At 35.6% G+C, this 72089-nt stretch overlaps 1 protein-coding gene and 1 long non-coding RNA gene across 3 annotated transcripts in view; both read right to left on the reverse strand.

Annotated features, from left to right (window-relative positions):
* The window catches only part of LOC132630680 (large ribosomal subunit protein eL20-like), a 3826-nt gene extending 762 nt beyond the window's left edge, over positions 1-3064 (reverse strand). Inside the window, exons 1-3 of one of the 2 annotated variants that reach the window (XM_060346238.1) lie at positions 2867-3064; positions 2667-2782; positions 2147-2210 (exon numbers count right to left, since the gene is read on the reverse strand). In XM_060346238.1, coding sequence (XP_060202221.1) covers positions 2147-2210; positions 2667-2782; positions 2867-2881 — 195 coding nt within the window. In that variant the 5' untranslated portion in view covers positions 2882-3064. Of the gene's footprint in view, positions 1-2146; positions 2211-2666; positions 2798-2866 lie in introns of those variants that run through there. The other variant, XM_060346239.1, reaches the window with a different exon arrangement.
* A 34707-nt stretch (positions 3065-37771) lies between these two features.
* Positions 37772-42853, reverse strand: LOC132633795 (uncharacterized). Its single transcript, XR_009579819.1, has 2 exons — positions 42676-42853; positions 37772-38222 (listed from the first exon to the last, which is right to left on the reverse strand). It is a non-coding gene; the product is annotated as an uncharacterized LOC132633795 (long non-coding RNA).
* Between the last annotated feature and the right edge of the window lie 29236 nt (positions 42854-72089).

Here is a 72089-nt window from a genome sequence, read left to right on the forward strand (position 1 = left end):
CCAGTGGACTTAAAACTAGCGCGAAAACTTAACTCTTGAACAGTAAAAGCAAGACTGTCCACCAATACGAGCTGCACTCTTTTCCTTAACCAAGGTTTTGTCCAACTGGATTTTCCTGATAAATTTTATGAAGCAATGCGTATTAAGAAGAACTATGAAAAATTTTCTTTCACTAGAATTTTTCTTTTACATAGACATCCAAGGGGAGTGTTGTGAATAGATGACTGGTGGATGCCCATGTGACCCACTCCACTATAGCAAGTTTAGCTCTCCAAGTTACTTCATTATTTTGAGGCGTATAGATAGCCTTATATTTTAGATGGAATAACATAAAGAAAATTACTCCTTTCTCTCTCTTTTTGACAATGGTAAACAGACTCCTGTCTCTCTCTATTCTTGCAATTTTATTTTATAACACAATATCAGCACGAGACTCTTCTCAAATATTGAATTTGGCAATGCCTTAGTGAACATATGTTCTAACTTTTCTTTCTTTTTGACAATGGTAAACAGACTCCTGTCTCTCTCTATTCTTGCAATTTTATTTTATAACACAATATCAGCACGAGACTCTTCTCAAATATTGAATTTGGCAATGCCTTACTGAACATATGTTCTAACTTTTCTTTCTTTGAGTGTGTTATTACATCTAAAATACAAAGCTATTTATAAGCCTCAAAATGATGAACTCGGAAAGTTAAACTTGCTACAGCATAAGTGGCCCACATGGGCATCCACCAGTCATCTATTTTTTTCTAATAATTGTGGTGTCATGGCCAGCTTGCGCACAACTCAACTAATTTCTACATGTCACCTCCACCAGCAACAGGTACCATGTGACTTTGTCTACCAAGGCTAAGACAAATGGGAAGAAATCACCTAGTGTTTGTGTCTGGTGGAATCTGAACCTAAGACCTCATGATTTTCACCCCACTTCATTGACCACTACGCTACACCCTTGGGTGGTGTCCACAAGTCATCTATTCACAACACTCTCTCTGGTCTTCCTATTTTGTTTTATTACACAACTTTATTTTATAAAATGTACTCGAACACTAGAAGTTCTCTAGTTTTGCATCTGACGTACAACTCAGTAGCAAGATTAGAAAGGCTCTTAGCAAAATTGTACTAAATGTAAGCTTACCAACACGACTAGACCTCAATTACAACTAGGTGATATCACCTATATCAATTTTTTTGATTCTTCTGCTAATATTTTTGCCAATAGAGACTAATATTGTTCAGGCGTGTTGCTAGAACCTAAATTTCAAACATGTCAACCAATTTATTTAAAAGGTTTTTACCAAGTTATTACAGCAATTTTTTTAACATTTTATCATAACTTGGAATTTTTAATACATAGTAAGAGACGCGTCCCTTCTCTTCTCTTTTGAACTTTTCTTTTATAACGGGGCATGTACATGCTATCACAAACCAGCGCTCGAGTAATTCTACGTACTTGAGTAGTTCGGCTCACACCAAGGTATAGGAAGATGGGGAGTAGTTCTCTCTTCTTTTGTACTTAGAGGGAAATCTAAGTTATGTTAGACCCTAAATTTCCCTCCAACTTATCCAAACCACCCTCCCCCCCCCCCCCCCCTTCCCAAAAAAAAAGGAGTTAGATCCGCTTAGATTTATATAAATAGCCACAGCATCTATTTTTGAGTTCTTTGGGGAGACTTTTAGCCAAGATATTCATCTATTATAACATTGGATTTCAAGGAGGCTTCATAAGGTAAATGATTATCATCATACTCAATTTATACGCTGTTTCATCTGTTAAATATCTTGATTTTGATTAATTTTGCACAAATCCTTGTGAAACTTTAAATGCCAAATTGAATGCGTAAATGACACCAAGATTAGAATTCGATTTTAGATTTGGTTTACCCACTTTGAGGGCTTATCGAAAACATACAACACATTCACATAGGCAATCCCCACATACCACATCATACATAACCTAAGCTTTATAAAATTTGCATAGGGTTACCCGAAAGACTAAATCACTTAGAACTAAAACCAGAACATAACAGACCAAATACACAACGAGGCACCAGAATCGCTATCTTTAAACTACTAATCACAACACTTCAAACTCACAATCCAAAAATACGCATATAAAAAGAAATGTATCTCATCATACCTCATTAATAGCCAGCATCTGACCATTACTCTTCTTCACCTTCTTAAGTTTCCTCAAAAAATACCTTTTTTTAAAAAGAAAACACAGTTAGCATAACCATGTCTGAAACCAAGTGGATTTATTCTTTATCCCATAATCCCTCACTATTATACATATCACGGTATAGGGTGCTGAGGGTGCTCACCTGAACACCCTCAGCAAAAAATTACAATGTATATATAGGGTAGATGTTCTGTGTTTATGTACATATATTAACTTTTGAACACCCTAAACAAATGCAAAAGGTTAGCTCAAGTGGTCCAAGGTGTTCAATAATTGTCTTTAACATCCTAGGTTCGATTCCTAGGGACAACATTATTTTCTTTATTTAGCTTTTGTTGTTTTTCCCGAACTGGATCCGCCATTGGTCATAGCTGTAGATTTTCTTTTCCATGTCATTTTTTTAACGAATTCATCGTCTAAAGACATATAAATTTCATTACAATAGTTATAGAGCAGCATAAATTGAGAGGGAAATTACCAGAATTTGGACTTAGCACGAACTTCATTAGTAGCCCAGAGCTTCATACGATAAATCTTGGGATGCTCATCTGTTTTAGATGGCAAAGCTCTCCCCACAACCTGGTACTGATGGAACTGCAATGACACCATTGTTTATTCAAATATAGAATAAAAATGCAAAATCTTGAAAACCCATTAAAGAAAAGAAGAGTCTTTTACCTTGTAGTTCACCATTTCTGCAAAGCTCCGTGAAAGGGTGGACCAAAAAAGGTTTTAATTAAAGGGCCTCTACAGAAAACCCTAATTTCAAAGGCCTACTAATTTGAGCTGATTTTGCGCGGATTGTCCTGCTTCTTGGTGGTCTTTAATTTTGGGAAAAGGACGCCGGGTGTTCAACCGTCCCAAACTAATTCCATATTTGGCTAATGTTTGGGCTTAATGTCACCGGAAGTCCATTCGGCCAAATTAAAGACACGTGATCTTTAAAATTTGCCCCTCATAATTGTGTTCTTTAAATTTCGCCCCTCATATTTATAGTCTTTAAGTTTTGCCCTTCGCTCGGATACCTGAGGTTTTGGGTTCGAACCCCCGCTCAAGTATAAAATAAAAAATAATTTTGCAAGGCAGGGCTGGGGGAGTATATGCCAGATCTGGTATAAAGTCCTTAAGGAAAAACTAAAGTTATGCTGGAGGGGGCATAACTTACTGAATTGCCCTTCTTTTGGGGTGGTCTTTAATTTTTGCCCCTCATATTTGTGGTCTTTAAGTTTTGCCCTTCACTTGGGTACTTGAGATTCTGGGTTCGAACCCCCGCTCAGACATAAAATAAAAAAATAATTTCACAAGGCAAGGCTTGGGGGAGTGTATGCTGGATCCGGCATAATGTCCTTAAGGATAAATTAAAGTTATGTCGGAGAGGGCATAACTTTTCCACAAGACATAGTTTAGTCATGTCTTATGGGGCAAACCTTTTCCTTAAGGAACTATGTCTTATGGGGCACACTTTTAATTAAAGCATAATCAAAAGTATACCCATAAGGCAGAACTTTCCTTTAAGGCATAGACTTTGCCTTATAAGGCAAACTTTTTAGTTATGCTTTAAGGAAAAATTTCGCCTTATGGGGCATACTTTTAGTTATATCTTATGGGGCACACTTTTAGTTAAGGCATAACTAAAAGTATGCCCCCATAAGGCGGAACTTTTCCTTAAGGCATAACTAAATGTTTGCCTTGAAAAGTAAAAAAAAATAAAAATATATGTCTTAAGGCAAATTCTGCCCCCTTCAGCATAACTTTAATTTTTCCTTAAGGATTGTATGCTGGATCCGGCATACACTGCCCCAGCCCTACCTTACGAAATTATTTTTTTATGTTATGCCTGAGCGGAGGTTCGAACCCAAAACCTCAAGTATCCAAGCGAAGGGCAAAACTTAAAGGACACAAATATAAGTGGCAAAATTTAAAGACCACCCCAAAAGATGTGCAATCCGTGAAAAAAAAAGAAAAATTTACCTGCCATAGCTACCTCTAAGACTTATTTATAAATAATAACTACCTTATTTTTTATTTAATTTTTGTAGCTTTATTTTTTCAAAATTACATTTCATAACTGGTCCAGTAACTTTTGAAATACATGTACCTCTCCATTCTCCCTCACTACACATTTAAGATTTATCATCTTCTTCAAACCCTAAAAAAAATTCTCTCTCCTCTCTCCCCTTCCCCTCACGTATGCCTCTCTCCCTCCCTTTCTCTATCTCCAGCCTCTCTTCTCCTTCCCCTCACGTACCCCTCCCTCCTTTCTCTATCTACACCACCCACGCCGCTGTCAACACCACCACCACCACCACTACTATTACTACCATCTCCATCTCCAAACTCAAAAAAAAAGCTTAAGCTTCTAGTTCTTCAGATCTGAACTCCGACGCAGATAGTATATCAGATTTATATAACAAAATTGCTGAATCTTAGAAGTATTTTAATTGTGGAGAAAGAGGAAGCAGTGGGTTTCACCGGAGCCTCCGCCACCACCATCACTATTACTATCATCTCCATCTCCAAACTCGAAAAAAAAACTTAAGGTTCTAGCTCTTCAGATCTGAACTCCATATACTTCATGTATTAATGGTTTTTTGTGGTGGTTCAGTATTGTTTTTGGAGTGAAGGAGGATAGTGGTGGATCAAAGAAAGGCGGCGGAGGAAGGAGGAGGTTTTTTCCAATTTGTTGTGGTGGTTCGATAGGTTTTTTGGAGTGAAGCGGAATGGTGATCGGAAGAAAGGCGAGGGAGGGAGGAAGGAGGAGGGTTTTTCCAATTATTGTGGTGGTTCGGTAGAGTTTGTGGTTGTGGTGTTTCAGTATATTTTTGTATATTTCAGTATATTTTGCTATATTTCAATGTACTGTTTTAGTATATTTCAGTGTACTGTTTCAGTATATTTCGCTATATTTCAATGTATTTCTAATTTACGACCCATACATTTCATTGTATTCCATTGTATATACGCATACTACAATTTTATATTTCTTAAACAATCAACCATATTTCATTGTATTCGAGTGTATATGTTTCTGTATTTGGAAGTACTTCTAAAAGTTTGGAACGGAGCAATTTGGAGAGAGAAACGTGGGTTGTTATGGAACTTCAGCCGTTGCGTAATACATGGTTGTTTTAATTTGACTTACCATTTAAAATGAAAGAAGATAATATGTTCCATAAATACAGCCTATGTTTACTCTGCCAAATTTTGTATTTTCGTGTATTTCAAAAACACGAAATACAACCGAATACAACAAAAACCAGCAAAAAAACTTTTGAATAGAGTGATTTTTGATAGAGAGACGTTAGCTGTAATGGAACCTCATGAGGTTTGCATGAATCATGGAACCATTAATACAAATTACCATATAATTTGAAAAAGATTTTTTATTGCCATAAATATAGCCTTTTTTATTCAACAGTCACGCTGTATTGCATGAATCATGGAACCATTAATACAAATTACCATATAATTTGAAAAAGATTTTTTTTGCCATAAATATAGCCTTTTTTTTATTCAACAGTCACGCTGTATTTCGCTATAGTTCACTGTATTTCAAAAATGTGAGATACAACTGACGTACAGCCAAAAGCAGCTACGAATTGTATATCTTCAACTTATAGCTATAGCTTGTTAGAAGCTGTTAAAAGGTAGTTATTTGTGTAAGTTTTACAAAAAAAAAAATTGAAGACACAAGTAGCCCACCGACCGCCCAATCCCTTTAATTTCCTTTTCCACCGCTCATAGTCCACTAATTCAAGGCTTCTTTCTTTTCTTTTAGCATTTCATCATAAATAAATTTCAATTTTATCCACAGACCTCCTAATATAATCCATTATTGTTAAATTAAATACAAAACTTTTCTATCTTAAATCATTTCAGCGGATGTAAGTGTTGTTTGCTCGTATCAAGTGGTGGAGACGACGACGCCGTTGCTGGAATATTATAAAGTAGTGTAGGACTATGAAAATCCCCAAAATATGTATAATATGTGTATAATTAGTGAGTATACGTTCATTATATATTAGTTATGCAATAATTATACACAAATTATACAACAATGATACATTTTCTATATATACACTAAAGGGACACATATTCTATACAGCAATGATACAGTTTCTATACATATACACTATTGATACATAATCTATACAATAATGATACAATTTCTATACACATAGGGATACATATTCTATAATAATGTCGATTTCCATTAAGTTGTATCTATTTTGCATATATACACATTGTATTGTATATATTTTGTACATTGTTTGTATAGTGAACTTTGTTGTATGTATAAAACTTGTGCATAAAACTTGAAACTAGTTTGAGGTGCTCATGTATTGTGTGGTTGAGAACTTGAACCGGAGGCTATTCCTTTTTCTGACACACACACAAGATGTGTATATAAGTTGTATATTTTCTGTATATATACACACAAATTTGTATATATAGTGTATATTTTGAACCTGCTCTATACAGGGCACTGTACTGATACTTATTTTATACAAAAAGGATACAATTTTCTATTTTATACAGGGCATTGTGCTGATACATATTATATACAAAAATGATACAGTTTTCTATTCTATACAGGGCACTGTACTAATACATATTATATACAAAAATGATACATATTATATACAAAAATGATGCATACCTTAGTTATTCATATTTTATACAGTTTCTATACATTACAGATAGGTACTGATACATATTTTATACACAAATGATACATACCTTTGTGATTCATATTTTATACAGTTTCTATTCATTACAGATAGGTACTGATACATATTTTATAAACACATGATACATATTCTATACAACAATGATATAGTTTCTATATGTATGATACAATTTCTATACACATACAATATTAATAAATACTCTATACAACAACGATACGATTTCTATACACATACTGTAGGGATACATATTCTATACAATAATGTTACAGTTTATATTTGTATGATATAATCTCTATGCATATTCAATAGTGATAAATATTCTATACTACAACGATACAATTTCTATACATATGCTGGAAAAAAATCTAAAAATTGTCATCGACAAAAAAGGAAATTATTACAAAAGAAAAAAAAACCTAGAAAGCCTTAGAAACTAACCAAAAAGAAAATGAAAACCTAAGTATTAAAACAAAAATATTTATTTTATAGAGAATTAGAGATATACAAGACACTAAGTCCTCCTTTCTCTAATTATGTGAATTATTGTGAAAGAATTGAAAATAAGGATATATATAACATTATATTTTTTTTTCACACATTTGTTGCAAAAGAGTGAGTCAATTATTAACAAGGAGATGAAATGAAAATAAAAATAATATATTCGTGTGGGGAGTTCTTGTTTCTGGAAGACAAGTTATCAGATTAGGTGACTTGTAATGATTAAGTAAGGTACATAAATAAACATTGGCTAACGGATGGGAAATGAAAACAAACATCTGCCTTGCCTAATTCCTTCTTTTTTTACTGAGTTGAGATTCGAATTCAGAACCTCGAGGTATTAGGCGAAGGACAAAAATTAAAGACCACCAATTTGAAGGACAAAAGTTAAAGACCACCCCAAAAGAAGGGCAATCCGCATAAAAAAAAAAAAAAGGTAAAAGGGCATGTTGGTAATATTGGGCTCTGGAAGGAGTTTGGTTAAATTATTGATGAGGCGGCCCATGTGATTAATACTCCCTCTGTCCATTTTTACTTGTCATATATTGACCTGGCGCATGCATTAAGGAGCCATAAATAGAATGACAATTTTACTAAGAGCCTGTTTGGATGGGCTTAAAAAAAGCGGGCAATTCGCAAAATTTCCCTTCTTTTGGGGTGGTCTTTAAATTTTATCCTTCATATTTGCGGTCTTTAAATTTTGCCTCTCATATTTATGGTCTTTAAGTTTTGCCCTTAGCTTGGATACCTGAGGTTCTGGGTTTGAACCCCGCTCAGGCATAAAATAAAAAAATAATTTCGCAAGGCAGGGCTGGAGGGAGTGTATGCTGGATCCGGCATAAAGTCCTTAAGGAAAAACTAAAGTTATGCCGGAGGGGGCATAACTTTTCCTCAAGGCATAGTTTAGTTATGCCTTATGGGGCAAAACTTTTCCTTAAGGAACTATGCCTTATGGGGCAGACTTTTAATTAAGGCATAACCAAAAGTATGCCTCATAAGGCAGAACTTTTCCTTAAGGCAAACTTTTAGTTATGCCTTAAGAAAAAGTTCCGTCTTATGCAGCATACTTTTAGTTATATTTTATGGGGCACACTTTTAGTTAAGGCATAACTAAAAGTATGTCCCATAATGCGGAACTTTTCCTTAAGGCATAATTAAAAGTTTGCCTTGAAAAGTAAAAATAAAAAAAAAATAAAAAAAAATATATATGTGTGTGTGTGTGTGTGTGTGTGTCTCAAGGCAAAGTCTGCCCCCCCCCCCCCCCCCCCCCCGGCATAACTTTAGTTTTTCCTTAAGGATTGTATGTCGGATCCGACATAAAGTCCTTAAGGAAAAACTAAAGTTATGTCGAAGGGGACATACCTTTTCGTCAACGCATAGTTTAGTTATGCCTTATGGGTCAAGGCTTTTCCTTAAGGAACTATGCCTTATGGGGCAGACTTTTAATTAAGGCATAATCAAAAGTATGCCCCATAAGGCAGAACTTTTCCTTAAGGCAAACTTTTAGTTATGCCTTAGTTATATTTTATGGGGCAAACTTTTAGTTAAGGCATAACTAAAAGTATGCCCCATAAGGCGGAACTTTTCCTTAAGGCATAATTAAAAGTTTGTCTTGAAAAGTTAAAAAAAAAATACATGTCTCAAGGCAAAGTCTGCCCCTCCGGCATAACTTTAGTTTTTCCTTAAGGATTGTATGCCGGATCCGACATACACTCCCCCCAGCCCTGCCTTGCGAAATTATTTTTTTATTTTATGCATGAACAGGGGTTCGAACCCAGAACCTCAGGTATCCAAGCGAAGGGCAAAACTTAAAGAACACAAGTATGAGGGGCAAAATTTAAAGACCACCCCAAAAGAAGGGCAATCCGTGCAAAAAAATGGAAAAAAAAAACAGCTTATAAGCTGCATTAGATAAGTTAAGACAAATGGGCTCAATTAATTTTTTAGGCTTATTTTAAGCACAAAATGGCTTTAAGCTGGCCAGCCAAACACTCAAAAAAACTGAAAACAGCTTATAGGTAACTTATAAGTCAATCCAAACGGGCTTTAAGTCACCTAATGATTGCAATCAATCAAACTACATTAAAAATTGTGCAACCACTAACAAGTTCCTGAAATTTCCAACTCAATAATTAATAACTAGGCAAAATATGTATGAAATGGTAAACTGTCTCTTGTTTTTTCAAACTGGATAAGTAAAAGTGGAGATCTATTTTTAGTTTACATGACAAGATGGACCGAGTATTAGATCAAAATTAAGAAAACATATTTGTGTGCAATAATAGCTAGTCCCTCTTTAGCTCTATGATAATTGAAAAATAGATATTAAACTCTAAAATAAAAAAAATAAAAAAAGAGATGGCAATCATTTGGGTGAAAAGTGATTATTTATGGATCTTTTTCCTGCGTATATTAGCTCAAATGTGATTTGAAATATATATCTTGTTATTGTTTGACATTTGATCAAATGTGATCTCAAATATAACTTTGGGGTAAGGACTTTACCTCTTGATGTTAGACTTGAAAAGAATTTTTGAAGTTTGAAGAGAATCTTATAAATTTTGATCCATTGTGGTGCTACGGTTGGGATACCATGCCAGCAGTTGGTTGTGGTTCCCCCTATCCTTTCTCGTTAGGTCACGACACGGTTCAACCAGTGGCGGATTAAGGACTTTTACTGAGGGAATTCAAAAAAATAAAAATGTAGTGTTTATAATTTGAACTTGAAATCTCAAGGTGAATTTGGAACTCCTTAACTACTGAGTCATTCTCTAGTCTTGTGTCCAGGAGATTTAAAATCTATATATGTATATAAAAAAATTAAAAATTACTTTATATAGATGGAGTAATTTTTTGCTGAGGGGATTCGGGTGAACACCTCACCCCTTTCTAGATCCGCCCCTGGGTTCAACTAACCATGACAATGGTTGAGACCACAATTGGAAAATCATTCAAATGATTGATTGAGGTTTACCCTACTCTTTTTATCTAGAATATATCACGGTTCAACCATTTCAATGGTTAGGACAGTCGTTAGTTTAGTTATTCCATCTTCATCCTTAGTCCAATTTTCATAAGATATACACTCAACCATTCAACTTAATTAGGGACATTCAACTTATATTATTGCGTTTGTCCAAGTATCCCAACAACCTTGTTACCCTTATGTGTGCCCGCACGCACTTACTTCAAAACCTTGTAAATTAATCCTTTAAGCTCATTATAGTTAGGAATTTCGAAGCTTTACGGAGCAAGTTGAGCAAATAAAAAAGCCAAAGACATTTAGTCATGATCTACACTCAAGCAGGGTTATGATAAATTATTAATATGATAACCATAAGCATAAAATGAAAGTTAAACCTGACATCGACTCAAAGTCGAATAGAATCTACTGCTTAACATATTTGAATAAATCTATAGAGATAATATCTCAGATGGTCACTTGATTAACGGTAGTTCTTTTAGAAAGTCACTCATCTATTGTTTCACTTAGAAAATTACTCAACCTATTTAAGTGATATTTTTATTAAATTTTGCTGACATTAAATATTATTTAAAGCCAAAATTTTATAAATTAAAAAGATACCTTTCTTAAGCATTTTATTGACTCGCCCCACTTAATCCGACCCACTAAAAATATATCGACCAAGACCCATTTATTTTTATCCTCATTCTCTTGACTATAATTAAAAAAGTCAAGTCGTTTTGTTTTAGTTATACATATCATAACTAGCAACATAAAACTCACGAGTGCAAATTGAGAAAAAATCATAATGCTTTCAAAAATCAATAGTATTGTTCTTGAAAATTTATCATTGGTGACAATTATCACGACACGTTTTTCCAGATTCATAGCATTCATTAAGGGTGTACATGGACTGGGTTGGTTCGGGTTTTTCAAATATCAAACCAAACCAATTGTATCGGGTTTTTAAATCGATAAACCAAACCAAACCAACAAAAGTCGGGTTTTTCACTCTCGGTTTTTCTCGGATTTTTCGGGTTAATCAGGTTTTTTCGGGTTATTTTTTTTTGTTCAATACGAAGCATCTTATAATAGCATTTGCTTGACCAAAAATAAGCATCTTACCCTTCTATTTCTAAATATGTAAAATAAAAAATGTGTGGTGAATTCATTGACTCATTAAATAAAAAATTCATAACAATTGAATCAAATAAGTATAGAACATGCATGTGATGTATGACTATAACAATTGTTGACACCCAATTTTGTCCCGTCTTCCCCAAAATATTTAGTTACGCTTCTGATATTTTGGTAACTTTAAAATAATTATTTATATTTTATTATAATTATCAGCCTCTTATTAATATCGACATTTTGTTCGCTATCATTATTATTATTTTTTTTGTTACCAGTATTTCACATTTTTTTTTATCATTTCAGCATTTTTACCATACTATGCACACGCGTCGCATTTATTTTCGCACAATTAAATAATATCATTTATTTACTGTCGCCTTTCAGAAAATATTATTGCATGACCATTATGACGTCATATAATTTTATTTTTATCTGAGTATTAATAAATACATACTTTTATATTAGGTAATATTTTAACACACATTAGCATATAGTTAATTAAAACGGGTCTTTTATTTAAATTTAGAAGTCCATAATCAATCCCAAATTACTTGGGTTAAAATCTATTTTATATGAGACCAGCCCACATTTTTATTCAGCAACTAGCCCAATTCGTTAATAACCAGCCCATATTGTAAGCCAACCGACCCAGTCCACAAACCCAAAATATCCGGTGACCCGACCCGCCCTGTTCAACAAATGAACATTAGGGTTATAATGTTTATCCCTCAGCGCCGCACCCCCCTCCGTTTCTCTCTCTTCCCGCTCCTCTCTCTTTTCACCTTCTCTCTCAGCTCGGATGAGAATGGCAAAATCACAGACCTTTTTCGCCTTCTCCAGACCATGCACGGCCGAATTGGGAAAGGAAATTAATGCCCTGTACTCCCTCATCAGTGTTCAACCGTTGAAAGAGATGGATTCTCGTCTTCTTTTTCGTGGTCTGTTGACAATCTGAAAGGTTTTTAATTGATTTTGTTCATTTGCGAAATTGAAACCTCTTTCTTATCAGTTGCTTTTTCACTTTTCGGGTAAAAAGTCATAATGGATTTTGTCCATTTTCTTTCTTTTTCTGATCGGGTATTTGAAATCTGAACGTTGATTTGAACCAAAATCCCACCCAATTTTCGTTTCAAACCCTAGAGAAACCCTAGTTCATCCCTATAAATAATCGTTTAGGGAGTCATTGAAAGACAGTTTTTTTGAAACCCGGAAATTCCCTAAAGATATTAAGTTTGAGCCCTTAAAAGTTGAAAGATCTCTTGGTCGCACAAAATCCCCCCCCCCCCCAATATTAGCCCACTGTTTTCTTAAATATTCGAAGTGTCGATTCATCTTTACTTCTCATTTTTTGGATCCCGTTACTGTTTCGCATCCGAGTCTGCGCCAATTCGGAGATTTGGAGTGTTCGAGGTTATATCGCAACCTTCTCCTCACTTCGCTGCACCTGAAGAAGGTAATCCCCTGTCCCTTTTATTTCGCTTGCATTTTCTTGTATCTTAGTTTAAATTACCTGTCCCTATGTGTTGATATTAATTTTAGCATCAGTTAAGCGCGTTATGTGTTAGCATAGTTAATCTATGGGGTTAAGCATATTCCTGTGTTAGGTTGGGTTTAATTGGTTTAGAAGTATGTTTAGCAGTTCCATATAGTGAGACGTGTATATATATCAGTTTTGTTTTAGTTTAATTTTAGTTAAATATGCCAGATAGGTTAGTTTAATCTAGTATATTTTGACGAAGTAGGGTGTGTTAGTTTGTTTAAGTTTGGCTTTCTTTTAGATTGATGCGATATTTGAAGCATGCTTATATACTTGTTCGAGTATTGGAGTTTAAAATCACTTGTGATCTTTATCTAGATACAGTATGTTTCTTTCCTCTGCTATGTGTTGTTCAATACTGCCTTTATAGTGTTCTATTGATGATAAGTATAACCCGTAAGCCCACGAGATTAAAGATGAGTTTGCTAAGACTAAAATGACATTTATTTGCTTTGAGAGTGACCAAGACCGTGGCATGTTTCCCGTGGTTCTGTTTCCGAAGTATAAAGCCTATGATGTGAGTTCAATTCGATTTGGTTTGGTTCTAAAATCTCAGAGTGTATGTGGAAGGATTTAAGGGATTTTGAAATGCAGCCTGTAGAATCTGTGAATTCAACTGGTTTCTTTGAATCTCAAGTGTTGTTTCCAAAGGAAAGGTTAAGAACTTGAAACCATTATATTGTAAGCACTTCTTTGGTGAAATAAAAGAAAAAGAGTTTTGAACCAGTAGTGTTAAATCGAATCTGAAATATGCGATCCCTGTTTTGCTGAAAACCTGCATTAGTTCACTTATCGCATTGACATAAAAAATGATTTGTCATTTTCCCAAAAGAATTGAAATGTCATCTAGATCTAGCTTAAGTGAAATGTTTTGTTAAAATGGACTATCTTGTTGAAATATGTTCCAAGTATTAAATCTATTCTGGGAAAGCAAAGGGAATGGCTATGAATCCAGTTTGTTTCCTTTAAAGAAGAAATAAGAAAAAGGATTTTAACTTTGATCTTAGTATGATCACAACCTTTCAACTTCGCGATTCCGCATAAGCTATGCTTATCTTCTTCTCCCCTATTTGGTTTACTTAATATGTCATAAAGGAAAGATTCTATAGTTATCGTAGTAATTACAGTTCAAAAGTCAGTCACCATCTCATACACTTAAAATGAAAAGAGAAAAATGTTACTCCTACTTTCTTGTTCCCCTTTCTATCATCATCTTATCTCTGTTTGAATTACCAGGTTTGGTATGAAGTCTTTTATTTGTTTGGCATGTTATGTCAATGCTTGAATGAATTCCCTTTTGACCCTCGAGTTTGGAAATCTTTGCCTAATGTGAAATTTGCATGAATGTTACTTCATTAAGTGCATGAAGTTTTGAAATAAGAAAGGGGGATTAGAAAATAGTAGTTGAATTTAAAATTTGTTCGTGTGTGTGAAATCTGCAAGATCTTTATTTGAATACAATGGGGCTTTGATTATTCTCCCAGTTTGATATAACTGGAATAGGGTCATAGAAATAGAACATAGAAACAATTACTGGATTCAATTGATTGTTAGCTCAATATCTGATGATCTGTTAACCTCACTTGGCCAACTCCTGATTTGATACTTTCCCTTGATGATCAGTTTTCTCTTATCAGCATTTGTTCATTTTTTTAGTTTGCATGAACTTCTCTATGGCTGTATCTGAACCTCCCTTCTCATACTCAAAATCTCTAACTCTTATATGTCAGAAACTACTTTTGAAAACTAAGAAATAAGTGATATGACCTATTTTCTGTCGAAACAAATGCTTCCCAACATGTCTGTGTCATTCTGCCCAACTAAGATTGCTCAGTCCACTCTTGACGATTTTTTTTAGACTCAGTGTTCGTTTATGCTAATGGACATAATGATAAATTGTACAAGTTGAATTGAAGATCATAGGATTGAATCTGTAAGGCAGGTCACGTTACTGCTTATACAATTATTTCGATTTTTATATTACCATGTATACCCGAAATATTTTGTGTATACCAGCCTTTGCATATGGCCGAATTCTATACACATCTAAGAACAATGAATGCTACACTATTTGATTCTGCCTATGTTTGAGTATTGCCCTGTTTATATGTCATAAGTGTGTGGTGGCTGATTTGTGTATACATGAGATATACTTAAATATACATAGTATATACATAACCTACCGAGCTGTTTTGAGTTTGTTTTTTTTTATATGCTTAACCTTATTCATTGATCGTATACTAATTTTTTTTTTTCGTTTTTATGCATGATCATCGCATACGAGTCTGAGGGATTCATCCCCCTCCGCATTCGGTGTTGGGCTGAAAGCCCAACATAATCTCCTCGGGTCATCTTCCATCAGCCATCCGCAGCAATCCATTTATAAAAAAATTGTTATTGGGCCAAAGCCCAACAACAGCCCTTGAACACAACATTTTTTAAAAATGTGGGCTGAGCCCACTGCCACCAGCAGCACAATCAGCAGTCCTAAAGTGGGCTGAGCCCATTTTATTATCATTTGCTCCTTTATTTCATTATGCATTAGATTTGTATTTGTGCAACTAACATTTTACTTGTTTTGTTTCCTTAGCTAAATGAACCTTAGTAGATTAGTATGAAACTTAGTTTTAGTGAAAGAGTAGTTAATTTAAGAAAGACCAATTAATTCCATAAGTTTCATTTTCTTCTTTTTACATTATTTATAGTATCTTAATATTTATTTTCAGAATAATTGATTTTTAAAATAGTATGCTTTGAATCAAAGGAATTATGTTTTATTGATTACTATCTTAGAAATTAAAACGCCACTAACATACAAATATTAATCCAAGTACATTTTATAAATATTTTAGATTGATCCGATTATACATATTTAGCCAAATATAGTTAAATAAAGTTAATAAAAGAGAAAGAAAATTCACCTCGTCTTATATCCTATTTATGGAATAAGTCTAAATTTTTACATCACCATACTCACATAATATAATTTTATCCCAAATTTAAATTTTCTAAGCCTTCTTTTAAAAGGTTTCTACTTATATGCAAATCATTATATTTTGCAGATTTTAGTTTAAATGGCATTATTATTCCAAACCTTAGCAATATTTATAAGTATTATTTAAATAACATCATTAGATTCTTTCTTCAAAACTTTAACAACCTTTATAAGTCATATTTTAAAATAACCTTTAAAGTTCTTCTTCTATACAAATTATTATATTTTCTGTAAATCTTATTTTAACTAACATTATTTTCTTTCAAAAAACTTTAGCAATATTTGCAAGCCATTTTTAAAATTTAAACATTATATTTAGCCTTAATTAATTAACCTAAGTTCGACCGGTAAACCGTACTTAACGGATTCTAAAGGATGCCTAACCCCTTCCCTTTAGGATAATTAGAACCCTTACCTAGAATTAAAATTTAAGCAGACCATTAACAGAGTTTAGTTAGCCTTACCTTAGTTAATAATAGGTGTCCTAATTCTTCTTAAAATCAATTAGGTGGCGACTCCTTAAAATAAAACAATTTAGGAATCTCCAATATGTTGTACTCCAATTTGGACCCGGTTTAAATGGGGTATAACAACAATCAAACAGAATGTAGTAACAAACAACTTCAATATTATTCCGTAAATTGAGTTTTAGTTAGCTTTTAAACATTTGCTTAAAAAGCCTATCGCTAAATGAACAAAAAGATTATAACTCAAACTTAGCATTAAGAATTAATTATATACCACAAATACTTACAAGGAGAATCATACAAGAGGTGTTTGTTAGAGGTTCCCAGTGGAAAACACTCACAAAAAAAATGGATGAGCTGATTTTCTAACCTTAGTCTACTAGTTTTGTTTATTGTTTGAGTTGTTTTGATGTGATAAAGGCTAGTTTTGATCGCTGCTAGGCTGTTCTGCCATAGTAATATTTTGACATTGGACAACAATAGCTATTTGTAATGAAAAAGTCTCTTTTAATTGCCAAAAAAGAATCAATTATACAATCGGATGTGGTACCAATTCTTAAATGAATTGCATCACGAACGAAGCTAACTAATCAATGCCTAAAAGTGATAAAATTATACACGTATTTATAAATTATATATGTATAAAAATATTTATAAATTGTATATATATAATCGGATCGGTTTGGTCTTGGTTTGACTTTTTTTAGTTAAAACCAAACCAAACCTATTATGATCGAGTTTTTTTATCCAACACCAAACCAAACCAAACAAACCACTACTTGGGTTTTTTTTTTTTCGATTTGATTCGATTTGTCAGTTTGGTGCGGTTTGTCGGTTTTCTTTGTACAGCCCTAGCATTCATAATCTACCGGCCAACACCACATGGGTATTGGTTTGCTTTGCGGATTGATTGGTTCGCATCGAACAAGTACAACTTCTGCTTTAACTCTTGTACTTTCATCACCTACATTTCATAAAATAAGAATGCATATCAATTAGTTAATTAAGTTTTATATACTGATAGTGCGTAAAAGAAGTTCTTATACTATCAGATGACCTAAAATATAACAACATGTAACCATTCATAAAAATAAAATTAGAACCTGAAAAACAAAGAAAGTAACCTGTTTCAACAAGGATAGCTTATATAAGTTCAATCAACTACTAAAAAAAAAGTTTTCAATTGAATTTCCTTTTAAAATTTGCTCATCAAAAACAATTTTCACATACTTTTCATTGAAACTAGGGAATACGGTCAAAAATACCCACGAACTGTACTAAATAGGTCAATTTTACCCTTCGTTACGTTTTTGGCTAAAAAATGCTCTCCAACTATCCAAATAGCTTAAAAATACCCTTCCTACTAACAATTACTCCAAAACAAGAGAAAATGAACCAATTTTGCCCTTGAACTAGAGCGAAGCTGCCTCGTTATGATTTTAGTGCTCAAAAGTCAAAAGATATTGAGATGGTTATGAATTCTCTCAAACATATAGCCCTATGAAAGTATTTCATTTTGGTAACTAACCCCCTATTTGGATGGTGGTTTCCTAAGGTTCATTAATGTATTGTTTTGTATGAAACCATGTTTGTTTCCATTGTTTTTAAAATTATGTGGTATGGTGCTGTAAATTCGTAGTTCATCCTATGATTATATAACCATGAAAAGTCTCAATTTTTATAACCACGGATTTGGTGATTTTTCTGTGATTACGTATTTCATTTCCCATTATACCCCACCCTACCTCCACCCCCACCCTACCACTCACCCCCACCCCACCCCTGCTCCACCCTCCACCATCCAACCCACCCTACCACTCACCCCCACCCTATTACCCACCCCCACTCCAACCCCCACCCTTATCCCACAACCACCTCGTACCACCCACCCCTCCACCACCACCCAACCCCACCCCCACAACCACTCACGCCCACCATACCACCTACTACTCCCATCCTCATCCCACAACCACCCACTTCACACCACCCACCCCTCCACCGCCCACTACCCCTCACCACTATCCAAACCCACCCCCACCCTACCAACCACTAACCCCACCCTCATCCCATAACCACCCACCTCACACCACCCACCCCTTCACCACCCCTACTCACTACCTACTTATTTTTTAAAGTTCCTATTTTATTCTTTACCTGAGTTTAATTAATATATATAAACTATTTTCTAATTAAGAGTTAAGGGCATTTTAGTAAACTTACAAGTTATTGTACAGTACCATACAATCAAACCAAACGATACAAATGTTATTAAACCACAACAAACGATAAAGTCTATCCAAACATTGTGTTCATTAATACAGTACAATACAACACCATACTGTACCATACCATACTGTACATTAATGAACACGGGAAACAACCATCCAAACAAAGGGTAAGACAAACTAATGATTAATTTACCAAGTTTTATTTCCTAATTTTCATAATCCTGGGACACTAACATTGAAAATCTCAACTGCTTACCTTTTCATGTTTATATGATCATCCCTCATTATGGTAATTAGATTATCAACATGCACAAGAGAAGATATTAGCTTACTTTCTATAAAATTGTAAAAAATTTAACACAAAGTTAATCTTAATTAATCTTCCCGTAGTCAATTTTTATCTTTATTGTAGCACTCACCGTTTATATTCTTGAAGATTTTTATTTTTAAAAATAATAGGGATGATTGCTTAATATAATTAACAATCAACCTTCAAAAAAACAAATAAGTTGACTTTTTTGGGTACGATTTTTGATAAGTTGATTAAGTGATGACAAAAAAATCAAAAGGAGAATAATCATCATATACAGACTATTAGAAACCTATAAAACTATGGTTTTTACGTATTTCCGATCTAACTAAAGCACTTGTAGTCTAAATATATATGGTTCGATAAATATATAAATAAATAAACATATGTCTACACGTGTGAACCGCAATGTAAATTTAAAGTCAGTCAAAATGGGTTATGCTCGTGAAGTTGGTCCAACCGTCCAATCTAAGGGTGAAGGTGTCAGTTTGATTCGATTTTCAATTTTTAATTTCGATGATTGAAATAGAACAAAAGTAATTTTGGTTCGGTTTGAATTTTCATATTTGGTTGTGTTTTAATTGTTTTTTTTTTTTTTTTTTTTGGTTTGGGCCTGTCAAAATGGACTTCTTTCTCAAATTAAAAGAGAGAGAGACAGAGAGAGAAAAAAATTCCATAAATAGATATAGTTTAGAGTGTAATTATGAAACATAGCTGCAATTTGCGTATTTTCGTGGGTAGAATTTTGTTTCAGAATTTGGCTACAAATAGCACTGAGAATATGCTAATATGTACACCAAACTAGCTATGCTACAACTGCTTATAACATTTCATAAACTACTATGATTGCTATCATCTCAACCCGTTCATGAACTATTTAGAGACTACGATACTATAGATGCATCTCTAATGATAATATGGGGATATTATGGCAAGGAATAGGTAAAATTTTATCCTTTATACGTTTTAGAAGTTGATGTCATTTTTTATTTCTCTCTTCCTTGTGTCAAGAATAATGTTACTCATGTTTATTTTTTTTATTTTCATGTTGTTGCCTTCCATCTTGATGCCTTTCGTGGTTTTTCAATTTTTGGATGAACTGCGATACAACGTTTTTGGATGAATCCGCTTAGAAATTATAGCACCATTACTATATAGCTTTCCTACATACTTCTTCCACTTTTTGGTTCCTGAAATGGAAGTAGAGTATTTCCCTCCCAAGAAAGAAGTGATACTAGAAAATGAGTCTCCAACAGATTTAAACTAATCGGTACAAGACATTTAGAGGGCATAATCAGCGGTGAATGTATTTTTGTTGTTGGTCTATGCATAAACATTACCCTTTTATTTTGCTTTTAATGAATGTCTTATGCTAATAATAGTTCAATGTTGTATGCATAGATGTTGTTCGTCTATAGTAAAAGTTATAAATTTGAAGTGTTCATCTTCAACCTCAAGCTCAAATCTGAAATGTTCATCTTTTACTTCAAGCTCAAATTTGAAATTTTATGCAAAACCACCTTTAATCTTCTTCAAATTCCCTTAAATTTGAGATTGAGACTCCTCAAAAGATCCCCAACATAACCCAATAACAAACACTTGAAATATCTCACTCCTTCATAAAATCAATTTTTCAAGTTTCAAGCTCAAGCTTGAATCTAAAATTTAATCCAAAACCACCTTAAATCTTCTCCAAACTTGTTAAAATTTGAGGTTTAAACTCATCAAACGATCCCCAACAAAATCCAACAACACTCACTTGAAATGAATCACTCTTTTAAAAATTTATTTTTTCAAGCTTGAAGCTCACAGCACCAACAATGGCTGTCAATGGAGTATATTTCAGATGTAGAAGGAAACGTGGGAATGAATTGAGAGAGGGGAATGTAATTATTATATATTTTTTTTATTAAGGTAAAAGATAGATTTTTAGATTTTTATTTTGGTTTATTTATTATTTCTTACATCAAAAGTGTATTTTTTTAAAACTTGGGGGCTGGTTTGAAAGCTTGGAATAATTATAATTTTTATTTTTTTATTTTCTTAAAATTGTTGGACGAAAATGTATTTTTTAAAACTTGGGAGTTTGTTTTGAAGTTCAAGTGACTTGTCTCCACTTAATTAGTACTAATCCTAAAAAGGTCCTGCCGCCTAATAATTAAAATTTGGGATTCAAATTCCTTAAGAAAACTAGCTTTGGGCCTGTCAACAAACTTCCCCGTTTTACCTCAACAACAAGCAACAACATTGGATGTTTGTAAAAAGCTTTTAAAAGGTGGCACGGTCAACATGGTTACGCAAATAAAAGCAATCACAACTCCACAAGTAATTCCATGAAGGCATAAAAGACACCACGATCATGCTGTCAATGAATAGTTTGCACGCATCAACAACAAAAAAAAGCTGAAAAAACGACATTGTTAGTTTGGGTTTACTTGTCCATACTATTCTATTTCCAACAAATAAGTTTGTCTTCATCATCTATACTTTGTAACCGTTTTCAGCTCCATTTGCCTCGTAAGAAGTTACAACTCTTAGCTATGTCTTGTTTGTCTGAAGACAAATACCACCGACATCTCACATCGTCTAAGGGTGTGTTTGGTTCGAAGGAAGATGTTTTTTCGAGGATTTTTTTTTTCTTTTTCTTGAAAAACAAACGGTTTTCTTATTTATTTCTAGTGTTTTGCAAGTAATCTATATATATATATATATATATATATATATATATAATAAAGCTAGATTAGACAAGGTGATGTGGGACCTCTCTATGACCGCCATTGCTATTTATCTTTTTTGTGATTTTTTTGTCTTTTTCTCCTAATCTTTCTATTTAACTTATTTTTAAAAATCTACAAGTGGCTAAATAATTACATTATTAAATGAGAAAGAATTGCATTATTAAATGAGGAAGACGTTTAGTTCTCGGCCTACTCCCCTAAAATTGTAACTGTGTACTACTATTTATTTTTGTATCACTAAATGATTTTTAAACATAATTTACTCAATTACTTAAGAAAGTAAACGTAGAAAACGTTTAGGAAATGAAAGATCACAAAACTATTCAACAACGTGGGTTTTTGGTTACAAAGCTCTAAGAGTGCATTAATCAGTTCATCGGTCAGAAGAAATAGAAATTAGAAACTAATAATGAAAATCTGTTTTGCTCTTATAGTGCCGTTACAAAATTAGAGGTGAATTAAATTTCACCAATCACCATACAAGGCACATAGGTCTACTGAGGTTTCGTTGACCAACTTTTTACCCCTATTGCTGTGTGGAAAAATTGGATGATTCCCATTTGCTCTATGCTCTCTCATATCTATACAATGGTTTTCACATTATCATCTACCAATTAACAATGGTTCCATTTATCATTTTTATTAATTCAGGGGGCTAAGACATGGAAACAAGGTGAGATCTAAGAAAGTTCTTGAAAATTTTACGAAAGCCTTGAAGTGGCTTACTTTTATAGAGCCTTGAAGTGGCTTACTTTTACAGCAACTTCATTCCTCTTACTATTATTTGAGTTATCTTTATGTTAAATGCTATGGAGTGGAAAAGAGATGGATAAAATTCTATTTTTTTCTTTGCATTTTTGGACAAGGTAAATGCGCAAAAAACCTTTCTACTTTTAGTTTGACGTTCATTTTCGTATCGTAGGCTTTATCGAAAAGGTTATCTCGAATTCAGTTTATTAACAAGTAACTCTTTCTTGCAAACAGAAAAATATTTCATGAAGATCGGAGAATATAAAAAGGCTGGAGGTTCTTACAATCTAGGGTTGTGCATCTTAAAAGTTATGCCAAGAACTACAAACATTCAGTTAGCCATTTAGAAGGTAATTAACAAGGCATTAATCTATATATATGTGTTGAAAGTTCGTAGATGTTTCTAGGAGGACATGTAATGTGATAATTTTAAAAAATAACATATTACAATAGGCTATATGCTATATGATCATATAACTTAAATTGGATTAAAAAAAGTAGAAAATATCACTCACTATATCACTAACTTAAATGATATTCTGATTTAGAGCATGGAAATCATTTACTGAGAATTATTTAAATTATTAGTTCTTTTTAAATGGTGTGATTAATTAGGCTGGATACAAGAAAAAATGTTTGGTGATTTGACGTAGTTAAAATTTTAGTTTGTTCTTATAGATTATTGAAAACTCATACCTATTATTTTAGAAGTTCAAAGTAAGAATTTAGAAGAGTACATAATCTCATCTCAGTCTGAGAGGAAAAAAAAGTCATATTAGATGGTAATTATTTTTATTTTTACGGTTTAAACAAAATTAGTTTTTTGTTCCTACTCTTCTAAGTTTAATTTGTTTAGCTAATGCTATTATAATTTTGAAATGTTATTTCTGTGATATTAGTGAAGAGCATGATATTAGTGAAGAGCATGATAACCAACAGTTAGACAACAGTTTTTTAACTTTTAGAATCCAAATTATGTTATTTGTTAGTTTTTCTTTCTCATAAAAAAGGGATAATATATAAATATATTATTAGCTTGATTATCTTTTTATAACTCTATAGACGTCTCTTAAGACCACGTTTTTGCGCGAACAAATTTACTAGTTAATTAGAATTGTTGTCCCAAAAATATTTATATACTAGTGTTGGACACGTGCGTTGCACGTGTGCCCCATCTTTACTTTGAACCATATATATACACATTATATGAAGACACCTGTGTTATGAGTAATATAAAGCGTAATTGCACAAATTAGTAGCTCTATTTGCAGAACATTCTGGGTGTTTCATTGTCAATTACAACGATAATGTTAAAATTTGAATGTGTGCAAAAAGTAATAGAAAATGTTGTTGCAAAAGTTTGAAGATCAATTTGACAAATATTCAGTGTGCATGTAATGAGTTGCTCATCAGTGCTTAGGTGAGTCGATGTCCTCTAAACCTGAAAATTGCAACCATTAAATTTAGTTAGGGTTGGCCGATAAGTAAAGAGTGAACTTTTTGTGGTATTAGGTGCAAACATGTTATATGAGTGTATCATACCTAAGACTTCCTTATAGACGATTTCTTTGTGTATGTCCCGCTTCGACGTTTTAAATGCTCTGTCAAGACCAGAACTTTGGTCGTGGACATTGATATCCCTCTTAAAAGTGCAACGTACAATTGGTCATGCGAGACTACACGTTGGGGAAAATATAAACCAACGTTGGGAATTGTTTGACCTTGCGCTTTATTTATCGTCATTGCTAAGCAAAGTCGTATTGGGAACTGCTTCCTAATGAATTTGAAAGGATATCCTTCATTTTTCAGGGGTGACAATTGAATTCGCCGAAGGAACACATTCTTAGTTGCGCAATGGCCACTTGTAATTTGTGCATGCAAGACGTTCTTGTCGAAGCCTCTACATATCAGTCTAATAGTGTCAGGAGTAGTGGTGAGTTAGTTTATGAGGGCACTAAAACTAGCTAGAATTCTTGAAAATGCTTTACTTCTCATGCACTTAATCGATGTATTGTTTACTGTTGTAGGATTTGGTAACATATACATCATTTAGCTCTCATTCTCTCATATTAACAAATTAGACTTTGACGCAGATGAATTACAGTCAAACTATGTCACAAGTATTATCACAAAACTCGCCAAAAAATTTCACGAAAATGTCTAGATCAATTTCCCCGGATGCATTGCTAAAAGTTGAAAGACGGAAAGAACAAAAATTACCTCTAATTCATGAGATGTTTGAACTATAAGAACAATTTTGTTTCGATGCTTGATAAGTTAGATAAATGCAGTATCAAAAACTGCGGAAGGCTCAGTCAGACTAATTTCAGACTCCTCCAGTAGAACAGGAATGTTGAGTTTATAATAGTCACATGAGTTCTTGATAACACTGATTTTGCGGAAGCAACAATATAAGGAAGATGCGCACTTGCAACATACAGTACTAGTTACAACAAAAACACGTGATCTCTTTGGGCACCAAGAGTTTGACCTGATGAAATGCTATTTTTCATTTATTGGTTATCATGTATGGAGATGACCGTAATAATTTGATTCTGACTATGTAAGCTTTGCTGGAGTTGCTATATTTTCCTTCTAATTTGGATTTTAAGATATGTAACACCGACAAAATCATGTGCAGGTACGTGGTTGCGTTTGCTATCGTATTTTGGCTGCTGGTGTTAATGGTTACATGACTACTGTGACCAACTTGAAGACATGGTTCTCTCAAATTTATTTCAAAAAAATATTTAAGTGAGAGAACTAAGAGCGGAAATGAAAATTACCACTTAAACATTTGTTGCTAAAATTCGTGATATGTACAAACCAAATATTTTTTCTTTCTCACATATATCCATTATCATCTTCTGCATTGAAATGACGTTGTTGCACTAGTTTTCCTGAAAATACGATCTTTTGATGTTGGGCTCGGGCCAAGCTCCATCTAGTGTGTGTGTATTTGAGAGAGAGAATTTTATAAAATAATACAGTTTGGAGCCTAATTACCATTAGTAGCTATAGTTTCACTATTTACCGTTCGTAGCAAACTTCAGTTGCCAGATGCCTGTATTCATTCACGACTAATACAGCATGTGTCAATTGTATTCGTTTCGCGACCAAAGAGAAATATAGAAATTTAGGGTATATACAAAGATCCAAACAACAAAAATATAAGGGTGTACAAGAATACATAATCACAAAAATACAATCAAACAAGATACAACCATAAGAATACAGTCAAATAAGGATACAAAACAACAAAATTACATTCCATATCTGAAAAAACAACATATACATGGTGCAAATCAAGATGAAAACACAGAAATATAGGGAATACAAAAGGTACAATTGAAATACAAAAAAATAAATCCCATATCTGAAAAAAGGATTTCCGATGCTGGAAAATTCCTATTACTCATTTTTTTTTTTTCAGGAACAATCATCCTCACCTGGAGAAAACGGACATCAGAAGCAGCAAAGCTGATAAACCACAGAAGTTTTCAGCAGATTCTCCGACCAAGTGAGTAGATCTGCAGTGTTAGTGTGTGACTTTCGAACTGGAATGTTTTTCTCTATTCTTTTTCTTCTTGGGCCAACCCAAAATGCTGCAAATATCAAAACCCAGAAATAGATTCTTCTTATTTCTAGCTCAGGACTCTGTACCTCATCTTTGTTCAGTCTGTAAGACATTATATACAATTTAAGAATGTCTATATACATATAGAGCGAAGTTGCAACAGAATTAATAGATAGCGTACCTTCAGTCATTGTTTCGGAATTGTCATTGGCGTCATCGACTTTGGTTCCAATTCTTGTGAGTCTTCTAAGCACTCAAATCTCGCTCAAGATGGTGTGGAGTTCAAAAGGGAGAATTTGTGATTAGGGATCCATATCTGTGACTTCACTTTTACAAGAGCAGTTCATTTAGGGCAACAGTTTCTTTAGGGGCAGTTTTAGATAAGTGAATAAGGGAGTTTTAACTGGCCCAAATAACGAGGACCATTGCCACGACCCAATTTGACTAAGCCAGGCAGGTACTTACCTTTCTCACCTCGCTAAGTGAACCCTCAATCCAACAATAATAAAGACATAAATAATTAAATCAATTAAGCGAAAGAGAATAAATCACGTAAGTCTTACGATAATAATATAGACAAAGTGCGAAAATAAGGAAATACACCCAGGGTTTGGTCTAAGCCATATAAGAGCATCTAACTAGAAATATACAAGTCTGGAAATATAATAATACATCACTATCTGTATATGTCTTGGAATGGAAAGTAAGACATAAATAAGAGGAGTCTTCAAGGCAGTGAACGTCTCGTGCTCACCCTGTAAACTCTACGTTGTACTGATAGCGACTATCAGCCACGGGAGACGGAAACAGATCCAATCTAGAACTCTGCATTCATAAAAGAATGCAATAAGTACAAGTCAGTACAAAGCCACAGTACTAGTAGGTATCATAGGCTGACTAAGTATAGTAACATAATTCATACAATAAAGCAGATAGGCAGATAAATCAACAAGTACAAGTCAAAAATAATCAGAACCAAGTACACGTCGTCACCTAAGTGGAAGCATCTAAACCCAAGTGTGTTAAGTCTCAATTTATCCAATCCGAACCCAACATCACAAGTAAAACACCAGATCATCACAATATAAGCCATAATGCAATGCAATGCAATGATATAAGAATGCAAATGCAATGCAATGCTATGTACACATGTACTCCGGACAAAAGTATCAACGTCCCGGTAGCAGGACTCATATAGGGGACCCGCGAAGTCCATGTACTCACTCAATCCACGATTCCAGGAAAACCATCGGACATCGGACTCTCACATCACTCCACACAATCCATGATTCCGGGATAACTATTGGATATCAGACTTCTCACATCACTTCACACAATCCACGATTCCGGAATAACCATCGGATATCGGACTTGTCACATCACTCTCATGCAAACTAAGCCCAGCTCATCACAGTGTTTCATCAAGTATCAATAATGTATCAACAATATATCATGAGAGATGTGAATGCGTGCAAAGTATGAATCAACATCAATAATCAGGTCAATATCATAAGTACAATGGGTACGCCATTCATATCATGAAAGACTACACAAGTCATATGGAATACTATCCTCGTATCAACATCTACAAGTAAGGTACCACAATATCATGAACAAGATATATCAATAATCTCCAATATCTACTACTACCACGCGACATCAAGCCAATAACAATAGAGCAATCAAGTCACAACACAATAGGGTGGCTAGCCCCAATCATGCAATAGGGCCCAACCTAAGACAAAATCCAACCCAACTTCATACCCAAAGGTTTACATTCTTTCTCCGACAATATCATCTAAATATATGCTTCGCTACACGAAGTCTCACCAAGGGTAAGCCATAACCTACCTAGATGGCCGAACAACAATACACCAACAATCACTCTTTAGCCTTGCCCTTCCGCTGAGCCTCAAGATCAAAAAAGTCTAGGCATACTCGAAATCTAGATTAGAAACCATGAAGATCGATACCTATATTGCTATCATTCAAATTAGGTCAAAAACCAACCCTAGAATTTGGTAAAATGGGGCCCACAAGGTCAAAACAGAAAATTCGGTGGGTAAAATATCCAATTAAACACTAGGTGATCAAAACCCATCAACTAATCGCTAAATTAACTCAAGGATTCATCCAATTTTGAAATCCAAGCAAAACCTCCAATTTTGGGTACAAACCCTAACTCTTAGATTCAAGAATCCAGCACTAATAATGGAAGATATATAATTAACAACCTTAGATACATCATAATCTAGCATAAACCCAATCAATTTCATCATTAAAAAGCCTAGATAGAATATCCGCTAAATCCACTTTTTATCTTCCATTACTAAGGAACTAACAAGGAAAGAAGGATTCTAAGATCATTAGGAATAATAAATTAGCAAGGGGATTAGAGGGACTTAACACCAAGAATCATCTAGAATAGTTTTAAAGAGCTCAATTTTCGGAATGGTAATAAATGATAGACTAAGAATTTTTAATACACAGTTAATAAAATAACCAGGCATGATACCGTTACAGCGGCTACAGCGGTCCTGCCTCGGCGGCCAATCAGACCGCCATAATGGTCATCACCAAAAACACATGGCCGCCCCAGCGGCATGGAAACCGCTATAATGGTACCGCTGGTGCGACACTGGTGCCGCCATGGCAGGCACCAGTACCAGATTTTACCGAATTTCTCAAGTCTCAACCAAAATCACGACTAACTCGTGAGGCTCACAAACCACATACACAGACCTACATAACAACATGCTACGAACGCACTCGTGACCTCAAAATTCCCAATGGAGGTCTTATTGACCGAGCCAACCCCCAATGCCTCAATTCTAACTTTCCAACCCAAGTCCCAAAATGCATCCGAGTGTATTGGGAACCAAACCAGATATACACACAAGTTTTAAACGACCATCCAGACCTCTCAAAATCGACGGATTTCCGAAAAAGCTCTGTTTACCCAAAAGTCAACTTTGAATCAATTGTTTTTCGCTTTAAGCCCAAATTTCACAAAATGTCACCCGAATCAAATCTAGACACCTCGAGAAGCGTGTCAACGGTCTCCTCAGATCAAAAGTGAGCTAACCAAGCTCCGAAAGGGGCAAAAGTGTTGGAAAGGCTATAATGACCAAACGGGTCGTTACATCCATTTTCACACGTTAAAAGGAATGTGAATTAACACAGTCTGTTCCCAATCTAAACACTGTATTCGTTTGCCAGAGAGGAATTAATTTCAATCAAAACTTCGTCAGAAGCTACGCCATTGAGAACTTCCGTTTCCTGATCTAGTAGATCTAAACAAGTTACCGTGGAAAACAAACTCATCTGCGCCACGATGACCTCCATCACCATCGCTGTCAGCTTCACGGGCGAAGCCATCACCCGATCGGATCTCCGAAAAGAGAAATCTCCATGGCGAAGGCTGTAATCCAAACAAGTTTTTCATTACCCAAAATTAATACTCGCTTAAAATAATAAAACAGATGATATTTTTCAAGAAGTACAAAATCGTATTTATACGATCCTCATTTGATATATTGATTAATTGGATTGTTTCTTTATGGATTCCTATCTCAAATTCTTCGAGATGTGTTTCCGAGTACAATCAAACTTTTCTAAAACGACATGGTTGGATCCTAAGTTTTTTGATTGTTATAGAGAATGACTGTTATACACCTATAACAAAATTTGACATTTAAATACCTATTATAGGTAAAAAAGATGCATAACATCTGATTTTTTATTTTTTAATGTTATAAAAAAATAAAAAAATTATTTAAATTTTAAATTTCTAAGATATGCATATTTAACAAACTAAACATTAAAGAAAGTTAATATAATTTCGATAAATCCATAGTGGAATGTATAAGTTTTAAGTTCTAAGGCACACATTTTTAAATCTACTTGAAAATTAATTTTTTCAAGATTGATGGAGGAAATTTATAATTGTAGCTTGTTGAAAAAGATTAGAATTGAATCACAGATTTGTCTCTTTGCTTTTTCTAAAGAATGGGATTCGTACTCCTTATTCACATTGTTTTCCTTTTTGAAATTATTTATAAATAAAAATAGAAGACAATGATGCTTTAAGATTACAAATATGTATTCATGTGTAATATTATGTCATGAATATAGTATAGTAAAGTATCAAATTAAATATTTGTTCAAAATCTCTGCACCTATTATTGGTAATCATAAATATTATATAATAATAAAGATGGTTAATTATTATATTACCAAAAAAAGAAAATAATTGTTATAGGGGGGTAATTTTACAATGAGCATACTGTTATAAAATTGATTGTTGTTGTTATAGGTAAAATATTATTACAAAGAAGTAAAATATAACATCAAAGATTGGTTCAGGAAAAAACTTAGTTGTTACAGAGATATGTTGTTAATTGTAGATGCTATTATAAAGAGGTATGCCTGTATTCCTTGATGAGGGACGAAGCAACACACTGGATTGTGTTTTACAAGATAACATTTTTAATCATTTTATTGAATCGCCCCACTTGATCCGACCCACTAAAAATATATGATCAAGACCCTTTTATTTTATCCTCATTGTCTCTTAAATATAATTAAAAAAATCAAGACATTTTGTTTTAGTTATGCATAGCATAACTAGCAACATAAAACTCACGGGTACTAATTGAGAAAAATCATACTGCTAGTGCTTTGAAAAATCAATAGTATTGTTCTTGAAATTTTTTCATTGGTGACAATTATCACGACATGTTTTTCCAGATTCATAGCATTCATAATCTACAGGGCAACACCACTTGGGTTTTGGTCTGCTTTGCGGATTGACTGGTTCGCATCGAACAGGTACAACTTCTGCTTTAACTCTTATACTTCCATCACCTATATTTCATAAAATAAGAATGCATATCAATTAGTTAATTAAGTTTTAAATACTGACAGTGCATAAAAAAAGCTCTTATACTAGTAGATTACCTAAAATATAACAACAGGTAACCATTTATAAAAAATAAAATTAGTAACCTGAAAAACAAGGCTTGTTACCTGTTTCAACAAGGATAGCCTATATAAGTTCAATCAATTACTAAAAACTAAGTTTTCAACTGAATTTCCTTTTAAAATTTGCTCATCGAATAATTTTCACAGAACTTTTCATTGAAACTAGGGAAAAGGCTCAAACATACCCCTGAACTATACATAATAGGTTGATTTTACCCTTCATTACGTTTTTGATAAATAATGCCCTTGCCGTTACATTTTTGGCTCAAAATGCCCTCCAACTATCCAAATAGCTAAAAAATACCCTTCCTATTAACAGTTGCTCCAAAACAAGAGAAAATGAGCCAATTTTTCCCTTGAACTAGAGCAAAGTTGCCTCATTACGAATAATTCAAAAGGAAAAATTGGCACATTTTTCTTATTTTGGAGCAACCGCTAGTAGGAAGGATACTTTTGAGCTATTTGGATAGCTGCAGAGCATTTTTGAGGCAAAAATACAATGGTGAGGGCATTTTTGAGCAAAAAACGTAACGAAAGATGAAATTAACCCCTTTCGAATAGTTTATGGATATTTTTTGATCATTTTCCCTTGAAAATATAAGCTTTTTGGTGGAAATCGTCATTTTTAGTGGTGAATCCGAAGATATAGTATATAAGTTTGTGTATTGAAAAATTAAAACTATTTCATGTTGTTCAATTTTTTGCGTTATACGTAATGATAATTCAAATAATAATAATAACATAATAAGTATTAAAAAAAACGTATGGACATACAATGATGGAGAGCCAACAGAGAAAACAAAACCACGCAAAGCAGCAAAACTGACTGAAGGGAAAATTTTGTAGAGGCCACTGAATATATATTATTTTAGTGCCCAAAAGTCAAAAGATAGTGAGAAATAGTTATGAATTCTCTCAAATATATAGCCCTATGAAAGTATTTCATTTTGGTAACTAAGACAAACTAATGATTAATTTACCAAGTTTTATTTCCTAATTTTCATAATCCAGGGACACTAACATTGAAAATCTCAACTGCTTACCTTTTTCATGTTTTATATGATCATCCCCCATTATGGTAATTAGATTATCAACATGCACAAGAGAAGATATTAGCTTACTTGCTAAAATTTTAAACATAAAATTGTAAAAAAATTTAACACAAAATTAATCTTCCCGTAGTAATTTTTTTTTCTTTATTGTAGCACTCGCCGTTTATGTTCTTGAAAATTTTGATTGTTTAAAATAATAGGGATGATTACTTAATATAATTAACAATCAACCTTCAAAAAACAAATAAGTTGACTTTTTTAGGTACGAGTTTTGATAAGTTGATTAAGTGATCACAAAAAAACCAAAAGGAGAATAATCATCACATACAGAATACATATTAGAAACCTATAAAAGTATCGTTTTTACTTATTTCCATGAGGAGCTAACTAAAACACTTGCAGTCTAAACATATAAGGTTCGATAAATACATAAATAAATAAACATATGTCTGCACGTGTGAACCGCAATATAAATTTAAAGTCAATTAAATTGAGTTAGGCTCGTAAAGTTGGTCCAACCTAAGGGTGAAGGATTTTGATTTTATAAAAGTTTGATTTGATTTATTTTTTAATTTCGATAACCGCAATAGCACTAAAGTAATTTCGGTTTGGTTTTTCATATTTTTGTTGTATTTTTATCGGTTTGTTTTTTTTGGTTTTGGGCCTGTCAAGTTGGACTTGTTTTTCAGATATAAAAAAGGAGAAAATTTCATAAGTAGCTATAGTTAGAGTGTAACTACGAAACATAGCTATAGCTTGCATTTTCATAGCTACAGTTATGTTCTGTGCACAAACGAAATACACTATATCCGCGCGCAAGCAAGATACACTATATCCGCGCGCAAGCAAAATACATTGTATCCGCGCAGAAACAAGATCACATACACTTCAGTATACTTTACAATCATCACCTCAAAAATGTCACACATACAACTTACATGCATACAACATACACTTTACATACATACAAGCATACACTTGTATATCACTGTATTTCATTGTATCACACTTGTATTTCAGGAGATAAACTTGTATCATCACCAGAAACCACCACAACGAACACCAAAAATCACTTGTATGTCACTGTATTTTATTGTATCACACTTGTATTTTATGAGATACACTTGTTTCATTACAAACACCACCCCAACCACCACCATAAATCACTTATATGTCACTGTATTTTGTTGTACGACACTTGTATTTTATGAGATACTTGTCACTTTATCTCGTTTTCGTCGTTGGTGTTTTTCCTTTTGGTACCCTTTCTTTATCGTCTTCGATAATCATCTCTACAACCCCATAGAAATATTTCTTAAGTTTTTCTGACTTTGAAAGACAAACTAGAACTATAATCCTATCTCTTTTTAGGTTTGGAAGAGATGAACAAGAAACGAAACAAAGAACCTTCCACTCAAATTTCTTACTCAAGAACTCTTTTTGGCCGATTTCTCTTTGTTTTTCTCTATCAGTGGCTCAAAAAATGGCCAAAGACACTCCTGAAAAATGATTCCCGCTATCTATGCTATTGGAGCATGATTTTAGAGCTTCTTTGCCATCGGAAAAAGGTACGGAACTCCAATTGAAATGAATATGCCTCTTTTAAGGGATATGCTACAAAACCCAAAATATAGCTATGTATCGTAATTTTTTCAAACTATAGCTATATATCATATACACGGTCAATATATTTATCAACCCACGTAATTTTTTCATAAAAAAAATAAATCTCAAAATTACTTTTTTTGCGAAGCAAAAATCCTTCTCCTTCCCTTTTTTCAGAAGAAGGGTGGGATGCGGACAAAATCGATGAAACGGAAGAAATCCAGAGAATAGAAAGGACAAAATAAAGGATAAATTTCACTCTCAACTTATAGAGACAGGCTATAATTGTAATTGTGAATTAAAAAAAAAATGTAATTAAAAGTATATTAATAACCAAAAGTAAGTCATTACAAATCCACAACACAGCTAACACAGCTTGTTGTCCAGAAAAAAAAAAAAACTAAAAAACCAGCCTACTACTCTAATCTCTAAATAGTCACTGTTGACACCTAATTTTTGACATCCCATAATTTTCTTTAATTACCTAGAGTCCTTGAATATTAAACAGAGGGAAATATATATTTTTTTAGAAGTCAAAATAATTTTTTAAAAAGTATTTAGACAATATTTTACCAATTTTGTTTGGTGAAATAATTTCTATAATATTATTTTAAGTATTTTCAAAATTATAATACTTTTGTTAAATTAATCGAAAAAAGGATAATTTACCATAATTATTCACTTAATTGTCCAATTTGCTAAAATGTCAATTTGCAAAGTATTTTACTCTGTTTAATATGGGAATATGTTTAATTAAGTAATTAGTTATTAGCCAATTATGGAAATAATTTGAACTAGCCAAATTTAATTAAGGTCTTTTGACAAAAACCTATCTATCTATCTATCTATCTATCTATCTATTTATCTATCATCATCATTATTATTATTTCTTTTAAAGTTGACCAATTAGTTTAAATGGAAGCTTATTTTGAAAATGTCCAATTAATGGCCATTAATTCAATTTGGCCACTTATTAAATTTACGAAATGCCCTCACCATATATATATGTATACACGAATATACACACACATATACATATATATACATGTGTGTATATCATGTATATATTTTAACATACCAAGCCCCATTTTAATTCTTTAAAATTCGACTGAGCCCAACCCATTAAGGGGTTGACCCGGCCCACCTCATAGGCTAAAGGGGAAGTCCCCCCTGTTTCTCTCATTTTCCTTGGCCAAGCGACCCTTAAGTGAGAGGGTTTCCTCTTGAGAAAACCCTAGCACCGGTAGGCTTCACCTCTCCTCTCTCCTTGTCATCTTTGTCTCTAGTGGCAAAAATTCAGACGAGAGTAGCTTTGTATAGGCCTTGTAAGGCCGAGAAGGGAAGGCAATTAATTCTTCCTCCGATTTTTCACCAAATTCAATCCAAACAGGGTGTAGGTTTTTTGTCTTTTTGCTTTTATTCAAATTAACGGTCAAAAACTTAGATTTTCTTTAATGAGTTTTGTTGTATTATGATTTGAATTCACAAATCTCATTTGGTTCGAAGTGGGCCATGTTGATTGATTTCATTTGGGTTGAAATCTGACCCTTCGTTTATTTTTTCACTTAATCCCGATCCTACAATGTGGGATGTGAGGAGGAAATCCCATCTTTGGGAAGTTATCCCACATCGTGAAACCTAGGGTTTTGGAATTTTGGGGATTCCTATTTAAGGACCATGTTACGGTTCGCTTTTACGCGGGTAAGGCATAAAATTACTGTGAGGTTTTTGGTGCTCTAAATGGATTTTAGTGTTTTTAGAGTCGCCACCTAATTTATTAAAGGAAAACTAGGAAAACCAGGTAAAAGATTTTTCAAGCAAGAGAGAAATCTTTTGGTACCAAAATTCGAGGTAAGGGTTCGGGTGATCCCCTAGGGAAGGTTTTACGCACCCTAGTATTAAAAATCCGTAGAATATGGCTGACCTACGAGCTTCAATGTATGATTAATGTACTTATTTGTTTGAAAGTGTTTTGTTTTCCGCAAAATGTCATTCTTATCCATATCATAACTTCAAGAAAAAGCTGGCAAAAATTCCCCTTTAAAAAGGGTTTTTGGGTTTTGAAAATCCACGTAAGTGTTCAACTCACTTTATTGCTGAACTAGGACACACCGGGATTTCTCTCATGTAGAGTTGCTACTATTCTAGTCCTAATAAGATGATTTTAGTTCTTACTGGTTTTTATTTTTTATAAGAAAATATGGATTATTCTCCTATATATATATATATATATATATATATATATATATATATATATATAATATATGTGTGTAAAAAAAAATTCTTAAGGTCCAAAATTTATCTCTTTGAAGCCCATAAAGTCTAACCGCCTCCACAATACAGAGTCCATCATACCTCTATTTGGTCCAAGTATAAATCTCTTTATATATTTTTTTTCATTTTTTGTTTTGGGCTTCCACGCTCAAATCAACCTTTTTTCTTTATCAAATTCTTAGAACCCACAACCCATTTTTCAGTCTTTAAAAACATACCCAATCCAAACGTCCTAACCAACAAAAAACAAAACAACTCCTTGAGTTTTGCCAAGAAACTCTTTCAACACGGTTTTTTTTTTCACAAAATGATTTACCAAATTTTGAAGAAGAATTTTAGTCATTACTCCTTTTCCTTTGAACTTAATAGAAAAATCCCATTTTTTACATTTTTCCTTGCCACAAACAATGTTACTTAAAACAATTTGAAAGAATTATCTAAGGTTGAATTACCATGTGAAAAATTGCTTGTTATCCCAGTTTCAGAAGAAAAAAAAAAGGTTTGACGACTTTCCTAAGGCACTAAACGCTGATTTCCTAGATCCTACACATGCATAGGGTTCCAATATTTTTAGAGTTTTTCTTACAAATACACATACATGAACAGATAATAAAAAAAATAAAGAAAGAAACTCAGGCTGGTGGGCCTACCAAGCCCACCAATAAACTATTTTCACCCATAGTTGGGCCTTCAAATATTTAGCTTCCCTTCCTATTGTATTTTTTTGCGGATTCGATCATGAATGGGTCATTGGGCCCTCAGCCCAATGGGTTTATGCAAATGTAAGTCGCCCAAGCCAAGGTATTTCATGCAAGCAAGAATAAAAAGGGATAAGGATTAGGACTTGTTCAAGTTAAGAAGGCAAATAAAAAGCAGACTCGTGCAATATATATATATATATATATATATATATATATATATATATATATATATATATACATATAGGGCAGGCCATTCATCATAAAATAGGGTAAGAAACTGACTAAGTATACATAGATTGGGGACATCGAACGAAATAGGCCCAAAATTTGCAAATAACCCAAGGCCCACAAAAACAAACCCAAACATTTAAAACAAATAGAAAAGCCTATAAGAACAGTCCTCTTAAAATAAAAAGTAAGAAATGCCATACAAATATATACAATTCCAAACCAATATACCATGGGTATACACACCCATGGAGATACAAGAATAGCCCAAAAGGAAAAGCTTTCGCCCTCTTGTTCCTGATGCCGCACAAGATCCAAGGGGTTTCTAGAAACCCCAGGCATGGCAGATAACAGGGAAGGCTTAAGCTTAATCCTTAAGTGCTACTAAGCATCTCCATTTATGTGTTAAGCTTATGGTATACAAGAGAGAAAGCATCAATACTTATATGCACGACTTACTACAAAACTAGCTATAACATACACATAATATACAATCCAGTTGAATGTATTACGACATTTAATAGTGAACACCTTTTAAAGACAATCAAGCCCAAGCAAAAACAATAGTGAGAAAGAACCTTAAGCCTAACTAGTATCACTTATCAGAAATACAACAAAACTAGGCAAACCAATGAATTACAATTAGTCACTTAGAGAAAGCCCAAAAAAACTCTCAAAACTAATACAATATTAAGGCCAAAAGACTTATAGGAGTGATATAGACCATATATGTTAGATATACCAACCTTTATACACTTGTGAAGTGTATAAAGTTTGAGTATATCTTATATAACTAGGTATATCCTTCATTCATTATCGAGAAAAACAAACAACTCTACAAAGTAGATGATGAAACAAAGATAATATACCCTCAAATATAGAAGTTTCAACTGTCACGCCCCAACCTTGGTAAGGTGTGATTGGCACCCGACACCTTACTAGGGCCGAGCGAACCAAGCTGTAACTTGCATCTTCTATGTATCGAATGGAAAAATAAGGCCAAGGAGGCTAACTATGAATATAATATCATGCATATGTATATGCACAATGGGCCCACGATACCGACATAACCACTAACAAGACATAACTAAGTTGTATACAAGAAACTGTCTGCAAAGCCTCTATGAACATCACTGAAGTATACAAGTCGGGACAGGGCCCCCGACCTACCTGTAACACACAAAATACATATATGAACCCAGACGCGTCAATGCTCCAGGAAGAAGTGGAGCCCACCAATCAAGACTAACACCTGGAGGCAGCATACTGTGGAAGGTCCTCGTCTCGTGTGTCTATACCTGCGAGCATGAACGCAGTGTCCACAAGAAAGGACGTTAGTACGAATAGTGTACCGAGTATGTAAGGTGGAAATGTAACATAATACTACTGCAAGAAGAAGGATAAGAATCAACCTGGTACTTCTGACTTACCAGTGAGAATCTAGTATGCATATCTCTATATACTCTCATATATTTAACTACATCTATGTACAGTACCGTGTCTCTAACTTACTTATCGTCCTGGTGCTAACTACCCAACTGATCAGTGGTAACTGCTCGACCGGTCGTAGCACGGTGGTAACTGCCCATTCGATTATCGCCCGATGGTACAGCGCAACTGTACGACTGATCAGTGGTAACTGCCCGACCGGCCGTGGCACGGTGGTAAATACATATCTACCCAATCGGCCGCAACACGGCGGTAGCTGTCCAACCAGCCGTAGCATGGTGGTAAATAAATATCTGCCTAACCGGCCGTAGCATGGTGATAACTGCCCAACCGGCTGCAGACCAGTGGTAAATATGAATGCATGTGCTGCGGAACGTGCAGTCTGATCCAAATATCCCCTATAGGTACCCTTTATATAATTCTAGTACTCATTCTTTACCTATTAGCTTCTAAGCGCTTCTCATGGTCTTCACTTATCTGTTAATGCTTACACGATCACATAAAACTTATAAGCATATTTCTGAGCCATTGGGACTTCTTCCAGATTAACTAAACCTCAAACAAATCCTGAGATACATCATAACCCTCTCTTCTAGAATTAAATACCTCATTAGAGATCTTCTACTAGCTCACTATTCATGTCCTACGAAGTATTCCATAAGAACACATTTCTAAATTCATCGGAGTGACGTAAGGTCGGTAAACCTCCGATTTTTATTATGGAGCTAACATCATTGGCATATCTCACCTTGAAGGAACAAAAATCATAAGGTGAGACCAACATAAATAACATCTTAAGAACATCAAGAATGCAAGCTTCTAGCATTTCTATGAGAGAAATCATTTGTAAAAGTTCATAACAATAGGATCATGCCTCAAGAAAGAAAGGGATAGCCTTAACATACCTTTTTGGTCGCCTTAAATTTAACTACTTAACGCTTGTCCTCCTAAGCTCGTAAATCTACATTCAAGAGAATTCATACTATTTTTAGGCTTATCATCATATGCTTGTCTTAAGCCTTCAAATTAAATCCTCTTAGAATCTGCCGGAATTTGGGCAGCATCTCCCCTGTTTATATCCCTAGCCCGAAATCACGATACCAATAAAACAACAACAATAGCAACACCAATATCAACAACATCATCATCAACATTAATATTCTCAATAAAACATCCCACACGATGTCTCTCCAATTTCTCAACCAATCACTAGACTTTACGAAGCTTTAACAAATACATTTCCATGATACAATTCATAATATCCATATTAGAGAATATTCTTACCTCAATCAAGGTTGGTAGATCTTGAAATCTTATTTATCTTCGGCGACCTCCTTTGATTTATCAAGATTCGCTATTTAGAACAAGAACTACAAGACCTTATATGCTTCCCGAGCCTAAATCCCCGGGTTTCACTTAATTTGGGCTAAAATTTTTATGGAGAAAGTTGGGAGAATGTTCTAGGGGGTTAGGGAAAGTTTGGAGAGGTGGTTAAATGAAAATAACGGGTAAATCGCCTTTATATAATGTTCTAGGGTCGGTTTGCACCGACCTAGAACGTTCGCTCACTGTAGCTGCGTGTTTCTTTCTTTTCTAGCCTGATTTGTAACGTTTATAACTCTCTATTCCGATGTCGTATCGACGAGCGGTTTGTTGTGTTGGAAACCAGACTTCATGAACTTCAATTTAAGTTTTTGTTTTACTTCAAAAACTCTCATATACTAAAAGATATTCTTTCCCCAAGTTGTCTCATACTTTGTTGTTCAAAGTAACGCTCATTTTTTTCTAAAGTCATACTAACTCAACTCCTTCCACTCAATTCCTTATAGGACCTTCCGGAATTCCTCATATGCATCCTTTACTCATAAAATATACTTAATAATGCTTCGTTCCTTATACTTCAAAGTTATTTTACTTAGTTATTGTTTAACATACTTACGCTCAAATTTGATAAGTGCTTCTCCGCAAGTACGGAGTGTAACATCAACCAAGCAAAATTAAACAAAATCAAGAAAAAAAAAGGATTTACAAGTCAAATGTCAAAAAGATATGTGATTATAATTATTCCTAATTTCTTTTTACTCAATATCAAATGATAGCCTCTTGCCAACTTAGTCTTTTAAGCCCATGATCACGCACTTACTATATACTAAATCTAAATCCAATTTTCGCAAATAAGTCCTTTAATCAGACACAGATAGAGAGAAGCAAATGTACATAGTTGCAAGGCAAGGGCAGAAACAAGCAAGGCAAACAGGTTTTGAAATCACTTTCTTTTCAAACTTAGCAACAATGCTAATGCTATAGCTATTGCAAATTGAGACATGTCCTACACAAAACTGTCTCATGGGGAAATTTGTAACATATTCAAAGGACTAACATCTCATCACTTGTTACCCAAACACAAGATTCTTGATTGTTATTGAGTCTTACAGACCATACATGCCAATTTTAGAAAATACTGAATATGAATTCTAACACTTAGAACTCATTCTAGGACCCCTTTTTTAATTGAAACCATTTAATCAACTTGATGGCATAAGCCTCATAGTTTTCCAGGGAGCATGTAAAGATCTTAATTACCATAAACAAGTCAATTTTAATAGTTACGGGTGCAAGTCCAGTCTAAACAAAACCTCAAAAGATTCATGTGACATTTTAATTTTGAAATTCACTAAGAGTGGTGTGCAAGCAGTTTCAGAGAAAAGAAAATTAATAAACAAACATTACTATCAACTAAGCAAAATACTCCTAATTTCATACAAAGTACCAAGATTTAAACAAGTTGTTCTTCACAATGACCCAGCTTAAGGAAAACCAAACTTGACATGTTAAGATATAAGATTTAGTAGAAGTTAACATAAGATAGGAGTAAAAAGTTTAAACATAGTCTAATTCAATGCGATCAACTAAAAAGTTCCCACACTTAATATTTTTGCAGTATTGCCTATCAAACATGAGAACATCAGGCCAATCAAACCAAAAACTAGCTTAGGCAAGTTATAGCAAAAACAGTCAAGTTAAAACTTAACTTTACTGATCATATTCAAACTAACAATATCTAATAATCATCTAACTATCTCCCCACAAGATAATAATACACATTGTTCAAGTCAACAATATCTAATAGTTATCTAACCAGCTCCCAATAAGGCAACAATACACACATTATTTAAGCAACATAGTATAGGTTAGAAGATGAATAAATTTAGGCATGAAATGACTAGAAGAAGGGCGTATTTGACCACACATATCATATTGAAGAGTCTATGCCTAACTAAGTCAAGACAAACAACTCATGGTATGTCTAGTTTGATTTAAACAGTACATAAGCACCCTTTCTTTATCATATTAAGACTTAAACTATAGAATCCTGTTTTCATTACAAACAAGTTATATTAGACTAACAAATGAAGCATGTTTGATTAGGATTGATCAAGTTATTAAATCCAGAGTCAATATTTGGTATATTTTGATTAAGCCAAATTATCTAAATATGTTAAGCAAACTCAGTTATTGAAGGAGGAATTAATTTTCATCTAATCAACATACTTTAAACTTAACTCACATAACCTTACCTACTTCAACTAAATCAGACTAAGTAGATACATAAACCTAATTAACTGGGCTAGTCCCACATAGATAGATTTGGCTACATTACTTAAGCAACAAAACACAATAACTCTACCAAAAAATAATAACTAGACTAGCATAGAATAGATTAAGGAAAAAACATGAAATAGAAAGAAAATTTAGAGGGAAATTGCCTCCTTTTTGTGCAGCCCTTTAGTCGAGATTCGAACTTAGAGACTTCAACTATCCCCCAAATGCTCAGAATCACACAGAAACCACACAACCATAACAGATAGACTTTTAAAATTCTTAAACTAAGTTGAAAATTAAAGGTCTCATGCAAACAAGCTAAGAACCCTAGGTATTCAAACTTTATGTATGCAAATGAAAGTATTCAAATGCCCAGATCTGCCAAAAGTCTCCTTAAAACGTAGTTTGGGGGTTCTATTCATAGAACCCCAAACTTGCAAATAAAACCCCAACTCCTCGATGTGGGACAAGCTTGAATCCTTTGAACAAGCCTTGTTCCTCCACATATCAAGGGTCAAGATTCGCTTATAAACGCATCAAAGGTCAGTATTGACCCAAAATAAATCAAATCCGCACAAATCCTTTAGGACCAATAAAAATGCTCAATTCAAATCGTGTGCAAACAAAATCCATTAAGGATTTCAGTCATGCCTATTGTAAAAAATGCAGTAAATAGTAAAAAATGATACAAAAGAATACCGCGTTTGGACAAGGATCGATGAAAATGGCAAAGCAATAAATGCTCTTGCCATTCTCAGCCTTACAAAGGCAGTACCACCAATATGGACCCACAAAATTACCAAATCTGGCAACGTGACGAGGAAAGAGAGGGAAAAAGAATGGAGGCGTCTAGGGTTTCCACTCTTCCCTTTCACTTTAGCCGAATAAGACCCCTAAGTTCTATTTGTGTATGTGTCCGTGTGTGTAAGGAATGGTGGTCCGGGTCTAGCCCTTCGCAGGGCTGGGCTCAACCGATTTTAAGACGAAATAAAAGGGCCCAACTTCAATATACATATATACATGATATATCTGTATATACATGTATATTATGTATATATCATTTATATATGGGTGGGTGCAAGATTTTAATAAATACCCTCATTTTTAAAAGATATCCATTAATGGATATAAAATATATATAAGAAGTAATAAATCCCCATTTAAAGCCAATCTGTCAGATTTTGTTTTTTTAAAAAAGATAATAAAAGGTAACTCAGATTTTAAAGAGGTAATAAAAGTAATTTAGATTTTTAAAAGAGAAAATAATAATAAAAGATATAATAATAATAATAATAATAATAATAATAATAATAATAAAAGTAACTCAGATTTTAAAAGAGATAATAATAGAGGTAACTAGATTTAAAAAGAGATAATAATAATAATAATAATAATAATAATAATAAAAGGTAACTAAGTTTTTTTTTTTTTGTCAAAAGACCTTAATTAAATTTGGCTAGTTGCCATAATTGGCTAATAATTAATTACTTTAATTATAGCCACTTAATGATAATTTCAAAATTAATTACAGTTAAAACTCAGCTAATTATGATAGAAATCCCAATTTGATTAAATGATAAATGAGGGGTAAAATGGTCAATTTACTTAATTAATCACTTTTCCTTGAATTTAAATGTCATGCCTCGAACCATGGCCTGGGCGAAACACGGCACTCGGTGCCTTATTGCATGTGACCGGGCGAACCACATGGCTTGTTGAATCATCATGAGGCATAATATGATCGAAATATAACGTGAATGCATGATGAGTCTTTATAAACGTAGTAAGTCATAATACTTAATAAAAATACTTATTTAAACATGAACGCGGAAATAACATGAATGAGCTAAAATGGCTATACGACTCCGAATGTCTGACATAACATAACTGACTTGTCTAGTCTATGAAACCTCTATCATGAGTCTGACTGGAAAACATACTTACTTGGGACAAGGCCCCCAGCATACCTTAGATGCATAACTAATCATAAAACAAAAGTTGACTAAACCCCGAATGAGATGGGGCTCACCAATAAGCTGATACGAATGTTGTCCTACTGAGCAGATGTGTCGTCCTGTATATCAGTACCTGCATCGTGAAATGCAGGCCCCTGGGCTATGAAAGGGGACGTCAGCACATTGAATGTACTGGTATGTAAAGCAACTAAAAGAAATAACATGGGACATGGAATAACAAGATAAGAATTGAAACTGAAAACCTGAGCATGAGCATGGGTACATATATATATAACATAAGTAAAACATGACAAGTAGGGAGAGCATTTCATAAACCGACATGTGATATCCCCACGTGGGTACGTGGAGTCTGGTACCTTGCCGGACCAGCAGAACCTTCATACCTTGCCAGGGTATAAGGTGGTAACTTGCCTAATGGATCCATGCAGTGTAAAATTAAGGTATCGTCCTAAATGGGCGGAGCGATCCTTGTCCTACGGTGGCTACCTAGTTTTAGGCTATTTGAGCCTTCTCGGTAATTCGTGCAACTCCCAAAAACATGAACATAATATAATTGGCTAAGAAGCCCATGATTTTAGTGAATTAACTTGTACTTGTCTTGTAATCATGATTTCACGAAATAACTTGTAAACATGGTTTCATGAAATAACTTGTAAACATGGTTTCATGAAATAACGTGTAAGCATGGTTTCATGAAATAACTTGTAAATATGGTTTCATGAAATAAATTGTATTTAGTATGTATGTATCTTGTATCATAGCATGAAAGTAATTATATAATACAGTTGCATGAAAACTTGTAGACATGTAGGATATTCATGAAACAATCATTCTTAGTAAAAAACATGCATGCAAGAACCCATGGAATACAAGATATGGGTTTTCATAGATTACGGACGGATTCTCAATAATCATATGGAGTTATTAAGAACACAATGATAGAATAATAGCAATTCATACATAATATAATCATGGACATGGACCTAGGGTTGTCATGAACATGGTGTAGAAACCCTAGTTTTAGTAGAGAATCATAATTTATGGATTATGAGGCGTGGGAAAGAATAATGATGTTCCCACATGTAGATAGTAACTCTACATACCTTAATCGCTCCAAAAATTGAAGAAAAGTCTGAATCTTTGAAGAAGAATTCCAAAAGCTTTGAATTTGGAAACCTTGAGAGGATTTTCAATTTTTGTAGCTACTGTTTGTGGCTCAAAGGGTACTTCTCCAGGCCTCCAAATCCAATCATCACCGTTCCTATTTTATACTTATGTGTTATGAACACTTAGTTAAAATTTGGGCTTGATCCAACGGTTAGACTATCGGGAAAAACCAAATTAATATGGCTGGTCGGAATGAAACTCAACAGAAAAATACTAGAGTTTTCTCCAACTTTTTACAACTCTTGATTTTTATAGGGTAACAGGATGGATGGATTATTCTAGTCTTTATAAATGATAAATCTTGTATAATCCAAAGGTTCTTGATTAAAATATTTACCTTGGAGGAAACCTTAGGGCCAAATCAAATTCTTGAAGGTTTCTTGATTTTTCTTGATTGCAAGAATGAGTTTCTTGCAAGATTGAAGTGTCTAGGTTCTTTAGGGATGGAGGTAGAGAGAAAAAGAATAGTTTCTTAGGGTTTAGAGTAGTGTTAGGGACGTTTTTTACTTCATACAATAATAAAATAAGGAGTCCCAATTAGAGTAGGAAAAAGCTAAAAAACGTAACCCAAAATCTAAAAATTCTGCTCCCACCAGTGATAGTAAAACAGGCATAACTCTTAGCACAGAGCTCCGTTCTATCTCCATAAGATACCATTGGAAATATATTCCAAAGGGCTACAACTTTCATATTTTAAGTTTTCTCAAATTATCAACTAATCAAGGAGTTACGGGTGCTCGAATTAGGCTGGTCAACCACTTTCGTAATACATACAAACTTTCAAATCTTTCTCTAAAACTATAACGTTACGAGTCTAACATGAGTTCTAAGATGCGAGGTGTTACATTAAAATGACTAAATACTTTGTAAATTGCTATTTGAACAATTTAGACAATTAAGTGAAATAGTCATGGAAAATTATAACTTTCTTCTTGGTTAGTTTTAACAAAAGTATATTAATTGTGAAAAATACTCAAATTTATTTATAATATTATAGAAGTTATCCTATCAAAAAAATTGGCAAAAATATAGCCTTACTAATTTTTAGAAAATTATTTTGACTTTCTAAAACATATTTCCCTCTGTCCAATATTTCAAGGACTCTGAATAATTAAAAAAAATCATGGGAGGTCAAAAATTAAGTGTCAACAACTGCCCTTTCAGTGTTCGTGGATGGTGGGACTATCCCTGAGCGACGAAATTTGACTAACCCTGATTTTTGACTGACCTAACTTATATCCCCACTCATTTTCATGCAGTTTTCAAAATATATGGCCGAACCCTGATTTCTCGGTTTCCTACATATCTCAGGCTTTATGAGAATTCAGGTTATTTGTAGTTCGACTCAATTGTCACTTCTACATGCAAATTAAGGAAATTCTCAAATCTTCCGGCTGTCAAGCTAGGAAGTCCGGTGTGATTGGTAGGAGTGTGACTAACTCTTTGTCATTGAGTCCTCTACATATCCTTGTTCTTGGGAATCAAATCACTGGTAGTTCGATTCAATCGGAGGAAAAGGGTATCCCTTATGTGAAAATGCCTTTGTGTGTTCCGGTGTGTGTCCGACCGGTTGCGGAATAAAAAAATAAAGAACATAAGCAAATAAATAATTTTGTGTGATTGAGCATGGTGGGGCATGGTCTTCCAAGTCCTAGCCGAAGAGCTTGACTCTCATGGGCACCTCATCTCGACCTGCTGCGTAAGAAAGGGTTCCATGTTTGCTTCGCAATCTGTCTGGATTTGACTTGGTCCACCTGCTCTGTTCGCCGGCTGCAAATTTGTTTCCATCTGTTGATTAACGTTTGATGTTTGGGTGACGAATATTGTGGTCATCCGATCGGATTTACATCATCTTGTCTTTTTTGAGCGAATATTGCGGTCTCTTGATCGGTTTTACATCGCCTTGCCTCTTCTGAGTGAATACTGCGGTCTCTTGACCGGTTTTATATTGCTTTGTCGTCTTTTTATATCCGGTAGTTTTATGCATGGTACTCTTGGCATATTTGTATGAATGGCCCTCTTGGCATGTTTGTATGAATGACCCTCTTGGCAACAAAAAAATAGATATGCAATGGCCCTCTCAGTAAATAATAAGAAGTGATGGCCTTATTGGAAGTAGAAAAAGAGATATGCAATGGCCCTCTCGACAAATAAGAAGGAAGTGATGGCCCTTTTGGCAGCAGAAAAATAGATGTACAATGGCCCTCTTGGCAAATAAGAAGAAGTGATGGAAGTGACTGATAGACTTTTAAAATTCTTAAACTAGGTTGAAAATTAAAGGTCTCAGGCAAACAAGCTAAGAACCCTAGGTATTCAACCTTTATGTATGCAAATGAAAGTATTCAAATGCCCAGATCTGCCAAAAGTCTCCTTAAAACGTAGTTTGGGGGTTCTATTTATAGATACCCAAACTTGCAAACAAAACCCGAACTCCCCAATGTGGGACAAGCTTGAATCCTTCGAACAAACCTTGTTCCTCCACATATCAAGGGTTAAGATTCGCTTATAAACGCATCAAAGGTCAGTATTGACCCAAAATAAATCACATCGCTCAAATCCTTTAGGACCAATAAAAAATGTTAGATTCAAATCGTGTGCAAACAAAATCCATTAAGGATTTAAGTCATAACCGTTGTAAAAATGCAGAAAATAGTAAAAAGGATACAAAATAATACCGCGTTTGGACAAGGATCGATGAAAATGGCTGAGAGATGGCAGAGCAATAAATGCTCTTGCTATTTTCAGCCTTACAAAGGTAGTACCACAAACCTGGACCTACAAAATTACCAAATCCGGCAACGTAAGGCGGCTAGGGTTGCCCTCCTTCCTTTCACTTTAGTCAAATAAGACCCCTAGGGTCTGTTTGTTATATGTACGTCTGTATAAGGAATGGTGGGCCGTGTTTGGCCCTTCATTAGGCTGGGCTTGGCCGATTTTAAGAGAAAATAAAAAGGCCCAACTTCAATATACATATATACATGATATATGTTCATATACATGTATATTATGTATATATCATGTATATATGGGTGGCTTTATGAGAATTCAAGCGATTTGTAGTTCGACTCAATTATGACTTCTACATGCAAATTAAGAATTTTCAGATCTTCCGGCTGTCAAGCTGGAAAGTCCGGTGTGATTGGTAGGAGTGTGACTGACTCTTTGGCATTGTGTCTGCCTACATTTCCCTATTCTAGGGAGTCAAATCACTTATAGTTTGACTAAATCAAAGGAAAAGGGTATCCCTTATGTGGAAATACCTTTGTGTGTTCCGGTGTGTGTCCGACTATTGCGAAATAATATAAAAAACAAGGCACATAAGCAAATAAATAATTTTGTGTGACTGAGTATTGGGGGGGGGGGGGGGCATGGTCTTCCAAGTCCTAGCCGGAGAGCTTGACTCTCATGGGCACCTCCTCTAAACTGGTTGCGTAAGAAAGGGTTCCACGTTTGCTCCGTAATCTGCCTAGATTTGACTTGGTCCACCTGCTCTGTTCGCCGGCTACAAAGTTGTTACTATCCGCTGAGTAACGTTTGATTTTTGGATGACGAATATTGCGGTCATCCCACCGGATTTACATCATTTTGTCTTTTTTGAGCAAATACTGCGGTCTCTTGACCGGTTTTACATCGCCTTTCCTCTTCAGAGCGAATACTGCGGTCTCTTGACCGGTTTTACATCACTTTGTCGTCTTGTTATATCCGGTAGTTTGTATGCATGTCCCTCTTAGCATATTTGTATGAATGGCCGTATTGGAATGTTTATATGAATCGACCTCTTGGCATGTTTGTATGAATGACCCTCTTGGCAGCAGAAAAATAGATATGCAATGGCCCTCTCGGCAAATAAGAAGAAGTGATGGCCCTCTTGGCAGCATAAAAATAGATATTCAATGGCCATTTTGGCAAATAAGAAGAAGTGATGGAAGTGATAGATATGGCCCTTTCGGCTGAATCGTCTTTCTTTCGTCCTTTATCCCGGCTGTGACCCTCTTGATCAGATGTGTCGTATCATTTTACTATGACCCTTTTGGCCAAACATTTGCCATGGTGGCAATTTCCAGTCATTTTGCAGCCTTTGTGGGCTTAATATTTTGCCCTTATGGCACTTTTCATCCTTTTATAGCCCTTATGGCCAGATATTCGTCCTTTTGGCATTCAAAATCTTTCATAGCCCTCATGGATGGATATTTAACCCTCATGGTATTCCAATATTTCTTAGCCTTTATGGCTAAATATTCTGTCCTTGGTGACGTTCAAAACCCTATGGCCTTCGTGGCTGGATATGTATTCCGAAAGTCGGATCCCAGCAGTGATTGTGATCTTCTTTGGCGAATCGTTTCATTGCCAGTTGGGAGCAAACTTCCCTTTTTATTCATCTTGATATGGAAAAATCCTTTTGAGCACCATCTGTCCAATATGAAAAAGTCTGGTTCTGACTCGCTTGTTGAAAGCTCTTGCCATCCTTTGGCGGTACAATTGACCGTGACATACGACAACCATCCTTTTCTCGTCCATTAAAGCCAATTGCTCATAACGGGCTCGGACCCATTCAACGCTGTCTAATTCTGCTTCTTGAATGATTCTCAGAGAAGGTATCTCAACTTCAGCAGGTATGACTGCTTTAGTTCCATAGACCAGCAAGTATGGAGTCCCTCCTGTTGAAGTTCTAGCCATAGTACTGTATCCCAATAAAGCATAAGGCAACTGCTCGTGCCAACCTTTATGGTTATTATCCATTTTCCTTAATATCCTCTTGATATTTTTGTTGGATGCTTCTACGACTCCGTTCATTTATAGCCGGTAGACTGTCGAATTTCGGTGAGTGATCTTGAATTGCTCACACATGTCCTTCATCAGGTGGCTATTCAGATTCGCTCCATTGTCTGTTATGATGGACGCGGGTTCACCGAATCTACATATGATGTGGTTTCGCACGAAGTCCACCACCACTTTCTTTGTCACTAATTTGTGAGACGTTGCTTCCACCCACTTGGTGAAATAGTCAATGGCAACCAAAATGAACCGGTGGCCATTTGAAGCTGCGGGTTCAATGGGTCCAATAACATCCATACCCCAAGCAACGAAAGGCCATGGTGAGCTCATAGCATTATGCTCACTTGGAGGGACTTTGATTAGATCACCGTGGATTTGGCATCGATGACATCTCTGCACATATTTACAGCAATCGCTTTCCATGGTCATCCAATAGTATCCTGCTCGTAAAATCATTTTTGCTAGTACGAATCCATTAATATGGGGTCCACATATTCCAGCATATACTTCTTCTAGAGGTTTGGTGGCTTTACCGGCATCTACACATCTAAGTAGGCCTAAATCCGGCATCCGTTTGTATAACACTTCCTTGTTTGGGAAGAAACCATTCACCATTCTTTGGATGGACCTCGTTTGTCCATTTGTAATGTTTTTGGGGTATTCTCGTCCTTCCAGTTACATTTTGATATCGCTGTACGATGGCTTTCCATCTGGCTCAGCTTCCACATGGCAATAGTGGGCATGCTCTTCTTTTAGACTTATCCTTAGCGGGTCGATATGACTATTTTCAGGACGTTGGATCATCGATGCGATTGTGGCCAGCGCATCAGCAAATTAATTCTGAGCCCTTGGCGTATGTCGAAATTCAATTGTTCTGAATTTCTTGCACAATCTCTGCGCCAAGTTCACATATGGTAAGATCTTTTCATTCTTAGTGGTCCATTCGCCTTGGACTTGATGGATCTGTAGGTCGGAATCTCTGATGACCAATAATTCATTAATATCCATATCCAGTGCCATTCTGAGACCGAGGATGCAGGCCTCATATTCAGCCATGTTATTGGTACAACAGAATTTGAGTTTGACGGCCATAGGGTAGTGTTTCCCACTTTCTGATATCAAGACCTCTTTGATTCCGGAACCTTTGTAATGTACTGCTCCATCAAAGAACATTTTCCAACCAGTATAGGATTCTGTTGCTGGTAGAATATACCTCAACGGGTCCATCTTGGATATGAGGTGAGTGGTGTATGAGGATAAGTAATGCCTCAATTTCTAAGCCACCTAAGATAGAGCATAACAAGTGTTTTCCATCAACGTATATCTTGCCTCACAGGCTGTGAATTTCTTGCTCAGATAGTAAATGACACGTTTTTTTCCCCTTCTTCGTCGTGTTGTCCAAACACGCACCCAAAGGTCTTTTTAGCAACCGACAAGTATAGCAGCAAGGGGATCCCAGGCCTTGGTGGTACCAAGACTGGTGGGTTGGACAAATATCTTTTGATGGTGTCAAATACTTCTTGGCACTCCTCTGTCCACTTTGTAGGAGCGTCTTTTTGCAAAAGCTTGATGATAGGATCCATAATTATGATGGATTGAGCTATGAACCACCCAATATAATTCAGCCTTCCCAGGAAACTCGTGACTTCTTTGGGGAGGAGGTAATTCTTGGATTGCTTTGATCTTTGTTGGGTCTAGCTATATGCCCCTTCGGCTAACTATGAACCCTAGCAATTTTCCTACAGGTACTCTGAATGCACATTTGGCTTGGATCAATTTCAAGTTAAACTTCCGGAGTCTGTTGAAATTTTTTCTCAAATGTTTGGTATGCTTCGAACTTTCCCTTGACTTGATAATGACATCTTCCACATAGACTTCAATCTCCATATGGATCATGTCGTGGAAAATGGTGGTCATTTCCCTCATGTGTGTTGCGCCAGCATTCTTGAGGTCGAAGGGCATTACCCTGTAATGGTACACTTCCCATAGGGTGATAAAGACTGCTTTCTCGGCATCCTTTCTATCCATTAGAATTTGGTGGTAGCCTGCAAAACAATCCACAAATGATTGTAGCTCGTGCTTGGCACAATTGTCTCTGAGTATGTGGATGTTCGGGAGTGAAAAATTATCTTTCGGGCTAGCCTTGTTAAGATCTCGGTAATCTGCGAAGATTCTTATCTTTTCTTCTGTCTTGGGTATCGGAAGGTATGATGTCACTTCTACCACTCCTGACTCAATCTATTTCTCCACCTCGTCTTTGATTCGGATACTACGATCTGGTTTAAATTGTCGAGTTTTCTGCTTTACCAGAGAAAAACCCTCAATGATGGGTAGCCTGTGAGATACTATGTTGATGCTTAGTCCTGTCATGTCGGCGTATGACCATGCGAAGATATCCACGTATTCCCTCAGTAAATTTATCAGTTCTTCTTTTAAAGGAGTATCTAGGTGTGCACTTATCCTTGTTTCTTTGACGTCCACTTCATCACCTAGATTTACGATTTCTGTTTTGTCGAGTTTGGCTTCTGCTCATTTTCCAATTGTTCTACTTCTTCCGCGAGACCTTCAGGTAGCATTGTGGTCTCATCGTATTCCTCATATTCTTCTTCATCTACACTGCCTGGCTCATTCATTTTGCAACATGTCATGACATTTAAGGTTGCTTTATTGTTTTTATTACGAAGAGCCAGTAGCAGGGTAGAGGTCCAGTTGGACAGCTACTCGCCGGTTCTGCCTCTCTAATAGTGGGTGCTTCAGCACATTCTTCTAGAATCACGGAACAATCTTCTTCTTGGAGTAGCATTCTCATCCCTTCTTCAATCTCAGCATCCTCAGGAATAGACATTCTGTGGGGAAATGGCTGGCACAGATTTGCAATAGGTTTGCAAATATCTGCAACCTCTTGTTTCTTCTTGGTAGATATCTCTTCTTCTGATGGGATGTAACCAAGCCCAAAGAAAAAATGATCTTGACTAATGGGAATGGACTCAGTGATGCCCTGAATATTCTTTCCTAAACATTTTCCGGGTTCAAACCCGTTTAGGATCACAGTGGAAGCAATAATTTTGTAAACCGCTGGCATGGGAGTTTACAAGGACTCTATTTTGTGAGCAGCTCCCACTAATTCGATGACATGGAAATCCGTTCCTTTGGGTGTGGCTTCTATGATTAGTTATGTGTTAGTTTAGATAAATAACCTGTTAATTATGTAGATGTGTGTTCAATTTCTTCATAATCAGTTGGTCTGAGTTAGCTTGTTAGGCCACGCCCCTTTAGTTTATGATTGCTTAAAATATGTCCTATGTGTTCAAATTTAATTAGTCATGAGTCAGTTTAATCTAGAATTTCTTAACTTAGTTGTATCTGTTCAGCTTTGTTCAATCATGTGTGATATAGCCTAGGGTCTACCTAATCATGTTTTCACCTGCCTTGTTTCCTGCTCATATGTTTTTGTAAGCTCATTAGGTGTAAGTGTTTGGATGTTGATCATGCTAGTTGATAGGTATGCTCCTATGTTATGAGAGTGATGATGACTTGGCTTACAATTTTCTTTTCTATTCTATGGGAATGGGTCTGTTCTAGGTGGGAATCACTCATGAAATCTTTTGGTATTTGACCAGTTTAAGTCACCTATATTTTGAATAAAGCAATATGACATGACTAGCCTGTTTGTGTCCCAGTCTGTGGATCCTGTTTTCTTTAATATCTTTAGTGAGCGCTTGAGAATGTTTTGTATTATTAAATCCTAGTTACATATTAACTTATGAGCCTGAAAAGGCATATTAGTCTGAGTCTAGGTGAATCGGAAGAGTATCATTAGTCCTATTTTTTGGTTGAGTTCTGTTTTAAAAAGTTTTTTTTAAAAAAAAAAAAAATAGGCTTAAAACCAAGTCCATTTCACTCTCCCTTTTTTATTGAGACACTGTCTAAAAAATGAAGCATTCATGCTTAACTTGTTCAGTTCCTTTGTTTGGATCTTATGCCTGGTTTACTTTTTTTTTCTTTTAAAAGGGAGTTAGACACGACTTAGCTGAGTGGTAATCTATTTGGATTCTGAATTTGCTCTTAGATTCTTAGTTGCTCCTCTTTGTTAGGAGTCTCTGTTTGGCAGGGTACTTAATTTGTAGTTGGTCTATGGATTTTAAAACTAGAACACTTTGAGTTATTTAAAAATTGTGAAATCTTCTTTGCTACGGCTTGTTTGTTGTGTTGATATATAAGTTAGTCTAATCTAATGAATGATAACTTGCTAGGTGTCTTGCTTAATCACTTTGTTGATCTTAAATAGATTCTTCTATTCATTAAGGTTAAAATAAGCACTTACCTTTTATGAAATATTGGTTTTAAATCATGCTTCACTAATTCACCACAAAGATAACTAAAAATTGGATATTTGTGCAGTTCATCTGAGTACATTAAGGTCTGTTTAAGTGAATGTAGCAGTATTATTATCTTCTCATGTTGTCAAGTGTGAGTTGGCTTGAAATTTGGCTTCTTTAGAATGTAAGCTAATTCTGGAAACTGCTGTTTGACAATGCATTTGATAACTGGTGTGTAACACCTAATAGCTACTAGTTGTTCTCTTTAAAGTTTAGTCACTAATTATTTAAGTTCACCTTGTGTTGCTTGTCTGGAGAATGCCCTCCTAAAATTGATTTAAGTGCTGATGCTATGTGTAGGTTAGATACACTGATTTTGTATTTATGTAACTATGGCTTATCTCTTGTTTTGTCTTGAGTGTGTGATAGAATTACTTAAGCATTTCATTCGTCATGTCTGAATTCAATAGGATATTGATGTCAAGTTTAAGATAACCAAATTTGTTAGATATATATACCTAGATATCTTGTTAGGGGCTGCTTGTTGTCATTATTAGACATACACTTCCTCTACTATAATACTATGAGCTTAACACATAAGTGGAGAGGAAAAATAGTACTTAGGGAGTAAGCTTAAGCCTTCCCAGTGTCTACCATGCCTGGGGTTCCTGGAAACCCCTTGGATCTTGTGTGGCATCGGGAACAAGAGGGTGAAAGCTTTTCCTTTCAGGATGTTTTAGTATCTCTATGGGTGTGTAAATCCATGGTATGTTGGTTGATAGTTGTGTATGTCTATTTGATTGGCATTGTTCATTTTTGCTTAAGGAAATAACATTATGTATTTGTTTTATCATCCTTCAGTTTTGGGCTCTGAATTTGTTACTGTTGGCTTACATAAGTTAAATAAGAACCTGGATCAGCATGTTTTCCTATAGCTCCTCTCAAAGTATTAGTTCTCTATACCAGGTGATATACCAAGGTATACAAAGGATATTCACTTCTATACCTTCATAGGTATATAAGGGTGGGTATATTCAATATACTTAAGATATATCACTCCTATAATTTAAGAACATGAGCTAACATTGTGCCAGTTTGGTCTCTTGGGCAGACTATTTTTATTTAATGTTTGGGCCTCCTCTAGTATATTAAACAGGCTTTGTACTTGGGCTGAATGTTTTTTCTTTATTTCTGAATCTGGCTAAGTGGCCCAGGTGGGCTTTGGATTTTCTTTTATCATTTTGGACCTTATGCTAGTTCTCCTAAATACTATGTTATCACTTAATAATTTATTTGTTCAACTTATGTATTTGCTTGGCTTGAATGTAAATTGTTTATGACTTAGTATCTATCCTTAGACAAATACTAATACTAGCCTTCTTATGTGCTCCATGGGAACTAATTCTGAGCCATTCTGACCATCTATTGCATCAAGACTTGTTGGGCCTAAGGCCCAACCTCCCTCTCTTTGATCGAGTCCACTAAAGAATGGAAAGAGATGCAAATATTCGTGATAGAAGGCCCAGCCAATGGGTGAAATTGGCACGATGGGCTTGGTTAGGCCCATTAGTTTAAAGATTTATTCTCTTCTCTTTATTTTTTATGTACTTGGCATGTTTATATGTTCTATATGCACTAAACGTATAAATAATGAAACCCTCATGCATAGAACTTAGGAAACGCATAGTATTTTAGGAAAGTCGCCTCAAATACGTTTAAACTTAATCATTTTTTTGAAAACCCTTGAGAATTGAATTACTTAATTTAATATGGTCAAGATCAAATTGGTTTTAAATGACAAGTTTGAATGATCCTCAAGGAAAATGACCAAGTACTAGTTTTTGGGCCTTCCACCCTTTTAGCTGAAATTTGATAAATGCTTTATTTTGGGCCTTAAGCCCATGATTAAAATGAAACTGCCTAATGTTTCAGAGTTGGCACAAGAACTGATTTCAAACAAAATGCGTGAAAGGAAAAAATAGGAGATAACTTTAAAATCTGGGTTAATCACCAAAAAGAGGTACAAAACTTGGATATCTTCAGGATCTTAAAAACGATGTTGACCAAAAATGAGTTTAGACAATCTGAGATTTTGACTTGGGTTTAATTCTAGAAAAGAAAAGATCTTTTAGTCTTGGAAGCCCAACACTGGATTTGAAAGGAAAACCGACTTGTTGGACCAATTCTTGAGGAATGATGGATTTGGAAGTTGGAATATGACTTGAACCTATTTGAGCTTCAATGAAATTAAAAATTGGACTTAAATACTCTTGATCTTTTATATATAGACGTATAAGTAGAGGAGAATACTCCATATTTTTTAATATAAATAAAAGCCCGTATGTACTAAACCCATTTTGTTAGGACTAGAATAGTAGCGACTCTACTCGGGAGAAATCTTGAGTGTGTCCTAGTCTGGAAACAGAGTGAGTTGAACACTTACGCGGATTTTCTAAAACCAAAACCCCTTTTATGAAGGGGGATTTTGCCAAATTTTTTCTAGAAGTTATGATATGAATAAAAATGACATTTTGCGTAAATTTAAACACTTTTAAACAAATAAATACAGTTAAATCACACATTGAAGCTCGTAGGTCAACTGTATTCTACGGATCTTTAATAATAGGGTGTGTAAAACCTTCCCTAGGGGATCACCAGAATCCTTACCTCGAACTTTGGTCCAAAAAGATTTTTACTTATTTTGAAAAATAAAGATTTTTACTTATTTTGAAAAAATCTTTAAACCCGATTTTCCTAGTTTTCCATAATAAATTAGGTGGCGACTCTAAAAAAAAAAACTAAAATTCAATTATAGCACCAACAACTTCATAGTAACTTTTATGCCTTACCCGCATAAAAGCGAACCGTAACAACCACTACTGGAGATTCACTACCACAGTTGTTTCCCTTATTTCCTACCCTAATCCATCCCCTTTCAGTTGCTAAAGTGCAGCGAGTGAATCCAGTTTCTAGTAGCTACAGGGGGTCGGAATGTACAGACACAAGCAACTTCTTTGGAAATGCTATCTACTTCTCTAATGATCCCCTCAAACACTATTGTTTCTCTCTTTCTATAATTTATCGATAAATTTAGGATATACGTGCTTCATCATCCTTGCTTGGGTAGTCCTTCCCTTGCTATGTTGCACAACCCTCAAGGGTTCTAAGCTTCAGACAAACAAATAGGCCATTGTAACCAGTGCATTATTTTGTCCCAAACCTCCTTTCCAAATTTACAGTCATTGAATAAATGCAGTCTTATTTATGCTGGAGCTTGGCATAATACACATTTAGGATCCACTGATATCCCCCACTTTGAAACTCTATCCTTAGTTGCTAGTTTTTCATGAAGAAAGACCCATAGAGTAAACTTAGCCTTTGGTCTTGCTTCATTATTGCAGAGCATAAGTCTCCATGTCACTTTTGGGTACTTTTGCAGCAGCTGCAAATAGATACAACCTATCATGCTTTGGCTAGGCTTTGGTGCCACTTGAACTTGTTGTAAATTTGCATGAGCTTTAATAATTTTCCTCACCATCCAACTGGCCTACTTAAGAGTTGCTATTTCAGTCAATTGGCTCCCTTTGATGTAGTAGTTATGAATCCACTTGACCCAGAGTTTATCTTTCTTGCTTGCTAGATCCCAGCACACTTATTCCATACTTTCAACAAGTGTATATGAAGTCCTCCAGCTGCTTTACGTAAGCACATTTGTTCCCAAGAAACAAGTGCTCGTTTGGTGATCTGATTTGCCCCTGACCATATATAACTTCTGCAATAGGCTTAAGCAGTCTTAACAACTTTAGCAGGGAGAACAAAAGTTGAGACCAATAGGACTGAATCCCAAAGATGATAGACTTCACTAACTGGATCCCTCCTGCATAAGAAAGTTTTTTTGTTGTCCAGGAAGAGATTTTTGCTAAATTTTGCTCTATAAGGGGTTTCCATTGCAATAGGGTGAGTTTTTTTTTTCTAGTCTAGAGGTACTTCCAAATACTTGAAAGGCAGATCCCCTTATGTGTATCCCAGATGTGATAGGATAGCTTGCCTTTTTGTTTCCTTCACCCCTCCAAAGTACACACTGCTTTTAGTTAGATTAGCCAAAGCCCTGATGCCTTGGAAAATATAGTGAACTTCTCATGCAAAATTTTGATTGATTGTAAATCACCTCTGTCAAACAACAATAAGTCATTGACAAAGTTGAGATGTATGATCCCTCGCTTAGCACACCTTGGGTGAAAATGGAAGCTTTTGATTGTTGTTAATTCTTGAAAGTTTCTACTCAGGTATTCCATTGCAATGACAAACTAGAAAGGAGACATGAGGTCCCCTTATCTTAGCCCCTTTGCTGCCATAAATGGTTCTGATAGTTCTCCATAGATCAATATAGAGTAACTAATAGTCTTCATGCATTCCATTACCCACTGCACAAATTGACATAGGAAACCTAGTCCTTCCATGACCTGTTCCATGTATAGCCACTCAACTGATTCATAGGATTTTTGGAGATCAACTTTGATCATGCACCTGTCTAATATATGCTTCCTTGAATAAGCTTTAACTAACTCATGGGAGAGGATTATGTTATCTGCTATCCTTCTACTAGGTATAAACCCTCCCTTTGCTTCACTGATAATACTTGGCACTACCTTTTGAAGTTCGACTGTAATAACTTTGGAGATTAGTTTATATAAGATTGTACAACATGCTATAGGCCTGTATTCTTTTATGGTTCCTGGATTAGGGACTTTTGGTAGCAAAGTAATTGATGTGCAATTGATTGGTCTATGCATTTTCCCAGTTTTGAAGAATTCTGTAATCGCTCGAAGAATGTCATCACTGATTACTCCCCATGCTTTTTTGAAGAACAGGGCATTATAACCATCCACCCCAAGGGCTTTGTCATCTCCTATATTTTCAGTCCATCCAGCATGTCATGATCAGTTACTTCATTACACAAATCCACTTGTTATTGATGAGTGAGCCCAGGCCCCTTTCTGAGTACTACCAAATCAACTATAGGCAATGAATGGGCAGTTGTACCCATTAATGACTTACAAAATTTCACCACCTCCTGTTTGATCTCTTCTTTCTCAGTTAGTGCTCTTCCATCCAAAGCTGTAAGTTCCATTAGCTGCTTGTATTGCTTTTTCTCCTCTATAAGTGACTATTTTTCAAGTTGCAACAAAGTGTTTTTCTCCAGAATTGCCATTTAGTCTGTGCATTGTGTCCGCATTTGTCTTTGAATATTCTGCAAATCATGTCTTGCTTTATCTATCATTGCTGCCACATCCCTGAACTCTTCATTGTTTAGGTGCTTGAGTGGATTTCTCAATTCTTTCAACTGATCCCATACCATTTTCATCTTGCCATACCTAGTCTGTTTAGTCCACCCTGCCTTCACAATATCAATGAATTTAAAGTGTTCAACCCAGACATTGAAAAACTTGAATGTCACTTTGAAACTTTGTTCTGCATTGTTAAGGGAAAATAGCATTGGTGCATGGTTTGATATAAAACTATGTTGTAATAACATGGTTGTAGTTCAACATCCACTACCCAATGTTCTATCAATCCTACTCCATACTCTATCACTTCCTTGTTGCTTGTGGGACCATGTGTAATAATCACCCCTCTAAGGTAGTTCATTAAATGTTAATCCATGGACACATTCTGAGTAGTCTTTAATCTCAGCACTGATTATTAGAGCACCACAAATTCTATCTTGAGTATATAAGACAGCATTAAAGTCACCACTCAGTATCCATGGTCCAGAGGTTTGTTGTGCTAGTTGGTGAATGTGATTCCATAATGCCTTCCTTTGTTCCACTGTGTTATAGCCATAAATCACCATCAAATAACAGTTCACATCATTTTGTCTTCCTTGAATGTTGAATGGACTGGCTTGTAGTCTGCAACCTATTGACCATATACAATACATTATCCCATATGACCCATATTCTTCCATTAGAATTATCATTATAGTTGTGAATCAAATTCCAGCTAGGGGCCATTTTATTGACAACAGAATTTGCCTTACTGACTTTGAATCTTGTTTCCACTAAACCTGCTAAAGTAACTTTATTATTGTGGAGGTATTCCTTATACTCCTTATGCTTGTAAGTTTTATTACCTCTCACATTTCACACTAGCCATGCCATTTATGCATTTTTGTTTTCCCACCCTTGTCAGGGGATATCACATTCTCAGGTGTTGTGTTGTTCTCCACTTGTGTCTCTCTACTTTGGAAGAATGTTACATTGCTAGCGGATCTTAATACTACTGAACCTCCACTAGTCTAAGTTATGTGTTTGATCACTTTCAATCCTCTTAGATCACTCCCTTGTGGCCCTGGGGTAACCTAAATGGTAGTTCGTTGACTACCAGTCTGAGCTCGAACTGCAATCTCAGGAACACTCTGAGTTTAAGCAGCTACTGGTGGAGGAGTTGTATTTTGCTGTAAGTTATCCTTTGTTGGTTTGGAACTAGTAGCTTCCAACTGCTAACCAGCTATAATAGTAGGTTGTTCAATTACAGTACTAGTTGTTGCCTCTGCACCTATGGGCTGCTAAGTCGACACGAGTTTCTTTGGTTTCTTCCTCTATTTAGGCTTATCCACCTTAGGTGGAGCTGGTTTCTTTGCTGCATTACAATCATGTCCCAGCTTCATATATTTCCCACAAAATACAGGCAATCGAATACATTATGGTTTGTTCAAACCTTCTCCCATTGGGGTCAATCATTTCCAGCACTTTTAGTAATGATTTTGTAATTTTCACTTCCACCAGGATTCTTGCAAAAGATATCCTTGTTTGCTTGGTTTTGCATTCATCATCATATAAAGGAATACCTATTGCACTTGCCATTCTACTCAATGAATTATGCCCCCAACAACTCATAGGCAATTTTGGGAATTTCAACCAAATAGTATTTCAGTGAAAAATTCAGCATTAAGGTCGAATTCAGGTGTCCAAGGTTTAAGAATCATTGGTCTATTAGCAAGAGTGTAAGGTCCTGAATATAGTATCTCCTACATATCGTCTTCATTGGAGAATTTAATCACATAATATCCCTCTTCATGAAGGAATAGCTCGGGTGTAGTCACATTCCCCCAATTCTATTGAAGGTATCTCTTCATATAGCTATATCTCGGTACATCCCCAACTACATAGGCAATTAAGGTTGATTTCCATTTCATTGTTGTAACGGTTCGCTTTTTACACAGGTTTAGGGCATAAAAGGCTACGAACTTGTTGGTGCTCTTTTGGACTTTGTTTTGAAAAGAGTCGCCACCTAATTTTTAGGAAATTAGGAAAACCAGTTGTGAAGGGTTTATTCAAATATCGTGAAAAAACCTACGTAATCCAGAGTTTCAGGTAAAGGTTCTGATGATCCCCTGCGAAAGGTGTTAGACACCATAGTATGAAGGATCCGTAGTATATGGTTGACCTCCAATTCTAGTGTACGACTATTTTCTTAAACTTCTTATTTTGTGTTTATTTCCCGCGAAAGAAACTGTCAAAGATAGTTTTTTATATATCATATTTTTTGGAAGAGTTTGAATATATCCCCTTTATTTATAGGGTATCATAGTTTTGGATTTATTATATCTAAGTATAAGTAGTTTCCTTAATTATATAAAGAATAAGTATAAGTTTGTAAAAGAAGTGTGAAAGAAATATTATTTTTATAAGTTATTTATTTTATACTCATACACCGGGGCTCGGGTTGACTCATCTCGGTACGTTTAGTCTTATCCGGAACTTTATATTACAAATTGGTTTTTATAAAAATGGGCACTTTCATATGTCGAAACGAGTATATTTCGCCTGTAAACGTTCTTATTTTTGGGCATGTCTTTGGGCCAAACAGATGCAATAGCTTAAAAATCCTCTATTGTTTTTAAATTCAGGTAAAGAAATTGTAGCTTGAAAAAATCCTTCTACTTTTGTAAATAAAAGTAGGCAAAATGAGGATCAGTTGTAGCACCTAAAAAAGTAGAAGGATTTTTTCAAGCTACAATTTCTTTACCTGAATTTAAAAACAACAGAGGATTTTTTCAAGCTTAACTTGGAGTTAAGCTTTTAAAGACAAAGGAGTCAAAACAAAAAGGTGGCTCTAAGTTTGAAAGCATGAATCCATGAATCCATGTAACACAAGAGAAGTTTTCAGGATGAGAAAAAGTAAAATAGCATAAAACAGAGATCCCAAGCACAGAGTTGCATTTCAGCAGATATAGAGACAACCATACAACTCTCTGTGGCCAAATGGTTTCCAAGTCTAAGGTGCACACACAAATAATCCATGAGGCTTTACCAAGTTCCAAGCAAGACAAAACAACCAGGGACCTTAGTTCAATCAGCTAGTTCTTCAAATAGTAAAGGCACATAAGTATGAAAGGAGGAATACAAAGCTTTCAAGACACAGAACAGGCACAAACTAAAGCCACATTCTATAGAATTTTCAGGTCTTCAAAGAATGGAAAAAGATCATAGTCTATGTGAAGCCTAAGACATTGAAACTTGTCTATCTTTATTGAGGTTTTTATAAGAAAGGAATGTTGGTGAAACCAGCTTTGAAGCTTAAAGATCAATTCACATATAGATTCAATAATATACAGACATCCCAAGAGGATCTGTAATCCAAACATAGGCTCAAAGAAACAGGCTTTTTTGAAAATTCAATGGCAAAACAAACATCTAGGACTGATTCTTATATCTTCAAACTTAATCAAATCCTTTAACTCAGGACAAGATCATTTTATAAGTATAGACTAAGTCGGAGGATACAAACGAAAAGGCAAGAAGAGACAGTAAAACAGTCATGGCACAAGCCGCCTATTTTCTTAACCTCTAATATTCCCTTTAGCTAGGTGATCACACAAAAGAAAGCCAAGCAAAGTGAACTAAAACCTCACCTTAACTCCAAGTTACTTATATATTCAAATCATACTAAATGATTGGCCTTATCAGATTTGGACAAGTTAGGAGAAGACAGTTAAAATAAGACAAGCAAGACACATCATAAATTAACGTGGACTCCACATAGCCTAACTTTTTAAGAAAAATGCCTACTATGAGTGATCATGACACAAATTAGCAAAGATATTCCCCTTTTAAAGTTAATCACCACTTTGCCCTACACTGCTTTACACAGATAGAAAGGATTAAGTACTAGGCCTGGACTAACTATTATTACGCTATTCAAAACTTAGTAAAATGATGATTCAAAAAAAGCAGGTTTGACACTTCACCTCTTGACCAAAATGCAGTTCAATCAAATAAATAAATTCAATAGCAAATAGAGTCCAATCTACATTTCCAAGTTCTTTTCCTCAATCCTATCTTATCTTATACCTAGGTGAAGTAAGTTAGAATAGAAAAAACAGTATTTTCTTGTAAATAAAAATTCCAGGCCACTAGGGGGGCCAAAACCATTCATGAATGAGTCCTACACTTAGGTGAATTCTAAGTAAACCATATGGGGAAAAGGGGAATCAACAGGCCAGTATGTTGGTCCGTAGAATCTGGTCGGGACAGCTTCAAGAATTAATATAAGGACCCTCTCTCATTTAATTTATTTCATTATTTCTCTCCATACTTCAAGAACACTCTAGAGAACTCTCCACTCTTCATCCACAAGAACCAAGAAAAATTGATGATCAACTTCATCAAACCAACAAAATCAAGTGTAAGAAACGCATTAAAGTTCATCCAAGCCAAGGAATTCCAATAGAAGTGAACTAGGGTTTTGGTGAAAGAGAAGTATTTCCACTCAAGGCTTATTCCTACACTATCTAAGGTAAGTTTTATGATCTTTCCATGTTGTCTAGGGTAATGAGATGTTGAAAGACTTAGATGATGGAAGGAGATAGAAAATGGGTCACAAAGATGTGAATAATGAGATTGTGAAAAGTAGTTGGGAATGAGTCATGAATATTGATATGTTGTGATTGTAAGTATGTTATGAATGACAATTAGAACATGGGATAAGCATTATATGTGAGAGAACGTAATAGTGAACTATGACCATGATTATGGAGGAATTGAAGTGAAATTGTGAAATGTGGATAATGTAGATGAATATGATTGTTGCCTATAATATTGTGAATGTTGTTATGGATGTTTGGGAGTCGATATGTGAGATGAGGAAAGTAGAATAAACAAAGGAAATACTGCCCAATTTTCTCTAGCTTTAGTAAGCATGTTCTTATAATCGATTGGTTAATGTTAATACGAACTTTCTTGAAGGTAGAAACGCGAGCATCGAAAGGGAACGATCATACGAACTCCTATGACATGAATCTTCCTATTTTTCCGCAATCTTCCTAAATAACGGAAATTATGATTCCATGACTATAAAGAGCTGCACACGCATATGATAAAGAAAGGAGATACGATACGAGCATGATAATGATGACAACGAGTTAAGTATAAAAAATCTTAAAGTGAGGTACGATGTCCATGGGGTTAATGATCCTAAGTATGGTTTCATTGATACTTGTCCTTGTGTACACTCACCTTAAAATGTTAGTCCCCTCAAGGTGAGATATGATGATTATGATCACTCCATAATGTAATTGGGGGTTCACGACCTTATGTCACCCCGACATAGCCATAGTTGCCTTCAAGTTCTAATGTATGTTTTGATGATAAAGATATAATGGTGCTAATTTATGATAAGGTCATGATGTGCCTATGGGATGTATAATAATGATAAGTCTATGATGTGCTCACCATGATACAATTTCACCGTGCCTAAATGGTCGGACATGTCACCGCAAAGGCGGGCTACTTGTGATTCCACCGTGCCCAAATGGCCGGACATGTTACAGCTAAGGCGGGCTGCTTATGATTCCACCGGGCCTAGAAGGCCGGACATGATCACCACTAGTATGTGGCATATGATGCTTACCCGGACGCGGGTTAACGATGATGATATATATGATATGGGTATGCATGTGCTATGATGATATATGTAATACGATTATATATGATATATGTATGAAATGCATCCATTCTTAAAGGTTAAGCAGGTTATATCTCCATCTTATGTCTTATGATTCCTCTATTGTATTCATTTCATTCATGTCTTATATACTCAGTACAATGTTCGTACTGACGTCCATTTTCGTTCGACGCTGTGTTCATGCCCACAGGTAGGAAGGGAGGTGATCCAGACTCGTAGGAGCTACTAGCAGACTTTGAGAACGCCCCCTTATTCCGGAGGTGCCATTGATTTATTCTTTTATGTATATATATGTTTTGGGCATGACGGGGTCCTGTCTCGTCCCTATGTCTAGCACTCTAGTAGAGGCTCGTAAATACGTATGTGTGGGTAGTATGGTCTCACGATGTCCTTATTGTATGTACATTATTTTGATAGCCGAAGGGCTTATGTATATAAAGGTAATTATGTTTCGAAGTGAAAAATGGTTTTTCCTATAACTTGAGTATAAGATTAATGAATGAATGCTTGATGAGTACGATGGGTAATGATCTGAGCAGTGTTCGGTGGTTAGCCCCAGGTACCCGTCATGGCCCCTAGTCGGGTTGTGACAAAAGTGATATCAGAGCAGTTCAATCCTAGGAAGTGTTTACGAGTCGTGTTTAGTAGAATCTTGTTTATGGTGTGTTGCGTGCCACACTAATAAACATGAGGCTCCAGGGCCTTTAGGACAAATGACCATTCTTCTTCTTATGAGATCGTGCAATAGAGCCGTGTATTAGATTTTCTCCTCCCTAATAGTGTGTTATGATTTCAGAAATGCCGCCAAAGGTAAAAGCTACAGCCACCCATAAGGGCAAGATTACGATAAAAAGGCGGGTAGAAAGAGCCACCAATGAATGTAGAAGAGGGTGAATCACATAATGAGGCTCTGTCTAATGCCTCTTCTACTCCGCCTATTATAGAAGAACAAGAAGGGGCTTCAGCTCCAGCTCCTATGCCTCCAGTTCCTTCACCGGCTATTTCGGGTCAACAAGTGACCGAAGCTATTCATCTATTAACGTAGTTAGTTGCCGCCCAGGCCCAGCGGCAGGGTTCGGGTTCACACGATAGGGCCGTTAGTACTAGAGCCTGTGATTTCATGAGTTTGAATCCTCCGGAGTTTTTCGGGTCAAAGCCGGATGAAGACTCGTAAAGTTTTATTAATGAAATGTTGAGAACATTGAAGATTATTCATGCCTCTGAAACTGAATCTGTGGAGTTGGCATCTTATAAACTCCGAGATGTGGCGGTATTATGGTACAATAATTGGATATCATCAAGAAAAGAGAATGTGCCTCTTCCCGTTTGGCAAGAATTTGTAGATTCCTTCATCCGCCACTATTTGCCACCCGAGGTCCGCCGAGCTAGAGCGAATAGATTTTTAAATTTGAAACAAGAAAATATGAGTGCTCAGGAGTATAGCCTTTAGTTTAATTCATTGGCTAGATATGCCTCGACTATGGTGGTCGGCATGGGAGATAGGGTGCACAGGTTTGTGAGTGGCTTAAGGCCACATTTATTTAAGGATTGTTTGTCGGCTTCGTTGCAAGACGGGATGGATATTTCCCACATTCAAGCCCATGTCCAAAATTTAGAAGGATAACAACATCCACAAAAGGGTGATCGTGATATTGATAGAGGGCAAAGCAAGAGGGCCAGATCTATAGGGGCAGGTAGTGATTATAGAGGGGGATCGAGGCAGTCATATCCTAGACACTCAGGCCAGTCGGCGACTAATGCACCTCCACAATTTGCAGGTAGGATATTTGACCGCTCCATTCCTTCAAGACAGGGTCAAAGTTCGAGAGTTTCAGGTTCCCAGTTTGGGGGTGATTACAGCTAGAGGAGACCACCAGTCCCACGATGTAGCCAGTGCAAAAAATTACACTCGGGGCCATGTCGCCAGGGCACAGATGCTTGCTATGTTTGTGGACAGACTTGGCACTTAATGCGTGATTGTTCCTCGAGGTATGGTAGAGGTGGGGTTCAGCCCACAGGATCAGCAACTGGTTCTTCTTCCGTGCGCCTGGTAGGGCAGACTCCCAAGATCCCAGCAGGTCGAGGTAGAGGCTGAGGGGGAGCATCTACTTCAGGTGCCACTGAGCCCCGTATGTATTCTTTAGCCAGACGACAGGATCTTAAGTCCTCCCCGGATGTGGTTACAGGTACGTTATCCGTATTTTCCGATGATGTGTATTCATTGATAGATTCGAGTTATACCCTATCTTGTATTACTTCGTATGTTGATGGTCGTATTGGGGTGAAACCCGAGCTAATTAAACCTTTTGAGGTATCTACTCCGGTTGGTGATCTCGTGATAGCTAGACAAGTGTGCAAAAATTATGTAATCGTGATATGCGACCGCCAGACCAAAGCTGATTTAGTGAGCTGGAAATGTTAGATTTGATGTGATTATGGGTATGGATTGGTTAGCCTCATGTTATGCTAATGTTGATTGCCGAATGAAAGTAGTTCGATTTCAATTTCCGAGAGAGCCCGTGCTTGAATGGAAGGGTAACACAGCATCTCCCAAGGGTAGGTTTATTTCCTACCTTAAGGCAAGAAAGATGATAACTAAGGGCTATATTTATCACTTAGTCCGAGTTCATGACACCGAAGAAAAGTCGCCAACTTTTCAATCCGTTCCGGTAGTGAATGAATTTCCAGATGTATTTCCAGATAAACTTCCAGGCCTTCCTCCGGAAAGAGAGATTGATTTCGCTATTGGTGTGTTACCGGATACCAAGCCTATTTCTATTCCTCCTTACCGAATGGCTCTGGCAGAATTGAAAGAGCTAAGGGCACAGTTGAAAGATTTGCTTGAAAAGGGGTTTATTAGACCCAGTTCATCACCGTGGGGAGCACCTGTCCTATTTTTAAGAAAGAAAGATGGCTCCCCACGAATGTGCATCGATTATAGGCAATTGAATAAGCTGACGATAAAGAACAAATATCCCCTTCCAAGAATTGATGATTTATTTGATCAACTACAGGGTGCTAAGTGGTTTTCCAAAATAGACTTGAGGTCGGGTTATCATCAAGTGAGAGTTAGAGAATAAGATATTCCCAAAACAGTTTTCAGAACGAGATATGGCCATTATGAATTTCGAGCGATGTCATTTGGGTTAACTAATGCTTCGGCAGTGTTCATGAATTTGATGAATAATGTATTCAGGCCTCTCTTGGATCTATTCGTAATAGTATTCATTGACGATATTCTAGTATACTCTCGCATAGAATCAGAACATGCAGACCATTTAAGTATTGTTCTTGGAATTCTTCGAACTCGAGAATTGTATGCAAAATTTTCAAAGTGCGAGTTTTGGCTTAATTCTGTGACATTTTTGGGCCATGTTATTTCAGATGATGGCATTCGAGTTGATATTCAGAAAATTGAAGTTATGAAGACTTGGCCAAGGCCTATGACGCCTACAGAAGTCCGCAGTTTTCTGTGATTGGCAGGATACTGTAGAAGGTTCATAGAAGGATTTTCCTATATTTCAGCCCCATTGACGAAGCTAACCCAGAATTCAGCTAAATTTCAGTGGAGTGATGCTTGCGAGCGTAGCTTTCAGGAATTGAAGGATATGTTAACTTCAGCTCCGGTCTTAACACTTCCAGAAGGGTCAGATGGTTATGTTGTATATTGTGATGCTTCCGGTGTTGGGTTAGGATGTGTGTTAATGCAGCACGGTAAAGTCATCGCTTATGCCTCGAGACAGCTGCGGAAACATGAAAAGAACTACCCAACTCATGATCTCGAATTGGCTGCAGTTATTCATGCACTAAATATGTGGAGACATTACTTGTATGGTGTGCATGTTGATATTTATACAGACCACAAGAGTCTTCAATACATTTTCAAACAGAAGGAGTTAAATCTGTGGCAGAGGCGGTGGTTAGAATTATTGAAGGATTATGCTGTGAGTATTTTATACCACCCCGAAAAGGCAAATGTAGTAGCTGATACGCTTAGCCGCATATCAATGGGCAGCCTATGTGAAGTTCCTTCGGAGAAGAAAGAATTGATTCACGAGCTCCACCAACTAGCTAATCTTGGAGTACGTTTAATTGATTCAGGTAGTGCAGGGATTGGTATTAATAATCCCACAGTTTCGTCCTTGAATATGAAAGTGAAAGAGCTTCAATATGAAGATCCTCAATTGAGCCATTATAGAGACACATCTCACAAAAAGGATAAGTCTCCATTTGAAACTTCTATGGATAGAATTCTTAGATACCGAGGTAGGCTATGTGTTCTGAATGTTGTAGAATTGCGCCGTCGAATTCTAGAAGAAGCTCATTATTCTCGGTATTCTATTCATCCAGGAGAGACAAAGATGTATCATGATCTCAAGTTAATTTATTGGTGGGATGGAATGAAGAAAGACATATCAGAATTTGTAGCTCAATGTCCAAATTGCCAGCAAGTGAAAATCGAACATCAAAAGCCAGGAGGATTATTGCAAGCAATGAAAATCCCTACTTGGAAATGGGAAGTGAGCAACATGGATTTTATTCTGGGATTACCCCGTTCCCGAGGCAAGTATGATTCCATATGGTTGATCGTGAACAGACTCACGAAAGCAGCTCATTTTCTTCCAATCAGAACCACATACTCAACAGAAGATTATACAAGGTTGTATATCAAGGAGATTGTGCGAGTCCATGGTATTCTGATATCCATTATCACAGATAGAGGAGCGCAATTTATAGCTAAGTTCTGCAAATCCTTACAAGAAGGTTTGGGAGTAAAGCTTAGCTGCAGACAATCGCCGGTGAGACTTAGAATTTCAAGTTGATGATTGGGTATTCTTAAAGGTGTCACCAATGAAAAGAGTGATGAGATTTGGTAAGAAAGAAAAGTTAAGTCCTCGATACATTGCACCCTATAAGATTATCTGCAAGGTGGGCCAAGTAGCTTATGAATTGGACTTGCCTCCAGAACTTGAATCAGTCCACCCAGTTTTCCATGTCTCAATGCTCTGCAAGTGTGTTGGAGATCCTACGAGGATTGTTCCAATAGATGATGTTCAAGTGACAGAAAATCGAGTCTATGAAGAAGTGCCCATTGCCATATTAAACAGGCAAGTACGGAGACTTCGAAATAAGGAAGTAGCCTAATTTAAAGTCTTACGGCGAAATAACAACCGAAAAAAAATGACTTGGGAAGCAAAAGAGAGTATGAAATCTAAATACCCGCACTTATTTCAGCCCCCAGAAGAGATCCACGATGAAACATCGGGATTATGAGGTATGTATGTTTTCTTTTTATGCATATGGGTCGTGTGTGGCCAACTTATATTGCTATTATGTTGTGGCCCTGTGAGGCAATGTTATTGTGGGCTGTTGTGACAGGATGGTAATGCCATAATACAAGAGAAACTCTGGCAAAATTTTTGTAGAATTCCCGAGTACTTAACATTCGAGGACGAATGTTCCAAAGGGGGGAAGAATGTTACACCTCGAAAATTTCCCGTTAACGTACAGTGAATAGACTAACAAATGGCACAAAGTATACGATGTCTTGGTAAGTAAGAAATAACATTTGATGATTCTAAATGAGATTTCAAAGACATTTGAGGTAGGAGACAGAAGTTGTTAAGGAAAGCAAGGTATATGTAGTGTGTCGGGCCGGATTTACGAGTATCGAATTAATGAGAGCTTAATGATGTTTTGGAGAAGATTTATAATGTCCATTATATTGGTAATGAGGTGTTATACAAGTGTCAAGAAGGTTCCATAAGGATTGGAGGTCAAACGAGTCGATGAGAACGAACTTCGGAAAGCTGGGCATTATACGGCCCAACATATTGGCCGTATAAAACATACTGGCCGTATGTTAGGCCGTATGTTGTGACCAAAATGGGTCTTTCACTGGACCAGATCTACGGCCAAACATATGGCCAGTATAATTTATACGGCTAATATGTTGGTCCGTAGAATCTGGTCGGGACAGCTTCAAGAATTGATATAAGGACCCTCTCTCATTTAATTTATTTCATTCTTTCTCTCCACACTTCAAGAACACTCTAGAGGAATCTCCACTCTTCATCCACAAGAACCCAAGATAAATTGATGATCAACTTCATCAAACCAACAAAATCAAGTGTAAGAAACACATTAAAGTTCATCCAAGCCAAGGAATACCAATGGAAGTGAACTAGGGTTTTGGTGCAAGAGAAGTATTTCCATTCAAGGCTTATTCCTACACTATCTAAGGTAAGTTTTATGATCTTTCCATGTTGTTTAGGGTAATGAGAGGTTGAAAGACTTAGATGATAGAAGGAGATAGAAAATGGGTCACAAAGATGTGAATAATGAGATTGTGAATAGTAGTTAGGAATGAGTCATGAATATTGATATGTTGTGATTGTAAGTATGTTATGAATGACATTTAGAACATGGGATAAGCATTATATGTGAGAGAACATAATATTGAACTATGACCATGATTATGGAGGAATTAAAGTGAAATTGTGAAATGTGGATAATGTAAATGAATGATGATTGTTGCCTATAATATTGTGAATGATGTTATGGATGTTTGGGAGTCGATATGTGAGATGAGGAAAGTAGTACAAACAAAGGAAATGCTGCCCAATTTTCTCTAGCTTTAGTAAGCATGTTTTTATAATCGATTAGCTAATGTTAATACGAACTTTCTTGAAGATAGAAACACGAGCATCGAAGGGGAACGATCAAATGATAGAATAGCTAAACGAAAGAGGTATGTAAGGCTAATCCTTTCCTTCTATGGCATGACTCTTATGTCATGAATCTTCCTATTTTTCCGCGATCTTCCTAAATAACAGAAATTATGAGTCCATGACTATAAAGAGCTACACACGCATATGATAAAGAAAGGAGATACGATACGAGCATG

Source organism: Lycium barbarum, chromosome 3 (assembly GCF_019175385.1).
Source record: "Lycium barbarum isolate Lr01 chromosome 3, ASM1917538v2, whole genome shotgun sequence".
NCBI lineage: Eukaryota > Viridiplantae > Streptophyta > Magnoliopsida > Solanales > Solanaceae > Lycium > Lycium barbarum.